Consider the following 56,384-nt stretch of genomic DNA (forward strand, 5'->3'; position numbering starts at 1 on the left):
TTCAACATTTATTTACATTGTCTATTGTGTTACACTGTAATTTTGGCTTTCAACAGTAAACTCAAACATTTAACTACATAATACTGTAAATGATGGTGCATTGTGGGAAAATGTATGTATTTTAATAGAATAATAGTCCATTTTACAGTATTGTACTGTCATTACACAGTACTTGCTTTGAGACTGTATGTATATTATAGTAGCAATACTGTAATATGAAATACAGAATTGTACTTGCCACTAAGCTGCCTTTCAAATTCATGGCAACCACTACAGTGTAGGCCTGCTATTATCCATTGTCTCAGTCCCTCACCAGGATTTGTTCAAACTGAGATTATATGAAATATATAATATCATAGGCCTACTTAAAACTACATTGAAGGCTAATACCATACCAGAGAGCCTTTACTGAGAAACAAAAGGCATAGATAGGCCTGTTTCTCCACTGTAGTGACTACAGTATGCCACTGCCAGCACTGCAAGTTGTTAAAGTGGGCGGAGTATTTCTCTGGTCTCGTGAGTGCTAGTGCGGTGCGCTGGAACTGCGTGGATCGAAGCAGCATGTTTTTCGCGAGGACCAGCTGTGTGTGTGGGAGATTGGCGCACGCTGCTGTGTGAAATCGCAGCATCAGTTTGAAAAGGGACAATGAGGAGAGAAGAGGGGACCATCCATCCCTATCCCGCCAGCGTCAAGAAAAATAACACTTCTCAACCTGGGGCAGTCCGTTTACAGGGTAGGCTAGATTCTGAGAAAGTCTGCTCTGTTTCCGAATAGCCTACATTGGCTCAAACGGTGCAGCTATATTGACAGGTAGCAAATTTACATTTTAGCATCTGGCTTTATTACCATAATTTTGCATACCGGTATGCCCCTGGCCGATAAGCAAGGAGGTGATCTGTGGAGGAGACACGGCAACTGCACTGCAACGAAGTGAAGTTCACCACCAGCGGCTCTGCAGGTACAGTAATGCTGGATACATTGTATCATTGTTTGAAACCTCCAAGAGCTCGCTAGCTACAGTAACTGTTTTTCACAGGAGATGATGATAGGTTATTGTGCGTTCTCGCGCGTTGCAGGTCGCGTGCATAACACCTTCTATCCAACAAAACAGCGAACTATGAGAAATGTGTTATGTTTTTGTGTATGAAGCAGAATGCCTTGTGATGCTCGTGGATTGCGCGTTGTGTACATGTGTAGCTACTAGTTTATACCTACTGCCTCTGTTTTGTACAGTATTGGGTACATTCCAATGATTGGTTTGTCATTGTTCAAGTGTAATAGGTAATAGAGAAAAGGAAGAGCGAAACCAGTGTTTCAGCTTGCCAACCACACAGTCGCCAGGCTACGTTATGCAGATAGGAAACGGAACGACCATGTGTTTTTATCTTTTTTATCAGCCATTATTTTACAGTAGCCTAGGCTATTGACTCATCAATAAAATAACGGAAATAATTATGTATGAATAAGAATATCCTCTAGTTGTGTTTGTCTTACAAAGACATCTTGGTCAAATATTATGCCATTTGCTTTTTCGAATAATTTATCATTCGATTATGTCATGATGTTGCCAATATGCATCTCACTAATGTGAGTCGCTCTCTCAGGAATGCAAGAGCCCTCAATCCCACATCAGCATCCACAGGACAGGGATGCCATGCTTCCTTTTCTCCTCCAATCTCCGAAAGCGAGAATAGAGAAATTAATTTACAAAATAAAATGGAGGTCAAATAACGTAGGCCTATTTCATAACCATTTTAGAATAGCCGGAAATGTAGTGGTCATTCTGCAAAGCATGCCCTATGAATGGACTTATTCTGTGCATGGAATTCTAACCTGCTAGAATTCAATGTGACCGACGACGGCAGAGAGAACATCCCGTACAGTCCGCGGGAATGTCAGCCGCACAATAAATTATATCGTTAACAATAAATATTAGCATACAGAATCACAATTGCTCGGCTCAGATTGCGGCTCGTTTGGGTTTAATATTATGTCACTGCGGATATACTGAAGCATGCAATGTCAGTAGTCAATATCTATCCACTGTGCCTGTCTGTCTGCACAGATCCGGACCCTATTCATCAAATTTTACTCTATTGGCCAAGTCAATTGTCAGAAAATGAAAATGGTAAGAATGAGATCGCCTATATTAGACTCCAGCCGCGTAGGTTTCTTGGAATGAACGATGGCGTAACGCTGCCGCACCGCAGTCAGTGGCACTGTTGTGGACGACACTGCTGCGTCCATCCATGCGCCCCGGTGACGCTTTCTCCATTCTCTAGCACGCACATAGCCTTCTGTTTGTTGCAAGCACCCCTTTCTTGGTGAAATACGGATACATATTGGCCCGCGATGTATCTGTTAATAGTGCATTATAAGAAGTATTACCCATGTGACAGTTGGAGTCCATCAACAGCTCAAGAGTGCTTCGATTTCCAATACCACGCGCCCCTATAGTATTAACTATCATCTTGCGTGTAATCAAGACGATGGACTGTCGTAAAGACAGAGGGCATTTCAGGCCAAACTGTTGAAATGTCGATTTTAGACACTTCAGAAATGCTTTTTGCTGCTTTGAATTTATAGAGAGAACAATACATATGTGTTCCATATCATAGTGTATTTTATTGATGCAGATATGATTTCCAAAATAATAGGCCTTGGACAATAAATGGTTCCCAAGGATTCAAACTCAACACCAAAACCTTGTTTTCTTCAAAGCTTTTCTTGTTTTGGCATTTTCGACATGTAGCAGCGTATTGAAGCTTTTTGAACAGTTTTTACTTGATCAGTTTTTATAGTTTTTTTAATCCTTTTATGTTGTGTAGTAAATGTTTTCATGCAAAGTACATTGTGTTTGTATTCCATGTCTAAAATGTGCTGTATAAATAAAGCTTGATTTGATTTAGTTGGTTTAGCTGTTGCTGGTATTTAACTGCTACAGTATTTAAAGTTGACGATTTAGGGCCAGGAATATGGTGCCCCCAAACTGATCAGTCCTGACATCCCATGGCACCTAATGCTGTGCAGGGTTATTGGGTGTCAGTTTGGCATGCAGAGGGAGGAGGGAGAGGGCCCACAGTCTCACTCCCTTGCTGTGGAAAGGTGGGATGTTTGGCATTCTTCTGACTGTGTGTGTGTGTGTGTGACTTCATAGAGGGAATTTCCCCTGTGGCTTCATGGAGAGCCCAGTGGCAACATTATGATTTATTTTCTCCAAGGCGTCCCTCCTCCTTACTCTTAGACATATAACAGCAGGAATAGGTGTGTGTGTGTGTGTGTGTGTGTGTGTGTGTGTGTGTGTGTGTGTGTGTGTGTGTGTGAGAGATCATGTGAGATTCTAATGGTAAGTGTTGATTGTATGCTGTTGCATAAACCTCCAATCCAACCCAGTTATTGGTGATGATGATGATGATGATCACAAGGCTACTACTGAGGGAGGATGTGACTGATTAATATTTTGTGACCTTGTATTCAACTAGCCTCTAACAACACTAGTAGACATTTGTCCCAGATTCTATTTGTGTGGTAGAATAGAAATGCCCCTCTCTCAGCTGTGTCGGTGACTGGGGAGAGGAGAGACCAAGGATATCAGGACAATCACACTAACGTAAACTCACCCCATTCCGTACAAATGTGCGCAACATACAAATGAGGCTACAAAGAAAACTAATGGGACTGTAATGACTGTGTTGACGTCAAAATCGGGGGTGTGAACTAGGTTTCTATTCAAGCGTTGATCGACATGGTAATGGCTGTATAGTATTGGAGAAAAGTTGAAAATAACTGACCCTCTGTTACATCTTGACGTGTCATGTTGTAACGTACAGCACACATAAAGCAACTATTTCTGACTTACAATCTCTCTCCACCAGGTGTAGCACTTCTATCATCCTTTTAAAAACAAGAAATGGACAGTGACAGGGGTAAGGGGGGATACCTAGTCATTTTTTGCGTCATCATTGTATGCGATCATCATTCTCAAAGCCGCTGTTTACTTCTAAGATCACTTTATCACCGCCCTAAAAAACAGATTCAAATCGACACAAACCTTCAAATAGGTATGTAATGACACATTATATAAACTCTTTATAGTGTTTAATTTACATTTTAGAGGTGATAAGTTGGACAGATTGAGTGAAAAAAAGCTATTTTCCCACAACAACACAACTCTCCTCACTATCACACATTAGTTTCGCTTCCCCACCCGCCATTTTTAAAAAGACCCGACGGAGCTCATTGCCTGCTTGAATTATGCCAAAACGGGTAGCGTTTAGGTCATGTAATTGATTATGTTGGAAAGGGGAGAAATTGTGCTTTACAATGGTATTGACATTACAGTTGATCTGGAAGTATTATTTTTGGGGGGGCGCTAAAATAAGGGCAATTATACGGACCAAGGCGATGTACGAGTTTACGTTAGATGCTATTGAGGAAAAACACTTGTACAGAATGACCTAAAAACCTAAGGGATCCATGCAGAATGCAAATTCCTTTTATATAAAAGTTGAATAACCAGTTTCACTTTCCACTTTCCACTATAATATTAAGCCAAAGCAAGAGCATAATGCTGTGACTGTGACACTGATTGGCCCAGAGCCCACATGGCACTTACCGTGTTTGCCATTAGGACCAAAATGGAATGCAGTTTGTTCTTGATACTGAACATGAGCACACTTTGAGAAGCAAAACAGTCTCACGAGTCATTCCAGCTTGAGCCAAAACACATACAGTGGTGGTATGGTAAACATTTAAGAAGGAACGGAGAGTCTCCACAGTGCGGTCCTGAAAGTGTGTGTGTGTATATGTGTGTATGTATGTATGTATGTATGTATGTGTGTGTGTGTGTGTTTTGCACGTGTGTGTGTGTGTCAAAGGTGTCTCTGTTCAGCCAAGATTAGTTCAGCCTGGTGAGGACAACATTGATATTCATCCTACACTTGCTTCTGGATGCCCTGTCAGTTTCCTCATCCCTCAGGTGTCCGTCACTAGTGTGTGGTGTCAGTCATAACGCTGACCTTGGGAGCAGGTGAATGAGAGGAAACAGTCTCTGGAAACTTCTAATCCTTGGTCCTAGACATAATAGTACATGAACAGACATCCTTCTAGAGAGCCCAGTGAACCAGATGACTGATTATAGCCATGCATATGGCGTAATGCTGATAATAATCTACAGGAAATAGCAGTCAGTTCAGTCCACCATTGATCTGTATGGTCCAGTAGGCTACATTGTGTCCTGCACGCATTACTCTACTAGCCATCTGATTAGAACAACTGTTTGTTTCCATTATACAGTATCTTGAAATTCCTGCCCACTGTCCTAACCAACTCACACACTCACATATTTCACTACTATTGAAAGCAAAATGAAGCAAAATGAGTAGTCACTAGTAGAGGTCGACCGATTAATCGGAATGGCCGATTAATTAGGGCTGATTTAAAGTTTTCATAACAATCGGTAATCGGCATTTTTGGACACCGATTATGGCCGATTACATTGCACTCCACGAGGAGACTGTGTGGCAGGCTGACTATCTGTTATGCGAGTGCAGCAAGGAGCCAAGGTTAGGTGCTAGCTAGCATTAAACTTTTCTCATAAACAAATATCAATTTTAACATAATTTCTTGTTAACTACACATGGTTGATGATATTACTAATTTATCTAGCTTGTCCTGCATTGCATATAATAGATGCGGTGCCTGTTAATTTATCATTGAATCATGGCCTACTTCGCCAAATGGGTGATTTAACAAGCGCATTCGCGAAAAAAGCATTGTCGTTGCACCAATGTGTACCTAACCATAAACATCAACGTCTTTCTTAAAATCAATACACAAGTATATATTTTTAAACCTGCATATTTAGTTAATATTGCCTGCTAACATGAATTTATTTTATCTAGGGAAATTGTGTCACTTCTCTTGCGTTCTGTGCAACAGAGTCAGGGTAACGCTATATGCAGCAGTTTGGGCCGCCTGGCTCATTGCAAACTGTGTGAAGACCATTTCTTCCTAACAAAGACAGCCAACTTCGCCAAACGGGGGATGATTTAACAAAAGCGCATTTGCGAAAAAATTACAATCAATTGCATGAATGTACCTAACCATAAACATCAATGCCTTTCTTAAATAAAATCAGTGCACAAAAGTATATTATTTTAAACCTGCATATTTAGTTAAAAGAAATTCATGTTAGCAGGCAATATTAACTAGGGAAATTGTGTCACTTCTCTTGCGTTCATTGCACGCAGAGTCAGGGTATATACAGTTTGGGCCGCCTGGCTCATTGCGAACTAATTTGCCAGAATTTTACATAATTATGACATAACATTGAAGGTTGAGCAATGTAACAGCAATATTTAGACTTATGGATGCCAACCGTTAGGTAAAATACGGAACGGTTCCGTTTTTCTCTGAAAGAATAAACGTTTTTTTTTCTTCTAAATTATAGTTTCCGGATTTGACCATATTAATGACCTAAGGCTTGTATTTCTGTGTGTTATTATATTATAATTAAGTCTATGATTTGATATTTGATAGAGCAGTCTGACTGAGCGGTGGTAGGCAGCAGCAGGCTCGTAAGCATTCATTCAAACAGCACGTTTGTGTGTTTGCCAACAGCTCTTCGCAATGCTTCAAGCATTGCGCTGTTTATGACTTCAAGCCTATCAACTCCCGAGATTAGGCTGGTAATACTAAAGTTCCTATTAGAACATCCAATAGTCAAAGGTAAATGAAATACAAATGGTATAGAGAGAAATAGTCCTATAATAACTACAACCTAAAACTTCTTACCTGGGAATATTGAAGACTCATGTTAAAAGAAACCACCAGCTTACATATGTTCTCATGTTCTGAGCAAGGAACTTAAACGTTAGCTTTTTTACATGGCACATATTGCACTTTTACTTTCTTCCCCAACACTTTGTTTTTGCATTATTTAAACTAAATTGAGCATGTTTCATTATCTATTTGAGACTAAATTGATTTTATTGATGTATTTGTTTTGGTCCTCCAATAATCGGTATCGGCATCGGCGTTGAAAAACCATCATCTGTCGACCTCTGTCACCAGTAAATCATGAGTTCGATAAATGTTTGTGTGTGCGAGAGAGAAAGACAGAGATCAAGAAAGAGTGTATTGTTACTGTATCAATGTCACTCTCTTAAACAAGTGTCAATTTATAGACACTCAGACATATCCAATAAGCCAGTTATTGAAGCAGACAGAAGCCACAGTTAGGTTGAGGACGACCTGATCTGAGAAGGGACTTGTCTTGGCCATTAATCAGGAGGGCTTCCCTGGGTCATCACGGCGACAGCAGAAATGTTGAAACAGCTCTAAGTGAACATACTTCCTCCCTGTTGGCACCGGCTTACAGGACGTCACGAGTGGAAATTACACCCCTCTCTCTTTCTTTCTCTATATCATCCTCATGAATGAAAGGGCACACAGTGTGTGTGTGTGTGTGCTCGCCCACGCATTTGTGTACATAAACATTTCTAGGCTAGTGTGTGTGTGTGTGTTCATGTGTTTACACTATGTTTGGGAATGAGCTCACATGTTGACTAGGTGCTGTGTTTGGCCTGGAGCCCGACCTGTACGTAGCCTGTAGCCCAGTCCTGTCAAGGGTTGGATAGTACTGTGTGACCCTGGTGGGGAGCGTATGGACCCAGCCTGCTTTCACAGTGAGGTGGAGGGGCACTTTCTCTGCCCAGCCTGCCTTCTCACCAAGGTGAAGGGCTTGGATGGTTCTGTTATCACACTGTGAGCTTGGTGGGGAGTGTATGGACCCAGTATGAACCCAGAATGGTTTCTCAGTTAGGTGGAGGGGTGGATGGAGATCTCTCTTTCTCGGTTCTCCCTTTCTCCTGTGGAGAGAAGTTTGGCGGAGGGATCCTCTCTCTCTCTCTCTCTCTGCCCAGCCTGCCTTCCCAGCTAGGTGGAGAGGTTGGCTGGTTCTGTGTGACCCTGGAGGGTATTTTTCTCTCTGCTTTCTCTCTCGTTCAGTGTCCAGCTTGCCTGCAGTGAGGTGCAGGACCAGGCTCTCTCTGCTCTCCCTTTGTCCTGTGGAGAGAGCAGCCGGTCAGGCCAGAAGGCCATCAGCTGTAGGGCTCATTCACAAGACACCAACAGCACACACACACACACACTCTACTGTTTTCATAGTTGATGAAGGTCATGTGTTCTCTGGGTTGGGATAGAGGACTATCTGCCAGTGTGTTAAAACAGGGCCTACAGTCAAGCTACCAATGCCAATAGCTATAGCAAACCTATTTATTTGTTTGTGTCCTCTTACAGTGGGGATTGGTTGCAGCTTTGTGGAGAATAGTTTTTTAAAATTGATTAATTGGTCTTATCAAGTCTTAAAATGTTAACGTGTCAAGCATAGCTGTGGCTGCCAATAAGGGCCACTTTTATCGATATCTGTGGCAGGCTTCCTTGATAGGCTTCCTTTCCTCAGTGCTTCCCTGTCTACGGTATCACTGCCCTACTCTATCTTACCCTCTATCTCTCCTCTTATCCACTTTTCTCTCTACCCCCTTCTCTCTCTCGTTCTCTCTCTCTCCTCTTACCCCTTCCCTTCTTTCTCTCTATCCTTTACCTCCTCTTACCCCCCCCCCCCCCCCCCCCTGTAATTGCTATAGATTCCTGGACAGGGGCTTGTTGGCAGAATGCCCCAGTGTGTTGGTTCTCTGTTGGTGAAATAAGAGAACATATGGCTAGTCCCTCTCCTTCTATCCCCACCCCCTTTCTCTCTGTCTCTATTTCTCTCTCATCCTCTCTCCTCTCTCTTTTCTTCTGCATTACATCATCTTGATATGGGAACTGATTGGTTTGGCATTACTGCTCTGTGAGAGCAAAGGGACCTGGAGAAAACACTGGATCTGAAAGTGTGTTATTGGAGCTCAGTTCAACCAAAATGCGCTCATGCAACAGAGGTGATTCGGTGAACCGCACACACTCTCGTGATGAGTAACCTTGCCAGATACCTGAAGACGTGTTTCTCATTGAACTAATGCCTACGCTTTAGTTCAGCGGGTTAAAAACAGAGTCTTGTGGCGCTTCCCGGAGAACCGGTTTCGAAACCCTGGTCGGTCGAACTCCTAACTCACGCCGAGTCAAAACGATGTGTGTCAAAGTGAACTTGATACAGAGAAAGAGAGGGAGCCAACTTGGTGAGTTAGTGTGTTGTGTGGCAGGCTTTGTCTTCCCAACAGTTTACTGCTGGACATCCTGCTGAACCCCTCAGCCAGCTAAATGCATCACATCTACTCACTCTACTGTGTTTGGATCGATCCCTCTGATGGTAGTTACATCATAGCTCTCACTGCTGCCCAGTGTGTTTTGTGTGAGTGTGTTTTAGTAATGTGGAGTTACATCATATAACGCTGCTTCACATTGACAAAATCCAGAGTAGACTGCCTGTTAAGCCTTTCTGCATGACGGTTGTTATCAACTCTGTGCAATCAGCTTCCTGGCTCTGTTCCTAGTGGTTGGTGTTTGTGTGCGTGTGCGTGTTATGTTCTGGATCACATGACCTCATCTTTGTCACTACTTCTTCTTTTCGTCAATGACAGTACTAACAGGTGCAAGTAGAGACAGACACAATAGAATGTTGACATCCTCATAACACCTTCTTCCTGGTGACTGTTGAGTGTGTATGAATAATGTCACAGTTTCCTTGACATTAGTTGGTGTTAACCCCCCCCCCCCCTCCTTCCCAGACTCACACCCACGCACTACAGTAAACCTAAAGTGAAGCATGTGGGTTCAAAGAAAGAACCAGTGCGGGCAGTGACACTTTCTAAATGTAGCAGTTCCTCTTTCTACAGTATTTTCTCTAACCACACAAAGCCTCCCGTTCATGTCCTCTTTGATTTCCTTCATGGTTCTTTTTTTGTCCAATTCTCAGTCTGTCTGACTGTATTTATAATACTATCCCATAACAGATTCTTTGTGTGTGTGTGTATTTTTATGATTCCACAAAAACCCTATGTGTTCTGTTTATTGTATATTTACTGTATTTGCGTAATGATTGCCCTGTGGTAAGACTCATACACTGAACAAAAATATAAACGCAACATGCAACAATTTTAAAGTTACATTTCATACAAGGAAATCAGTCAATTGAAATAAATTATTTTGGCCCTAATCTATGGAATTCACATGATTGGAAATACAGATATGCATCTGTTGGTCACAGATAGGTAGGGGTGGGGATCAGAAAACCAGTCAGTATCTGGTGTGACCACCATTTGCCTTATGCAGCGCGACACATCTCTTTTGCATAGAGTTAATCAGGCTGTTAATTGTGGCCTGTGGAATGTTGTTCCACTCCTCTTCAATGGCTGTGCGAAGTTGCTGGATTTTGGCAGGAATTGGTACACGCTGTCGTGTCAATCCAGAGCATCCCATGCTCAATGGGTGACATGTCTGGTGAGTATGCAGCCCATGGAAGAACTGGGACATTTTCAGCTTCCAGAAAGTGTGTACATACAGTGCCTTGCGAAAGTATTCGGCCCCCTTGAACTTTGCGACCTTTTGCCACATTTCAGGCTTCAAACATAAAGATATAAAACTGTATTTTTTTGTGAAGAATCAACAAGTGGGACACAATCATGAAGTGGAACGACATTTATTGGATATTTCAAACTTTTTTAACAAATCAAAAACTGAAAAATTGGGCGTGCAAAATTATTCAGCCCCTTTACTTTCAGTGCAGCAAACTCTCTCCAGAAGTTCAGTGAGGATCTCTGAATGATCCAATGTTGACCTAAATTACTAATGATGATAAATACAATCCACCTGTGTGTAATCAAGTCTCCGTATAAATGCACCTGCACTGTGATAGTCTCAGAGGTCCGTTAAAAGCGCAGAGAGCATCATGAAGAACAAGGAACACACCAGGCAGGTCCGAGATACTGTTGTGAAGAAGTTTAAAGCCGGATTTGGATACAAAAAGATTTCCCAAGCTTTAAACATCCCAAGGAGCACTGTGCAAGCGATAATATTGAAATGGAAGGAGTATGAAACCACTGCAAATCTACCAGGACCTGGCCGTCCCTCTAAACTTTCAGCTCATACAAGGAGAAGACTGATCAGAGATGCAGCCAAGAGGCCCATGATCACTCTGGATGAACTGCAGAGATCTACAGCTGAGGTGGGAGACTCTGTCCATAGGACAACAATCAGTCGTATATTGCACAAATCTGGCCTTTATGGAAGAGTGGCAAGAAGAAAGCCCTTTCTTAAAGATATCCATCAAAAGTGTTGTTTAAAGTTTGCCACAAGCCACCTGGGAGACACACCAAACATGTGGAAGAAGGTGCTCTGGTCAGATGAAACCAAAATTGAACTTTTTGGCAACAATGCAAAACGTTATGTTTGGCGTAAAAGCAACACAGCTCATCACCCTGAACACACCATCCACCCTGTCAAACATGGTGGTGGCAGCATCATGGTTTGGGCCTGCTTTTCTTCAGCAGGGACAGGGAAGATGGTTAAAATTGATGGGAAGATGGATGGAGCCAAATACAGGAAAATTCTGGAAGAAAACCTGATGGAGACTGGGACGGAGAATTGTCTTCCAACAAGACAATGATCCAAAACATAAAGCAAAATCTACAATGGAATGGTTAAAAAATAAGAATGGCCAAGTCAAAGTCCAGACCTGAATCCAATCGAGAATCTGTGGAAATAACTGAAAACTGCTGTTCACAAATGCTCTCCATCCAACCTCACTGAGCTCGAGCTGTTTTGCAAGGAGGAATGGGAAAAAATTTCAGTCTCTCGATGTGCAAAACTGATAGAGACATACCCCAAGCGACTTACAGCTGTAATCGCAGCAAAAGGTGGCGCTACAAAGTATTAACTTAAGGGGGCTGAATAATTTTGCACGCCCAATTTTTCAGTTTTTGATTTGTTAAAAAAGTTTGAAATATCCAATAAATGTGTCCCACTTGTTGTTGATTCTTCACAAAAAAATACAGTTTTATATCTTTATGTTTGAAGCCTGAAATGTGGCAAAAGGTCGCAAAGTTCAAGGGGGCCGAATACTTTCGCAAGGCACTGTATCCTTGTGACATGGGGCCATGCATTATCATGCTGAAACATGAGGTGATAGCGGTGGATGAATGGCACAACAATGGGCCTCAGGATCTCGTCACGGTATCTTTGTGCATTAAAATTTCCATCGATTAAAATGCAATTGTGTATGTTGTCTGTAGCTTATGCCTGCCTACTCATACCATAACCCCACCGCAACCATGGGGGACTCTGTTCACAACTTTGACATCAGCATACCTCTTGCCCACACAATGCCAGTCTGCCATCTGCCCGGTACAGTTGAAACCGTAATTCAGCCATGAAGAGCACACCTCTCCAGCGTGCCTGTGGCCATCAAAGGTGAGCATTTGCCTACTGAAGTCGGTTACAATGCCTAACTGCAGACAGGTCAAGATCCTGATGAGGACGACAAGCAGATGAGCTTCCCCAAGACGGTTTCTGACAGTTTGTGCAGAAATTATTTAGTTGTACAAACCCACAGTTTCATCATCTGTCCGGGTGGCTGGTTTCAGATGATCCCACAGGTGAAGAAGCCAGATGTGGAGGTCCTGGGCTGGCGTTACACGTGGTCTGCGTTTGTGAGGCCGGTTGGATGTACTGCCAAATTCTCTAAAACAACTCTGGAGGTGGCTTGAAATGAAATTAACATTTAATGAGCATTTAAATTAACATGTAATTATCTGGCAACAACTCTGGTGGACATTCCTGCCGTCGCATGCCAATTGCACGCTCCCTCAAAACATGGAAGATCTGTGGCATTGTGTTGTGTGACAAAACGGCACATTTTAGAGTGGTCGTTTGTTGTCCCCAGCACAAGGTGCACCTGTGTAATTTTCATGGTGTTACATCAGCTTCTTGATATGCCACACCTGTCCTGTGGATAGATTATCTTGGCAAAGGAGAAATGAACACTAACAGGGATGTAAACATATTTGTGCATAACATTTTTGATAAATGAGCCTTTTGTGTGTATGGAAAATCTTTTCATTTCAGCTTATGAATCATGGGACCAACACTTGTTCAGTTTATATTTTTGTTCCGTGTATATTTTGCCCAGAAACTGCTGGCCGAGATTGAACGTGATAAACTTTGATTGTTATTGTTAGACTTGTGGAACTTCGTCATAGTAGTTCTACTAAGTGGTTCATAATGGTGCATTATTTCATCATGTGAAAGGAACGTTCTAGATGACTAGAACCACATGGTGTGGTTCTGGGTCTGCACAAGGGTTCTGATTTCTTCTGTTCTGTAGTTTAGTGAGGTCATTCAAAAGTGAATTCACTGTAACATTGTACTGTTTCACTCTCAAAATGTAGAAGAAATAGCCGCAGAAGAGAGAGAGAGAGAGAGAGAGAGAGAACATCCAAATCAGAATCAATTAGACTAAATGAGGTGAGCAAAGTATACTCATCGGGTTTCTATTTCCAAATGAATCTCTGAAGTGTCCTTTGTACAGACTGAGTAAATACATGCACCACATACATGTAATTAACCTGTTATTGGAACAGTTAATAACAGGTTTCTACAGAAATGGGTCACCCACCACACATAGCCCTACAGTATTATACATGTCAACATGGTGGCGTGTCAGACTGGTTAGATCATAGGGGAACATACAAGATCCTGTCTGGTCAGGTACTATTCAGAACTTCATATGGGCCTTCCTCTGAACAGGGTCTTTAAGATGGGCGACCACATGACGGTCATGTCGCCATTTCATGTGGCTGTGAGGGAGGGTCTCTGTGTGTGTGTCTGGGTCTGTGTTTGTGTGTACCTGGGTCTCTGTGTGTGTGTTTGTGTGTGTCTGGGTCTGTGCTTGTGTGTGCTTGGGTTTGGGTGTGGGTGTCTGTACATGTCAGAATACATACCACCTGGCTAGCTGACATTAGACGGTCATACACTTGCTTCATGCCATGTCCATACCAACATACCACTTAATACACCCAGTACATTGATCCATTCTAAGTAGTGGGCTAGTGTGGATATTGGGGACAGATACAGTATAAGCCTTTGAGCTGCTACTTGGGGTGTGTTCTGCCAGGCAGAAGGTTATCTGTCTTTTATCCTGGTTGACTCCTGCTACGGCTGCTGCTGCCTATTGAGTGGATGACCATTAGGCCTATAGTTAATTGATTGATATGATGGACAATGGGAAGATGGAGAGCGGAAATTTGAGCATGGGTATAGACAGCAGCAACCGGGAGAGACAGGACATTAAGCCTTGTATTTTATGTACGAGCTTATATTAACACTGCTTTTATATAAGGATAGCTGAATATAAACTCAAACACTCTCAAAGTAAAAATAGCCACAACCAGTGGAGGCTGCTGAGAGGAGGATGGCTCATAATAATGGTTGCTATATGGAGTGGTATCAACCACATATTAACCACGTGTTTGATGTGTTTGATACCATTCCATTGACTCCATTCGATCCATTATTATGAGCTGTCCTAACAAGTTGGTGGGCAGATTGAGGCTGGCATTGCGTTGTGGCAAATAGCCGTCCCATTCAAGGCCCAGCTGCCTGTGGAGGGCGAGGGAACACAACACACGCACACTGGCAGCTTTGTCACTGGCGTTGTTGCTGTGATGCTGACAAGGACTCTCTCTGTACTGCCTGCTACTGCTGCAGAGGGATGAAGTCCTTGGTTAGGGCTGCCTCCTGTTTCTCTCTCCACTCTCCTACTGCCTCTGCCTTTCCTTTGAAAGCCAGCCAGCCAGTCTGTGTGTGTGTGTGTGTGTGTGTGTGTGTGTGTGTGTGTGTGTGTGTGTGTGTGTGTGTGTGTGTGTGTGTGTGTGTGTGTGTGTGTCTGTGTGTGTGTGTGTGTGTGTGTGTGTGTGTGAGTGGCCGTTCTTTAGCTACCCACTGCCTTGATGGCATTCCTTCAACACTCCACATGTCAGCAAGCTTTTAGCCTTTTGAAAAGTGGAAAAAAGGAAAAAGAACCTCCCTCTCTCCCTCCCTCCCGTGGTATAAAGAGAGGAGTAGTGATGTCAGAATCACTGAATTGCCTGGACTGTGTTCAGCAGGATCTGTCTGGAGTATGCAGAGGGGAATGGTGTGTGTGTGTGGACATTCTCCACAACCACTCTGAAAACCTAGGAACCCTGTGAGCCTGTTATTTACACCTGGGTCCCTGTGTTTTCAGCTTTTCCACTAAACCAATAGGTAACTGCTCCCCCGCCTATTGAAAGTGAGAACTGAATGGGGAAACTCTCTGTTCTCCTTCTCTGCCAGCTGGGCAGCCTGAGATCCCTGCCAAGATTAACATGGCCTGACGTCACCCTCCAAATAAGGAGATCCCACTTCACTTTTACAATGAGCGAGAGAGAGATAGAGAGAGAGTTGGGTCCGCTCACCAACCAAGAATTCACAAAATGCGACAAACACCAAATTGAGACTCTGCTAGCAGAATTCTGAAAAAATACACTCCGTGTACAACGTAACACCAAATAATGCAGAGCAGAATTAGGCTGATACCCACTAATTATCAAAAACCAGAAAAGAGACGTTAAATTCAACAACCACCTAAAAGGAAGTGATTCCCAAACCTTCCATAACAAAGGAATACAAAAAAATCACCTACAGAGAGATTAACCTGGAGAAAAGTCCCCTAAGCAACACCCCATAGAGCCCCAGGACAGCAACACAATTAGACCCAACCAAATCATGAGAAAACAAAAATATAATTACTTGACATATTGGAAAGAATTAACAAAAAAACAGAGCAAACTAGAATGCTATTTGAATACCTGACCACTGTGACTGACCCACAATTAAGGAAAGCTTTGACTATGTACATACTCAGTGAGCATAACCTTCCTATTGAGAAAGGCTGCCATAGGCAGACCTGGCTCTCAAGAGAAGACAGTCTATGTGCACACTGCCCACAAAATTAGGTGGAAATTGAGCTGCACTTCCAAATGTATAACCATATTTGCCAAATGTATGACCATATTAGAGACAGTCAAAAGTTTGGAAACACCTACTCATTCCAGGATTTTTCTTTATTTTTACTATTTTCTACATTGTAATAATTAGACATCATAACTATGAAATAACACATATGGAATCATGTAGTAACCAAAGAAGTGTTAAACAAATCAAAATATATTTTAGATTCTTCAAAGTAGCCACCCTTTGCCTGGTGGCAATCTTTCCTTTGATCTGATGAGTCCAAATTCTTGGTTCCAACTGCCGTGTCTTTGTGAGACACAGAGTAGGTGAACACATGATATCTGCATGTGTGGTTCCCACCGTGAAGCATGGAGGAGGATGTGTGATGGTGTGGGGGTGCTTTGCTGGAGACACTATCTATGATTTATTTAGAATTCAAGGCATACTTAACCAGCATGGCTACAACAGCATTCTGCAGGGATACGCCATCCCATCTGGTTTGCGCTTAGTGGGACTATCATTTGTTTTTAAACAGGACAATGACCCAACACACCTCCAGGCTGTGTAAGGGCTATTTGACCAAGACGGAGAGTGATGGAGTGCTGCATCAGATGACCTGGCCTCCAAAATCACCCGACCTCAACCCAATTGAGATGGTTTGGGATGAGTTGGACCCCAGAGTGAAGGAACAGCTGCCAACAAGTGCTCAGCATATGTGGGAACTTCTTCAAGACTGTTGGAGAAGCATTCCAGGTTAAGCTGGTTGAGAGAATGCCAAGAGTGTGCAAAGCTGTCATCAAGGCAGCTTAGCTACTTTGAACAATCTAAAATAGAAATATATTTTGATTTGTTTAACACTTTTTTTGGTTACATGATTCCATATGTGTTATTTCATAGTTTTGATGTCTTCACTATTATTCTACAATGTAGAACATAGTGTGTCCAAACGCTATACTGGCAAACTGTACTTACCTCAGATTACACAGACCCAACAAAGAATTAAAAAATAAATCAAATTTTGATCAACTGCCATATCTATTGGGTGAAATGCTACAGTGTGCAATTACTGCAGCAAGATTTGTGACTTGTTGCCTCAAGAAAAGGGCAACTAGTGAAGAACAAACACCATTGTAATTACAACCCATATTTATGTTTATTTATTTTCCCCTTTGTACTTGAATTATTTGCACATCGTTACAACACTGTATATAGCCATAATATGACATTAGAAATATCTATATTCCTTTGGAACTTTTGTGAGTGTAATGTTTACTGTTCATTTTTATTATTTATTTCATTTTCACTTGCTTTGCAATGTTAAACATATGTTTCCCATGCCAATCAAGACCCTTAAATTGGAGAGAGAGAGAGAGAGCCCTCCTGCCCATTCATACACAGACCGAAAGACAAGCGTAATAAACAAACTATTTGTCAGCTCAGTGCACAGAGTAGAGTGGTGTCTCAGTGCACAGAGTAGAGTGGTGTCTCTCAGTGCACAGAGTAGAGTGGTGTCTCTCAGTGCACAGAGTAGAGTGGTGTCTCAGTGCACGTAGAGTAGAGTGGTGTCTCTCAGTGCACGTGGAGTAGAGTGGAGTCTCGGTGCACGTAGAGTAGAGTGGTGTCTCAGTGCACGTACAGTAGAGTGGTGTCTCTCAGTACACGTAGAGTAGAGTGGTGTCTCAGTGAACGAACAGTAGAGTGGTGTCTCTCAGTGCACAGAGTAGAGTGGTGTCTCAGTGAACATACAGTGGAGTGGTGTCTCTCAGTGCACAGAGTAGAGTGGTGTCTCAGTGCACGTAGAGTGGTGTCTCTCAGTGCACAGAGTAGAGTGGTGTCTCAGTGCACGTAGAGTGGTGTCTCTCAGTGCACAGAGTAGAGTGGTGTCTCTCAGTGCACAGAGTAGAGTGGTGTCTCTCAGTGCACGTACAGTAGAGTGGTGTCTCTCAGTGCACAGAGTAGAGTGGTGTCTCAGTGCACGTAGAGTGGTGTCTCTCAGTGCACGTACAGTAGAGTGATGTCTCTCAGTGCACGTGGAGTAGAGTGGTGTCTCTCAGTGCACGTAGAGTAGAGTGGTGTCTCTCAGTGCATGTGGAGTAGAGTGGTGTCTCAGTGCACGTAGAGTAGAGTGGTGTCTCTCAGTGCACAGAGTAGAGTGGTGTCTCAGTGCACGTAGAGTAGAGTGGTGTCTCGGTGCACGTAGAGTAGAGTGGTGTCTCTCAGTGCACGTACAGTAGAGTGATGTCTCTCAGTGCACGTGGAGTAGAGTGGTGTCTCTCAGTGCACGTAGAGTGGTGTCTCTCAGTGCATGTGGAGTAGAGTGGTGTCTCAGTGCACGTAGAGTAGAGTGGTGTCTCTCAGTGCACAGAGTAGAGTGGTGTCTCAGTGCACGTAGAGTAGAGTGGTGTCTCGGTGCACGTAGAGTAGAGTGGTGTCTCTCAGTGCACGTGGAGTAGAGTGGTGTCTCTCAGTGCACATAGAGTAGAGTGGTGTCTCTCAGTGCATGTGGAGTAGAGTGGTGTCTCAGTGCACGTAGAGTAGAGTGGTGTCTCTCAGTGCACAGAGTAGAATGGTGTCTCAGTGCACGTAGAGTGGTGTCTCGGTGCACGTAGAGTAGAGTGGTGTCTCAGTGCACGTACAGTAGAGTGGTGTCTCTCAGTACACGTAGAGTAGAGTGGTGTCTCAGTTCACAGAGTAGAGTGGTGTCTCAGTGCATAGAGTAGAGTGGTGTCTCAGTGCACGTACTGTAGAGTGGTGTCTCTCTGCACGTAGAGTGGTGTCTCTCAGTGCACGTAGAGTAGAGTGGTGTCTCTCAGTGCACGTAGCGTAGAGTGGTGTCTCAGTGCACGTAGAATAGAGTGGTGTCTCTCAGTGCACGTAGAGTAGAGTGGTGTTTCAATTACCCTTCTCATTCATTCCTACTCTTTTGCTCTGTTCCTCTGTCTCCCTCTCTCACTCACTCTCTCTCTCACACGCTTGCTCTCTCTCTCTCGCCGCATCTCTTACTTACCCTCTTTCTGTCAGATGTGGAGGGAAAACCACCTGCCTCCAGGTAATGGACATTGATATTCTCTAACCTTTTACTGTTGATAACTGTGTTTTATTCCACATTGTTAATTTACTAGATTATTGCCTGGTTATTGGTGTGTGTGTGGTGATTCTGTGAATGGTTTCCATGTGTGTTGTTTGTCCGTCCATACTCCAGCACTCTGTCAGAGACCCCTGGGCCTCAAACACACACCAGTGTGCGCCCACACACACACACACACACACACACACACACACACACTCACAGCCCTAGGAATGTCAGCATTGCATGTGTGTGTGTGATGGCCCCAGGGCTCTACTTCTGTCTTTCTGACAGACTGCTGATGAAGCTGTGGCCAGTTTCTGACTCAATGTCCTGCTAATACTGTTCCTGAGATAATGTAAGAGGGAGAGAGAAAGAGAGAGGGAGAACAAGAAAGAAAGAGGGGGAGAGAGCGAGAAAGAGAAAAAAAGAGAGAACTGGCAGATTAAAAAAAGAGACATTTCATCTTGAAATAATACATTGTCTGTGAGAGTAGGGCCGGGCGATGTGGTCAAAACATCATATCACAGTATTTTTCTAATTTTTGACGGTATGAAATTATTTGACGGTATTTTATGTTTTTGCATAATAAAAGTTTTACATTTGCTTTATGAGTGATGCGTGACCCTATTTCAATGGGTCTTTCTCCATTCTGATTGTTTTATACTGTTCAATTCAACTTCAACTTAAAATAATTTCCTGCACTCATTTGAGATAATGTCGACACTGCCACGTAGGGCTGTATGTTATGGGCAGCAAAACAAGGCATTATTTTTAACCAAATGTTGCAATTGTGCTTTGACTTGTGACTTAGATTAAAACACTTGGGTGAACTGTTGGAATCATAGAAATCGAATGTCATGGAGGAGTTATTTTTAGTAAATACTTTCTTAACACCTAACTTTCTTAACTGCATTGTTGGTTAAGGGTTGGGAGCATTTCACTGTTGTATTCTGCGTAGGTGACTAAGAACATTTAATTTGATTTTTGCAGGGTAGGAACCAAGTGATGGTCAGTGTTTCCTAGGGGACCCTATAATCCTTGGCTCCATTAAATGTTTCTTTCTGTAGCCAACATATTCATGCTTCGCCTATTCCTATTTGATTTAGAAGATACCGTTGCACAAACAACATGCTGATTTAGGCCTACACCAGCACTGACATCAGGCTGTATTAGCTAGCTACGTTTGCTCTGACTCGGCATATTTATTAGCTAGCTAGCCAGCTAACTAACGATTAGCATTAGTGGCTAACACGATTTAGCTAAAACTTTAGCAATATTTATATTAAGAAGCAAGTAGAAACAACATCATTGTCATCAACATTGTTTCATGTGCTGCATTGACCATGCAGATTGAACACAAGTGTCTTCTGGTCACACCACAACAAACCGAATCCTTGAGTGACAGGGCGGGGCTAGGTCTGTGTGGAAAGCGGAATGGAGAGAGAGCAGAGAGGAATGACTCAAGTAGCATAAAAAGAGATGGTACACACAGCATATCACATTTAACAAACCAAACATTCAAATACCATTATAAAAGGTCAAGTAAAACCCCAAACCGGTCCGTGCATCAATACCGGTATATAGTAAAATACTGTAACGACCCTGGGTTTATCTGCCGCTCGAGCATGCTTTTGCAGAACAGTCGATAGCGCTCCGGACCTCGGGCTAGAAGGTGGAGGGTTTGAGACCTGCTCCCTGCTATTTCATTACAATACGGTATACCGCCCAGCCCTATGTGAGAGTGATGGAGGGAGAGAGAAAGAGAGACAAAGAGATGTTTTATGTTGTTATTGGAAAAAAAGTATTGTTACATAAGCCCTTACAAAGAGTTTGGTGACACAATTAACAACATGTTTTTTTTTGGCAAGGTCGTTTCGCAGAGTATCTGTGCACAGTGTTGTTAATGCTGTTGAATTATGTTGTAAATGTAAATGTATTTTCAAATTTAGATATTACATTTTGTATTTACTATGGTTTCTTAATTCTTCGTTGTCATCTCAAGAACTGGATCATATTCTCAGTTTCTCTTCTGGTGGGATACATGTCTGTAGAGCAGCAATTTAAAGCCAGGTATTGATTTTTGGATTTGTACATTTATTTGTCCAAAAATATACGCTTTGTGGGAGGGAAGCATCTCAATTGGATTTCTCTCTCTCCCTCTTTCTCTTTCCAGCTCCCTCTCTCGCCCTCTCTCTGTCTATCTCTCCATCCCTTTCCCTCTCTCTCTTTCCCTTTCCATCTGTCTTTCTCTCTCTTTCCATCTCTCTCTCCCTTTCTCAACGACGATGCTGGGAGATATATTTAGCTCTCCTTCCCTCCATCTGGTGTCGCTCTGCGTGGTTTAGGGGCGTCACCATAGCAACCACCACTGGGTGCATATATGTACGAGAGGAGGGACATTTACTGTGTTTTTAAAAAAGTGTTTTAAACTAAAACAAATTCAGTTTGGTAATTTTTCGGGGGGTTGAAATATGATTTGAATATGTAGGAGACTAGGTAGTGGTACTAACCAAGTTTACTCTCATTGAGAATGAGATGCCATTTCTAGTGTTTTTGAATGAGATATCAGAAAATCTGGTTCCCTCTTGTGCAGATATGGCTGTGTGTTATGGAGTTTAAGGATTGTGTGAGATATTATACTGAACAAAAATATAAACTTAACATGCAACAATTTCAAAGACTTTACTGAGTTACAGTTCATATAAGGAAATAGATCAATTAATTTGGCCCTAATCAATGGATTTCACATGACTGGGAATACAGATATGCATCTGTTAAGATTCCTTTAAAAAAGGGTAGGGGCGTTGATCAGAAACCCAGCCAGTATCTGGTGTGACCACCATTTGCCTCATGCTGCGCGACACATCTCCTTCGCATAGTTGATCAGGCTACTGATTGTGGCCTGTGACATGTTGTCTCTATTGGCGGGAGCTGAAACACATTGTCGAACACTTCGATCCAGAGCATCCCAAACATGCTCAATAAGTGACATGTCTGGTGAGTATGCAGGCCATGGAAGAACTGTAACATTTTCAGCTTCCAGCAATTGTGTACAGATCTTTGGGCATGGGGCAGTGCATTATCATGCTGAAACATGAGGTGATGGCTGTGGATGAATGGCACGACAATGGGCCTCAGGATCTGGTCACGGTATCTCTGTGCATTCAAATTGCCATCAATAAAATGCAATTGTGTTTGTTGTCCGTTGCTTATGCCTACTCATACCATAACCCCACCGCCACCGCGGGGCACTCTGTTCACAACGTTGACATCAGCACACCGCTCGCCCACACAACGCCATACACATTGTTTGCGGTTGTGAGGCCGGTTGGACGTACTGACAAATTTTGAAAAAATATGTTGGAGGCGGCTTATGGTAGAGAAATTAACATTATATTCTCTGGCAACAGCTCTGGTGGACATTCCTGCAGTCAGCATGCCAATTGCATGCTCCCTCAAAACTGAGACATCTGTGGCATTGTGTTGTGTGACAGAACTACACATTTTAGAGTGGCCATTTATTGTCCCCAGCACAAGGTGCACCTGTGTCATGAGAATGCTGTCTTGATATGCCACACCTGTCAGGTGGATGGATTATCTTGGCAAAGGTGAAAAGCACGCTAACAGAGATGTAAACAAATGTATGCACAGCATTTGAGAGAAATAAGATTTTGTCCGTATAGAACCTTTCTGGGATGTTTTATTTCAGGTCATGAAACATGGGAAGAACACTTTACATGTTGTGTTTATAGTTTTGTTCAGTGTAGATTGAATATCAGGTAGATCAGGATGTTTGCTGCTGCCTACCACAAGCATCGTATGGACAATGACCTGCTTCTCTGAGCCCAGGCAATAACTGTGAGATGCCAACACCTGACGAGAACACAGTTTTACGGCACGCAAAATGTATACACACAATGAACACACTCCACTTGTTTGACAATTTGCACTGTTAACACTTGTTTCACATTTAACAGAAGAATGTCACCTCTGTCTCAAAGTGTAAATGAATATCTTACTGTAGAAAGCTCTACTCTTCTACAGTAAATATACAGTGTTGGCTTCTATAATGGTTATGTCTCCTCATGTGACTGTTTTGTAGTCTCTTAGTCCACCTGCAGTACAGTATCTGTCTGACCTACATTCCATCATCCACTCTTGAAATGCACTGTAGAGGTTGGACACTGATTTGCATGTTAGAGGAACACCTAACACACTGAATGTCCCTACAGATGTACTGTCCTCTCTTAAGGGCATTTGGAAACAGAAGTAAAACGACTGACCAAAAAACGGTGTAGTTATTTACTCAGTTTATCACTGTGCTAAACATGTTATCAGTTGTTTTACATTGACCAGCAGCTAGCTCCTCCTGTGGTTTTGCCCTCTTCCAGAGGAACTTTGGTGCAAGCTGCAACCAACTGGTCAGTGGCTCTGTTCAAATACCATCCTAGCATACTTCCTAGTATGAAGCAATGTATTGGGCATGCATTCTAGGTGGTACGGTTGTGTGGATATTAGAACACACCTAGTGTATGGGATGACTGGGTTGTTGCTACAGTGCAGTATGTTGGGGCAGAGAAAGTAGTCAGTTTATTTCCTCCCATATTGGATTCTGCACAGTGTCACCTTGTATATTATCCTCATGAGAAACAGAGAAGCTAAGATGGCAAAGATTGTTTGTATTTGGCTGCCTGGGTTTAGACAGTTATAGTGTTGGAGCCATTTAATGTATAAAAATAAAAATGTTTTAAAGAACATTATTTGGTTGAAATGTAATTACTTAATGGGCTTTCAGTGAATTGCTGTCAACAAGTCTGCTTGTTTGACAGTGCAAAGGCGGAATAAGGAGAAACAAGAACCCAAATGTGTTGTTGTAGATGGTTATTTGACTAGATGCTGGAGTATGTTTTCTTCCCAGCTGAATGACGTAATCCACTCCCCAATGGGAGAGGTGTTGGTGTTATCTTATGGCGGTGTCTCGCTGCAGACTACAACATTTGCATTTGGCCTAATTCTTTTTAGCTAGCGTAAGCAGCAGGGATTTGGGAGAATTTTGGGGAGTCTGGATGAATGAAACTATTGGCTCTTCTGGGTTCATGAGTTGGGCAATCAAGAGGAAAAATCAGTCTCCCTTGTCTCAGGAGTGTGATCCCTGAGAAACACATAGTAGCTTATGATTGAGCAACGTGCAATGCACACGGCTGATTGGGAACTATTCAAGGGGTTATTAGTTGCAGAATCTGAAAATGGATGCTTTGACTTGGAGTGTTTTTCTTCATAATAGTCAGGTAAATGAGATGTTAGTTGATGTAACCAGATTCCAAATCACTGTTGGTAACTAACACCTACATTTTAGGTGTATGTTTTTGAATTTTTATATCATGCCAATGTTTTTTGTTGTTAACAATGTGCAACTGAAACTGGTCGCTATGAGAAATGTGCCCCTTTAATATGACCAAACTCCCAAGTTTTGTTTCCAACTTGTTCATCCATCTTGAAGAAATAACAGTGATGACAACCTTGCTTTTTAGCTGTTTGGTTCCCTCCCTTCAACAGTAATGTTTTTAGATCATAGTGGGCAGAGAGAGACTGCCATCTGTCTCCATGGTGTAATTTCATTTTGTGTGTGTGTGTGTGTGTGTGTGTGTGTGCATCCATGTGTTCGCACTATGTGTGTGTGAAAGACAGAAGGAAGGAAAGATAGAGACTACCCCTCAGGTGGGTCTGTCAGTAATCTGATCTTTTCTTTTTCTTCTTTTAGATCTTCTGGAGTGAACCAGAGGACACAGACATCCAACCAAAAGTCCTGAAAACTGTATCTGAAAACCTGAAGGCCTGACACAAGAACGGGTTAAACCCAGTATCTGAATAGCTGAAAACAGGACTATCTGACAGGACTGCCCCGGAAGCTCAGAGGACAGAGTTGTTTACCCTGGGAGCCAACAGAGCTCCAGGATGGGTGGCTTCGTTAGCTCAGGATGGAAAAGTTCCCTATCACCGCATGACAAATCACAGTTGTGTCCCAGCATCCGTTAAATGAATGGCTTGACCTGAGAAAGTACTAAGTATGAGTATAGACAGCCTGAAAGCCAGTATAAGACAGATATAACTAAGGAACAAAATACTCATCATACATCAATCCCAGAGTCTGTTAAATGAATAGGCTTGACCTGTGTGGCCTGTCTCAGGCTCAGGTGGAGGGGTCCCAGGTGTCTACCTGAGGTTGTTGTTCCGTTTTATGGAGGCGTTGCACAGCCATAGCTGCTTGCCGACTGGGGAGCAGTCCGGAGTTCACGACCAGCCTCAGCCAGGAGAGTCTGCTCTGCCTCTCCCAGACCCTCAGCCTCCCAAATCTCCCTCCTCCCAAAACCATGAACCGCAGACACAACAGACTCGCTCTAAACAAGGAGGACCTCAACAACAACAACAACAACAGCAACACCATGGACAACACCACAAACTGCCTAATAAGCGGGAGCGCAAGCGTCTCAGACATCAGAGGCAAAGCGTTGATTCCGACACCCCTCCGGCAGAGGATGGTAAGCATGCAAAGGCAGAGGCAACACCAACCAGAGTGGCTCGGACCTCGTCTGGCGGGACCAGGGCGACTCCCTCCTCATCATCCACCTCCACCCAGTCTACAGAGGCTCCCGACACAGAGGAGAACCAGGAGGGCACCCTAAAGCAGAAACGGGAGCGTAAGCCTGGAAAACCTGGGAAATATGTGTGCTCTTACTGTGGCCGTGCCTGTGCCAAGCCCAGCGTCCTGCAGAAACACATCCGCTCCCACACCGGAGAGAGGCCCTACCCTTGTGCTCCCTGCGGATTTTCTTTCAAGACCAAGAGCAACCTCTACAAGCACCGGAAGTCCCATACCCACAGGGTGAAGGCCGGCCTCGCCTCTGGAGAGCCCAGTGCTTTAGAAGAACCGGTTCCAGAGTCAGAAGACGAAACTAGACAGCCGTTGTCTGCTGCTTCTTCCAACATGGAGAGACAAGGCAGTGTGGCCAATGAGAAGACCCATGAAGACACTGAGAGGTCTACAGAGCAGTCCAGCGGGATGGACAACTCCTACGCCGTCAAGAAGAGGCTGGCCATGCGTTTGAGCCGAGGGAAACGTGGCCCTCTAGGCTCGTCTGACTCGATCAGTTCCTCGATGGGTATGGGGAGTAGAGGCAGCACAGAGTCTGGCTATTTCTCTCGTTCTGAGAGCACTGAGCAGTCACAGGACAGCCCACCCAACGTAACCAAAAGTGCCAAAAGCTATGCAGAGATCATCCTGGGGAAATATGGCCGTCTGGGCCACCTCCAGAGGATGTCCCGGCATCAGGACCAGCAGCCTTCTGGAAGCCAGGGACAGCAGGAGAAGAGCATCCCATTCACAGTGCCCAAGAAGCAGGTCATTGACCACATCACCAACCTCATCACCATCAATGAGGCTGTTGTGGACACAAGTAAGATCGATAGCGTCAAGCCCAGGAGGTTCTCTCTGTCTAGGAGAAGTAGCACAGAGTCTAAGGTTTCTTTATCTCTGAAAGAGTCGCCTGTAGTCCACCACAGCACCAACAACCCTGGAGACCCAGGCTTTAAGAGCAGTGGTTCCATCACTATGGGTGTTCCGTGTGAGAAGTTTCATCATCACCAGTCACTACACGTGGATTCAACGGCAGGCCAGACATCCACTTCCATGGCTCCTCTTCTGAGAAGCCTCTCTATGCCCTCTGCTGCTAGTTCTACTGATGCCTCCTCTGGCGCCTGTCCACAAAATTTCCGCCTTAGCCAATCTTTTGATGAACGGTCTGGAACACAGTCTCGCCACATTGGGATGCTACGACGCCAGCATGCTATCGAACTAGGTGCTGAATTCAATAAAGAGGAACATAGTTTACACAGTAGCCCCAACACGCTCTACAATCACAATATGTCCATCGTGCCTCCTGACCATAAGCAATGTCAACCAGAGCCGTACGAGTGTGAGACATGTGGCGTTGGATGTAAGAACTGGGAAGGTTATAAGGCACACAAGAGAAGTCTTTGTATAGCACGACTTCCCCAAGAGAGTCTTGGTACAACAATATGCCAGCTGGACCGTTCACAGTTGATACACTATCCAATCAACAGACCAGGGATTTTGGCAATGCGCAAGAGAAGGAAAGAGGAGAGTTTTGAATCTGATGATCCATCCTCTCCTGTCTCCATACCCACCTTGTCCACGTTGGTGCAAGGCAGAGACGAAACAAGTGTAGCATGCAATAGAAACTCATGGTCACGATTAGAGCAGGATTGGGGAGGGACATCGAAAGGTTTCTCAGTGATTCAACATACTAGTTCATTTGAGAAACAGGACACTTTGTTTACAGAGAGTCAAGGTAAAGAGGAGGCACATATTCAATTCCCATCTCATGAGGATGCGTCTCAAAAACAGCTGCAGGAACACTCGTCCAAACCAACACCTCGCAAACTGGTGCGCCAACGCAATGTTCAGGTCCCTGAGATATTCATCACTGAGGATTCCAACACCAATGTTATTGAGTCTATTCAGACACAATCAGAAATGGCCTCCCTAATGCCTAAACAGACCAAGAGGACAGAGGAGTTCCAGTGGCCACAGAGGAGCCTCACCCTGTCTGGGGTCCCCATCGAGAAGCTGCCCCCGAAGAAGAAACGAATTCGCCTTGCCGAGGCCGCCCAGTCTTCAGGAGAGTCCATGTCGAGCTTTGACTCCATCTCCCTGCCTCGCAGCCCCAGCCAGGACAGTTGCGCATCCCACGCATCTAGCCGCTCTGCATCCTTGGAGGAGTCCACCAGACCCGGAGACATGGAGACCCTGGCTGGGATACCATTGAGGAGGTCCAGGGCCCCTAACATGTTGACCGTCCCAGGGCTGCATCATCACAAAAGGGAGATGCGGCGGTCGGCCTCAGAGCAAGCACCTTACGACCCACAACAGCAATCTGTTTTGATGGCGATGTCGGAGATGCGGAGCAAGTCCTTTGACTACAGCAGTTTGTCCCCTGAGCGCTCTGCGGCCGGCTGGAGAGACAGACGCAAATGTCTCCTCATGAGACACACTCCGGTCAGGGACCCAGAGGAGGAGGAGCAGCCTGCCAAACCTGCAGAACTGAAGCAGAACCCCAGTTCCTGCATTATTGCCAAACACACAGCACTAAAGGTGAACAACCCTTCTCACTGCAGCCCCAGTCCTGACCCTGTCAGTCCCAGCACCTTATCTAGACAAAGCCCAGGTCCTCAACACCTTAGTTCGGCTGCTGGTTCCCCTCTGTCAGGCGTTACATCCTGTAACCCTGTGCAAACTCTTTGCGGAGAGCCTCCCTCACAATGGAAACTGGATCAAAGTAGTCAGTTAACTGGACATTGCTTTGAAGTTCTACCCTCTCATAAGTCTGTAGAATCTCCTGATCCCCTCCAGAGGGTAGCCCCATCACCTCTCTGTTCAGGGAAGCCTGTAATTATCTCCCTCCGTCCTGTCCACACCTACATCCACCCTGCCCAACCCCGCCCTGTCTACCCTCCCCACCCCCTCCCCACCCAGTGCCCATTAGGGATTGCTAGGGCCCACTACCTTCCAATATCCACAGGCCTGAAGCTGGAGATTCCAGTCCCAACTCACAGTCATGATGGACTTTCAGAGTTTGTAACACATCCTCCGCAGATCCTCCACCCTCACCCTAACATCACACTCAGCCCAGAGTTACTCCGGCCCTCCATATCACCAGCAGTAGCAGTAGTCCGGCTACAGGCAGACACCAACACCCTAGCCAGTGCCATATACACCACTCTGTCCCAAACCACAACATCTAGGTCCCAGGAACCTGTTTGTTCTGCATTAAACAGTGGCAATAGAAATACCCCAAAGTCTGAACATAACAGCCACCTGGTCAAGACTCTGCCTGTAAGCATTAAGAGGTTGTCTGAGACTCTGCTACCAGTCAGCCAGTTGACTCTGCCTCCAGGCAACCACTTGGCTTTGCCTCTGCCCCATGACAGCCAATTGTGGTCTGAGGAGGGCTGTAGATCTTCAGGCTCAGGAAGCTACAAGCGCATGTTATCCCCTTCAAACAGTGTCGATTTCAGCCCTGAGTCCAAACAGCAGCAGAAACGAGTGAAGGAGGAGGAAGAAGAGGCGAGTTGTGTAGGAAACGTAATCGCAGAAACATCAACAAAAGAAGAAAAGGTTGAGATTCCAACATGTTTACCGAGGGTGTGTACTCCCATAAGTCCAGAAGGACCTTCATATCCGACCCTCCAGTCCACCACCTCTCACAGCTGGTGTTATCTGAACTACGTCAAGCCAAACCCCTCCACCTCGACTGACCAGCCCTCAGTGTACTCCTCCTGGTCTACCAGCGAGTATGACTCCAACCCTCCAGGCCTCTCCACCAAGACAGCCCTGTCCCTGTTGGACTGCAAGCAGAGGGTCAGCTACACCATCTATACCATGTCTCCCATGTCATCCACCCCTGCAGAGACCCCACCAGAGCCCGCCGACATGAAGACGCCATGCCCTTCTGAGGTAAGTAGACTTTACTGGAGGCCTCCTCATAGAATGGCCAATGTGAAATAGGAAGTACTGTATGTAGTTATTTTACCTTGTCCCATACTGTACTATGTGTTGTAGTCTTTCATGCTATATTTTGTTTTTGACCCAATACAGTCTTACATTTTGGCCCTACTTCTCATTTGAAGCGTGTAGGTCAATATTGTAAATTGTAATGCTACAGTATAATTTAGATAAGTACTGAAACATATAAGTTATGATGAATTCTTCCCATCCCTGTCTCCTTGGCCTGATGTTGCTGGAGCAGGGTTGGTGAATTTGCCCTACATGTCTCTCTCGAGTATAGGTACATGCCACTCTGCCCGGCGACAGCCACCATGTTGAGACAACAGAGCAAGAGCAGTCCGCAGAGGACAAGGAGCCAAAGAAAGAACGAGAGGAGGAAGAAGAGAAGGAAGAGAAGGAAAAAGAAGAGGAGGCCCAGTCAACCAGCAAATGTAGAGAACCTCCACCTCGAATCTGGATCTGTGAGGGAGGGTGAGTAGTCTATGACTGATTACATTTTAGAGTTGAAATAGCACTCCACAATATTACATAATTTAAAGATGCAAAGCTTCATTGGCTTTATATTCATAAAGACATTATAAACTATACTCAGCCTTACAAGTGTGTCTCTGTACAGTGCAAACCATGGTACATGAGTACTGTAAGCTACTAGTCACAGACAGTGAGGGTATTTGGTCTCGGTGTCGATTGTGTCGTGCTGGGAAGTGTTGTCGTTCCCCTCTGCAGGACATGAGGGGCTAAGGGTTGGCTGTCTGACTACACCAACAGAGCCCGTCTGTTGAGTGGCCCTAGCCAGGAAATGACCAACAACTACCCAGCTTCCTCTACTGTACCCTGTAGAGGCTCAGTTACACCCAACACAGTCAATGGTTCTGGCCATTCAGCTGTAGAGGGGAGGAGTGGCTGATTTAATTCCCATTTTAGATGGGGATTGATTGAATGAAAAAAAAATCATGTATCTACAGTTGAAGTCAGAAATGTACATACACTTAGGTTGGAGTCATTAAAACTTGTTTTTCAACCACTCCACAAATTTCTTGTCAACAAAATATAGTTTTTACTTGTCGGTTAGGACATCTACTTTGTGCATGACACAATTACATTTTACAACAATTGTTTACAGGCAGATTATTTCACTTATAATTCACTGTATCACAATTTCAGTGGGTCAGAAGTTTATATACACTAAGTTGACTGTGCCTTTAAACAGCTTGGAAAATTCCAGAAAATTATGTCATGGCTTTAGAAGCTTCTGATAGGCTAATTTACATAATTTGAGTCAATTGTGGATGTTTTTCAAGGCCTACCTTCAAATTCAGTGTCTCTTTGCCTGACATCATGGGACAATCAAAGAAATCAGCCAAAACCTCAGAAAAAAAATGGTCTGGTTCATCCTTGGGAGCAATTTCCAAACGCCTGAAGGTACCACATTCATCTGTACAAACAATAGTACGCAAGTATAAACACCATGGGACCATGCAGCCGTCATACCACTCAAGAAGGAGATGTGTTCTGTCTCCTATAAATGAACGTACTTTGGTGCGAAAAGTGCAAATCAATCCCAGGAACAACAGCAAAGGACCTTGTAAAGATGCTGGAGGAAACAGTTACAAAGTATCTATATCCACAGTAAAATGTGTCTTATATCAACATAACCTGAAAGGCCACTCAGCAAGGAAGAAGCCACTGCTCCAAAACCGCCATAAAAAAGCCAGACTATGGTTTGCAACTGCACATGGGGACAAAGATCGTACTTTTTGGAGAAACGTCCTCTGGTCTGATGAAACAAAAATCACGAGGGAGGAAAATGATTATGTGTACATACTGAAGCAACATCTCAAGACATCAGTCAGGAAGTTAAAGCTTGGTCGCAAATGGGTCTTCCAAATGGACAGTGAAACCAAGCATACTTCCAAAGTTGTGTCAAAATTGCTTAAGGACAAAAAGTCAAAGTATTGTAGTGGCCATCACAAAGCCCTGACCTCAATCCTATAGAAAATTTGAGGGCAGAACTGAAAAAGTGTGTGCGAGCAAGGAGGCTTACAAACCTGACTCAGTTACACCAGCTCTGTCAGGAGGAATGGGCCAATATTCATCCAAATTATTGTGGAAGCTTGTGGAAGGCTACCCGAAATGTTTGACCCAAGACAATTTAAAGGCAACGCTACCAAATACTAATTGAGTGTATGTACACTTCTGACCCACTGGGAATGTGATGAAATAATTAAAAGCTGAAATAAATCATTGTCTCTATTATTATTCTGACATTTCACATTCTTAAAATGAAGTGGTGATCCTAACTGACCTAAGACAGGGAATTTTTACTAGGATTAAATGTCAGGAATTGTGAAAAACTGAGTTTAAATGTATTTGGCCAAGGTGTATGTACACTTCCAAATTCAACTGTATTTGTAGAGAATAGTAGAGATACTATTTTCAGAGGAGAGAGAGGAAGGTATATACCTAGATGAAGAAAGTGTTGTTTGATACTAATAATGGGACTTATGTAGGATGTGTCAGACAAGAGAAAGAGCTGCAAGAGATTGAGAGCACCGTGAATAGTCTATGTTCATTTACGTTGAATCACACTGGGGTTATAAATCAGACATAACTGAAACTTCTGAGAACACTTGGTCTCCTCTATCTTATCTGTGATTGTGCCACTGAGGTGCCATCTGTGCGTTCCTCTGCATCTTTCCGAGGACCCTTGGGAACCTGTTGTTTTTTTCATGACTCCTTCTTCTCACCAGTCACAACCCATCTAGCACATAGCATTCCAAGAGCCATGTGTTTCTTAGAGCTTGGTCAGAGCGTGGTTGTCCTATGGCCGTGATTATCCCACAACTTTCTGGGAATGGAGCAGGACAGTTGCTTGGCTTTGGAACATTCTCAGCACATTTAAGGAATTTGTGCCCCCAAAAATCTATATTTTCTTGTCTATTTCGTTCATTTAACAGAACATTTCCAAAAAGTTCAAACATGGTTACACTTCATTTCAATTTTGGAAATGTTCTAGGAACATTCTCCTACTGGTTTGACATTCGGGAATGTTCTCAAATCAACTCAAATCAAAAAAGAAACGTCATCTCACTGTCAACTGCGTTTATTTTCAGCAAACTTAACATGTGTAAATATTTGTATGAAGATAACAAGATTCAACAACTGAGACATAAACTGAATAAGTTCCACAGACATGTGACTAACAGAAATGGAATAATGTGTCCCTGAACAAGGGGGGGGGGGGGGGGCTGCATTAAGTACTGCAGTGCATCTCCTCCTCATGGACTGCACCAGATTTGCCAGTTCTTGTTGTGAGATGTTACCCCACTCTTCCACCAAGGCACCTGCAAGTTCCCGGACATTTCTGGGGGGAATGGCCCTAGCCCTCACTCCGATCCAACAGGTCCCAGACGTGCTCAATGGGATTGAGATCTAGGCTCTTCGCTGGCCATGGCAGAACACTGACATTCCTGTCTTGTAGGAAATCACGCACAGAACGAGCAGTATGGCTGGTGGCATTGTAATGCTGGAGGGTCATGTCAGGATGAGCCTGCAGGAAGGGTACCACATAAGAGAGGAGGATGTCTTCCCTGTAATGCACAGCGTTGCGATTGCCTGCAATGACAACAAGCTCAGTCCTATGATGCTGTGACACACGTGCCAGACCATGACGGACCCTCCACCTCTAAATCGATCCCGCTCCAGAGTACAGGCCTCGGTTTAATGCTCATTCCTTCGACGATAAACGCGAATCCGACCATCACCCCTGGTGAGACAAAACCGCGTTTCGTCAGTGAAGAGCACTTGTTACCAGTCCGGTATGATCCAGCAACGGTGGATTTGTAGGCGACGTTGTTGCCGGTGATGTCTGGTGAGGTCCTGCCTTACAACAGGCCTACAAGCCCTCAAGCCAGCCTCAATCAGCCTATTGCGAACAGTCTGAGCACTGATGGAGGGATTGTGCGTTCCTGGTGTAACTCGGGCAGTTGTTGTTGCATCCTGTACCTGTCCCGCAGGAGTAATGTTCGGATGTACCAATCCTGTGCAGGTGTTGTTACACGTGGTCTGCCACTGCGAGGACGATCAGCTGTCCATCTTGTCTCCCTGTAGCGTTGTCTTAGGCATCTCACTGTACGGACATTGCAATTTATTGCCCCGGCCACATCTGCAGTTCTCATGCCTCCTTGCAGCATGCCTAAGGTATGTTCACGCAGATGAGCAGGGACCCTGGTCATCTTTCTTTTGGTGTTTTTCAGAGTCAGTAGAAAGGCCTTTTTAGTGTCCTAAGTTTTCATAACTTTGACCTTAATTGCCTTCCGTCTAAGCTGTTAGTGTCTTAACGACCGTTCCACAGGTGCAAGTTCATTAATTGTTTATGGTTAATTGAACAAGCAGTGTTTAAACCCTTAACAATGAAGATCTGCAAAGTTATTTGGATTTTTACTAATTCTCTTTGAAAGACAGGGTCCTGAAAAAGGGATGTTTCTTTTTTTGCTGAGTTTAGTTCAGTGAATGTTAACTAACAGCATTCTTCTGTGGGAATTTCAGTACTTCAGCGTAACGTCTCTTACAGGTTTCCTCATGGTTATATTTAAAGTTATGTTCTCAAATTGTTCCGAGAACGTTAAGGCTTTAGTAACGTTCATAGAACGTTCTAAGAATGTTATTAAAAAACATACATTCCGTCTCAGAACCAGATTCTCATAGGCAGCACAAGGGCACGTGACCCGCCAGCACTGTCCTTTTTAGTTTTTGTTTCAGATGAATTAAAACCCCCTAGAGTCTATTGATGCACCTGTGCCTCACACAGTGATGTCATTTTGATTATAAACTGTATTGCAGAGGCTACAGCTTTATCCCCTCTTTCCGTCGATATAAAGTTTGTGCCTATTCCATAATAGGGGGCTTGTAAAAGCTGTGTTTTTCTACACTTGAGAGGATCCGGAATAGAAAATTGTCACAATCGCCTGTAGAACCTCAAATCGTTTGAGCTACAAACGAATACGATGAAAGATGAGATGATGACACGGTCATTTGTTTTGCTCTACGGCATCCACAAGCTTTACTGCAGTCGTCTGAAATCTTTAACGTTGACATCCTAATTTCTAAGAGGTTTAACCACAAAACTGATTGTCCAGATCAAACCATTTGAGCTAACTAATATACCTACAGCGGTTCTAAAATTCCAAATCAAATAGCTAAATGATAAATTTTATGACCATCCTAAAACAATTCCATATGTTAGCTATTGTGATCTAAGTGCTTAGACCTACAGGGGATTTGAATGACTAAACTTCATTTTAAGCCCATGTTTTATCAAATAATTATATCAGTGGTATTTTTTCTCCGTAATAAAGCCACCTAGCAATTTTATGAAGTTGGCTTTAGCTAGCTAGCTAGACAGGTTTCCAATCTCCCAACCTCATAAATAGCTACCAAGCCATTACAGGCAATCAATCAAGTTAGAGTAGCTTGTCTAGCTATTTTACAGCTCAGCTCCACTATAAGCGTTGCTTTGCCATCGGCGTCATGTTAATTTTGACGTTCTACCTCCTACACAGAGTGAGTTGTCTCGAGAGCTGAGAGGAACAGAGGGGAAGAGTGTCTTTATTCTATTTACACCTACTGTCCCATATTCATTGATTATGCATAAAAACAGTGCTTTCAGAACTTTTTCCCACATTTTGTTTGTTGTGTTAAATTGATCCGAAACCCCATAATGTCAAAATTGAATTGTTTTTCAAAATGTTTACAAATGAACTGAAAATGAAAACCTGAAATGTCTTGAGTCAATAAGTATTCAACCCTTTTGTTATGGCAAGCCTAAATAAGTTCAGGAGTAAAAATGTGCTCACATAATAAGTTACATGGGCTCTGTATGCAATAATAATGTTTAACATGATTTTTTAATGACTACCTCATCTCTGTACCCCACACACACAATTATCTGTAAGGTCCCTCTGTCGAACATTGCATTTCAAACACAGATTCAACCACAAAGAGCAGGGAGATTTTCCAATGCATCGCAAAGAAGGGCACCTATTGGTAGATGTGTTAAAAAAACAATCATTAAATATCCCTCTGAGCATGGTGGAGTTATTAATTACACTTTGGATGGTGTAATAATACACCCAGTCACATCAAAGATACAGGCGTCCTTCCTAACTCAGTTGCCGGAGAGGAAGGAAACCAATGGTTTCTTTAAGGATGCCAATGGTGACTTTAAAAAAGTTAGTTTAATGTCTGTGATAGAAGAAAACTGAGGATGGATCAACACCATTGTAGTTACCCCACAATTTCATACAATTGATATGATACTATATATCAGTGTGGCAGTTGTACTAAACTCATTAGGCATAAAAGTTCTTAAATTAATAAATGTGCTTCATTTATTAAAATGACAATTGAAAAGTTCAAGAGGTATGCTTAGATAACCTATGCAGAAAAATAGACATTTGCGACATATAATTAGGCATAATGATTAGTAGGCATAATGAACACCTCCCCCATTTCATCCTAATGTACTTCGTGCCCCCTTTGAAATAATGGGTGCTTGACGTCCCTGCTCAGAATGTTAAGAAACATTTCCTTAAAAATCACTAGAAAACTGAAGTAACGTTCAGAGAATGTTCTTAACATGTTATTTAGAAATTCATACATTCCATTCTCAGCATCAGCATCATCAAAACTATCTCTATCCTCTATCTTGTTAAGTGTGTTCAGGCGTGTTGGCCACGCCCACTAATTTGCGAAACCTGATCTTAATGAGTGCTTGTTTCCTTTGTAATGGGGTCCGTTTTGAATAGACTAAAATGAACAGATAAGTTTCCGTAAAAAAACATGGCATGCTAGCTCCATCCTGGTGGCGCAGTACACTCTTTCCATGGTTGGAAAAAATATGATTATGGGTTCCAATCTCACTGATGCTGTGTCACAATAAAAAATGTATGTGTTTGCATGATTAATGCCTAAAGAAATTAATTTCCGTGTGTCCTATCTGTGCTTGGAGTTTAATAAAGTTTACTAGCAGTGTGTGTTATTGAATCTTATTGTAACATTCAGTGAAAGGATGTTATTCAAAAACCTCCAAATAATCTATAGTTTCCGTTATCAGAGTGTTAATGAAAAACTTAAAGGAACCAGAGTAAAATGTTCTTAGAAGAGGTGAAATTTCCACTTCTGTTCTCAGAACGTTTTAAAATCGTTCAGTTTTACCGGTCAGGAGACGTATGGCTTCGTTCCCACAACCAATGTGAAACCAAAAACATACGTTCCCTCAACTTCCAAGAAACCCAATGTGCTAGCTGGGAATGACTCATCTCTCTTCCCGGCTGCGCTGTGTGGAGCTCTGAGCCCACCAACTCCATCTGTTGGGGCCGGTGTGTGTGTGAGGGATGATAAAACAAAGCAGTGAAAGACAGAGGAAGTCAAACAATGAACTTTCCGTACGGCTACATTACGGGGGAGTGAGGGCTGAGTGAGGGAGGATTTAGTGTAGGCTGTCTCGCTGAAGATAAAGCTAGGGGCAGGATCTATGAATGGGTGTCAGAGTATACTATGAATTGCGAGTGGGTTGGTGGCCCTCAATGTGCTTACATGCTGTATATCAGTTCGACGTGGGATTTTTTGTCTGTGGGCACGTACACACTCATGCATCAACACACAAACACACACTCACACACATTTGAAATACTTTATTTGAATCCACAAATCACATTGCATCATAAAGGATTCAAACATTTCAAAGGTTGTTGATACAAGGACACTTAATAAGGAAACAAAAAGCTCATTCACCACCACACAGCTACGCTGCCCATAACATCTGAAACAGAGCAGTACCTAGACAGTGGTTTTGCTCTACTCTTAGGCAGGCCTGCAATCTGAAGGCCACAAACCGTAAGCCTATGTAGACTGCCCATGCTGCCAAATATCAATGCCACCCAGGCTGTCCAAGCCTAAGGAGCTTTTCAGAAAAGGCATGCTCCATGTAACTATCAACACACACACACACACACACACACACACACACACACACACACACACACACACACACACACACACACACACACACACACACACACACACACACACACACACACACACACCGTTAAGCATGTTAGCTATCATTGTAATTACCATTCCTATTAATAGAAAGGTGTTTTATTTTCTGTTTATTTGGAGCAGCTGGTCTGAGCCCAGGGTTTCCCTCCCTCTCTGGTCTGTTTTTATTGGCTGGCTGTTCCAAACCATGTGTTTTTATTGGCTGGCTATTCCAAACCCCGGCTGATGTCGCAGGCTCTCTGTGTTTGGACTGGGGTTGGGTGATGGTGGTGTGAGAGGGTGGTGATGGGTGTTAGAGTGCCACTGCAGTGCCCCCACTTCAGCTTCACACAGAGGGGCTTTTATAACCCCAAACCAGAACACATTCCAGGCCAGAAGCGCACACACACACACACACACACACACACACACACACACACACACACACACACACACACACACACACACACACACACACACACACACACACACACACACACACACAGACGGGTGGACCCCCTATCCAGCCAAAATGATACAGTGATAAATAGAAACATTATAGCAGTGTGCAGGTGCTATATACAGTATAAAGAACCAATGCTTATTACAGACATATGGCCCGTGGTTTCATCAGGGGTGGAAATTAACTCACCACTAAAAATTGGACCCGGGATTCAGATCAAAAGATCACAACTTTTGGAACTCTGTTCACTCAGGTTCCTCTCCATTCCTAGATGTTATTGAAAGAGCACTAGCATCAAGTCACAAGGTTTATGGTGGTAGCATTACCTATACATAATAAAATGACACTACACTGCATATATTCAAAGTATCTCTCTCTCTCTCTTGTCCCTTTAGCTACAGGTCTAGTGAGGAGTACGTGTACGTGCGGGGTCGAGGCAGGGGCAGATATGTGTGTGAGGAGTGTGGCATCCGCTGTAAGAAGCCTAGTATGCTGCGTAAACACATCCGCCTGCACACTGACTCACGACCCTACGTCTGCAAGCATTGCAACTTTGCCTTCAAAACCAAAGGTGAGCTATGGATAGACAGGACTGCTGCCTTGGGGTTACAGATAATTACAGGACTGCTGCCTTGTTGTGGTTACAGATAGACACAGGACTGCTGCCTTGTTGTGGTTACAGATAGACACAGGACTGCTGCCTTGTTGTGGTTACAGATAGTCACAGGACTGCTGCCTTGTGGTTACTGATAGTCACAGTATTGCTGTCTTGTGGTTACAGATAGTCACAGGACTGCTGCCTTGTTGTGGTTACTGATAGTCACAGGACTGCAACTTTCTAGTGGATATAGATAGGTGGATAGGTACTGGAATTGCTGCCTTATTGGAATCAGGTCTCACTTATAAAATATATTTTTAAGGAAAGGGTACTGCTGACCTGCTTGGAGTTGACATCTCTGTTCATCCAGTGTGTTGTTAGTGATGTCTCAGGATGGTAATGTGATGGTTCTCTGTTGTTCCAGGGAACCTGACTAAACACATGAAGTCCAAGGCCCATGGGAAGAAATGCCATGACGGGCCAATGACTGGCTCTTCCCTGGAAGAGGCCGAGGAAGGTAGGATGATGTTATGTTGCTGTGTCTACCTCTTACTGTATTCAATAATACTTTGCTGTGTTGTGTTGCCTCATACTCCCCCCCTTCCTCTCAGGAGGCAGTGAAGACTGCTTAGTCTGGCCAGAAACAGGACAGGACGAGCACCAACACTCTGACGTCAGCGAAACTGAAGAAGACGACGATGACAACGAGTATGATGATGAAGATGATGATGGTGAAGAGGAGTCCTGGTCCCATGAAGACCCTTCCTCCACAAGCCACCTGAAGCCACCCAAACCCCCAAACCAGAACAGAACCACACCAGACCGGGACAGGACCAGACCATCTGGGTCAAGCCAGCCCAGCCAGCCTCAGAGGCTGAATCCCCAGGAGCCAAGCCTCTGTTACCTTGCTGGTTCCCCCAGCAAGAAGAGAGCTCTGTTCTCCCGGAGGAGGCACCTGGACAGCGCTGGTCACCGCTCCCCACGCCACTGTCCATCACCAACCCTATCTCCATCTCCATCTCATCGCCTGTCCTCATCTCCAGCCCCAGCCCTATCTCCATCTCATCGCCTTTCCTCATCTCCAGCCCCAGCCCTATCTCCATCTCCATCTCATCGCCTGTCCTCATCTCCAGCCCCAGCCCTATCTCCATCTCCATCTCATCGCCTGTCCTCATCTCCAGCCCCAGCCCTATCTCCATCTCCATCTCATCGCCTGTCCTCATCTCCAGCCCCAGCCCTATCTCCATCTCATCGCCTGTCCTCATCTCCAGCCCCAGCCCTATCTCCATCTCCATCTCATCGCCTGTCCTCATCTCCATCTCATCGCCTGTCCTCATCTCCATCTCATTGCTTGCCCTCATCTCCAGCCCCAGCCCAATCTCCATCTCCATCTCATCGCCTGTCCTCATCTCCATCTCATCAGCTGTCCTCATCTCCATCTCAACACCTGTCCTCATCTCCATCTCATCACCTGTCCTCATCTCCATCTCACTGCCTGTCCTCATCTCCAGCCCCAGCCCTATCTCCATCTCATCACCTGTCTCCTGCTCACTCCCTATCCCCTAGAGTGGACCTGTCTCCTCTTCGCTGCCCTTCCCCTAGGCATAACCTTTCTGCTGTCTCCTGCCACCCCTCTCATCCACCACTCTCATCTCTGCCCCCTAGTCATAAACTGTCCCCTGCCCCCTGTCACCCCTCCCCACCCTCCTCTCTGTCTCTGCTAGGTTGTCATGTCTCCCCCTCCCTAGAGAGACATCCATCCTCCCTAAGAGGCCTCTCACCTATCAGGCCCAAGTCCCCCAGTGGTGGCTCCCCTGCCCCTCAGGTAACCATCCCTGCTCAACACAGAACCCGTCTGCCCAGAGACCCATCTTCAAATCCCCACAGGGACAGACCTGCTACAGCTACAAGCTCCAAGGCACGGCTGGTGAGTATTTCACAGTCTCTCTCTGTCAACCCTAGAACACAACACAGACACACTTTGTCTCCAACCTTGTTGATATTTGATCAAGGTAGAGACTGTTTGGCTCGCTTGAATTTTTGTTGTATAATTGAATTTAATGGCTATAACGTGGGGACGGACTGGTTTGATAACCACAGTGCTGCTCACTCACCTGCAATGTGATCTGTCTCTGTTTGTTTAGTCGGTTCGGTTCAGAGATGAAAATAAACCCTTTTCTGTACACAAAGCAGTTCCTGTGAGGGCTAAACAGCCACATTCAAGTAAAATAAACATCCAAAACAAATACAGATATGCAAGCGGGTACACTCAGGGTTATTTTAAAGTCACACCTTTCTAGGAAAAGGAAAAAGGGTTGTTTTATTTGATTCAAACCAAACCAACAACACAAAACCAAAAAATAATGCGAGAGATCCCAAATAGACACAAACAATTTGTTCTGGGCAGTCGGTGATAAAACGAGACACACACCTATCATTAGATGTCTTAGACTGTAACCACAGGGACTGTGTCATCAGCCTCTAAATTTGTGTCAATTTCTCAGTCAGCTCACCATACATAACCATGGTATGTTTCTTCACAAGTCGTGTTGCCGTTGTGGTTTGGTTGTGTTGTGGTTCAAACCTTTACACCCTTCTCCTTCCCCTCATCCACACCCAGATGAAGAGCTACTCTGTTCAGGAGGATGACGAGCTGCGTCCCCCTCTCCTGTCCCCCAGGACTAGACCATTCCGAGGGGGCCAAGGGGGTGTCCTCAGCCACCTGCCTCTCCACTCCCAGCAGCTAGCCAGGACCGCCAACCTGCTGATCCCCATTGGGGGGATCCACATGGTACAGCCCAGGACCAGTCCACTCTACAGCTTGGTGACTAGCCCTGTGGCAGCAAAGGACACTCCTACTCCGGCAAGGATGGACCAGTCCATGACAGCCCAGAACACCCCTACCCCTTCAGAGATGGACCGGTCCAGGATCAGGAGAGCTGGACTGGACGAAGTGCCACTTAGTTGGCCTTCATCATTGAAGGACCATCAGAACAGTCTGAAAGAGGCTGCTAGGCCTAGCACTAGCATGCACACCAGTTACCAGGACAACAGGGTAGGAGAGGGAGAGGCCGGGGCCAAGTGCAGACAGTCAACACCTCTCCCAGACAAGGCAGGTATGGCCCATGTACACGTGTGCACCATGAGACCAGAGAATCATGGGAGTTTGAGTCGAAGGGAAGAGACTAAACTACTGTTCACTGGGACAGAGGTAGCAGGCAGCTCACTCACTACAGGCACCCGGACGAGCACTTTGTCCAAGGGAACCACACCCACAGAAAGAGATACAGATACACACTTTAGAGAAGGAAGTGTTTTTCCAGTGACTACCCAAGGCCAAAAGGCACCGCCTTCTTTCCAGACTAAACTCTGATAGGAAGGAGCACCTTTAGGGAACAGTGTAACAGACTTGTCTTGGGTACATCTGATATGGCAACGTATTTCCTACATAGGGGATACGGTGCCATTTCAGAGACAGCCATGATCGCAGAGCTAGAAACAATTCTGGTTTTGAGACTGAAGAAGACAAAAGGAATCCAAGAAGAGCACTCGGGAGCGTACGGCTTCTGACTATAATGTGATTATGTAATTATATGAATAATATATAGATATGTTGAATATGCAGTATATGTTTTGTAATCTTTTTTTACTCTCTTCTTTTGGTTAATGGCATTGCTGTTAATGTATTATTGATGTGCTCTTATGCAATTCGGTACTATCCTCTGTGAGATCTGGAATGAAATGTAGATAAAGATTTGATTTAGTCTACTATTCCCCCGTCGACCCCTTTGATAACTCTATAATACATGATACTGCTCTTGCTGTTTTTATACTGTACGATGTACAGGTGTACGGTCTTCATTTGACACATATTGTCACAGCAAAATGATCCTGCAGCAAAATGATCCTGCTTGATCGGTGGGTGGGCTGGTCAGAAGGAGGCTACATGAAAAGTGCAATACTGTTAATATGACCGTGTGTTAGTGTGGGGTTACAGTGAATTTATGTCAATCAAAAAGCTAATCTGCATTTCCTGCGGTGCAGGGAAAGTCTCGGCAACAAAAGTGTGGTCAAATGAAGATCCTACTCCTGTACAACCAAATATAGAAAGGTACTAGACATCTCACCTTGACCAGTATTTTGAAGTGCAATTTCTGTCAAGATTGTGGCTTGGAATGTTATTCTTAATGGCTGTGATTCTTTGTTTATTTTCAAGCTGGAATCCTTGATGGTGAAAACCGCCACGTCCGTGTGCAATATTACAACAACAAAGAAGTCATTTCAAACAACGAACACTGTTGTTTTTCACTCAATGCACGTGCGATAGAACAGCAGAATTTACAACGGTGGGCCGACGCTCCTCACCTCCGCTTCGTCAACAAAACTAAAACAACGGCCAAGGGGCAGACAGTGGCACCGTTTTCCATACTGTGGATTCCATATTTAAAGATGGTTCATTTTTGATATGCTGCCTGGCTGTTTTGAAGAATCAGGGTTAGAATAATATCTTATTTTCTACTATCTCGTTGAGAGTAAATCTTGGAATAGGAGCACGCATTCGGGGTAGAAAAGCTAACTCCACTCATTGAATATTCATACAAATATATCTTGTTTTGATCATCTGCTGTACATGATGCAGTCCCTATTTATTTCCATAAACACAGTAATAACAGGTCGTTTTTATAAAGGAAGCCGTTTCCATATTTGTCGTTTTCATGTGTCTTTTACCATTAAAATGAGTTTTTACAGATTTATAATGAAATGGTGTCCCTGTGTATGTTTTCTTTCGACCTACACATTTGGTTCTGTTTAATTCAATGCAGCATCATTCAACAGTGCTACAGTATATCTTGTATTTTATGTTGCCCTCTTGTGGCTGCTAGTGTTGGTTCCTCACTAGTCTCGTACATTTTTACTTTTGAGCTTTTCAGCAGATGCTCTTATCCAGAACGACTTACCAGTTAGTGCATTCATCTTAACATAGCTAGGTGAGACGCACACATATCTCAGTCAGAGTGTATGGAGCAATTCAAACCCTTTAGAATTGTAATTCATATCTGCCACCCTCCAAATGTTGTCACCCACTGAGTATTCTATCACTCTATCCCAAACAGACCCCTGTAGCCTTTACCTCTTCGTTAGCTATAGGACGTGAGACGTAACCAATATGGTAATAGTGCCACCTTATATGACAGGCAAAGTGGAACATTCGCCATATTGCTTGGCCCTATCCATTTCTCTCAGGGGCTATGGTGTGGACTTGGGATAGTGGCTCAACTACAATTATCCCCTACCCCCTTGTGGAGATCTGAGAGGATTATATAGATATAACATAGTAATAGCACCACCGGCCAGGTGGAATTGTTGCCATATTGCTGACACCAATCTACTTCTCTCAGATCTACAGTATTGTATAGGGTGCATAGGGGTTATTTACATGGGTTGATTTGGTATGGTGCATCTACAGTATGCTCTGGAGTAGCTGCAGCGGTTCAGGCTGTTTCTTTGTCTCACTATGAGGACAATGTCTTTGTCAGCCACTAGATGTCCCTAGCATCAAGCCACAGGAGACCGATGCTCAGGACTGCGGTTTGCTGAAAACAATGACATCATCTATTTAAGAAATTGGCCATCCGTCCCTACTGTATTTTCACCCAGAAATTGACATAAAGCATAATTATACATTTCCAATTATTTCAGCCATGGTTGCATTTCAATGTATATTTTCCCAACGTAATGTATTATTGGTAATTGCGGTAGTGTAACATTCTGATGAGAACATGTTGAAATGAAATAATGGAATATCTCGGCTACCAGATATAACATGGAAGATTCAAGTGTTCGTTCTTGGCCATGACATCCGTTACGTCAATGAGCATGTTGAGTGAGACATTGGCCCTGCTCCAACATCCATACTAGCATTCCACCTGTAAAGTAATATATTGGGCACACATTTAAGTTTGCTTCTGGACATTGGAATATAATCTTTTGATGAAGTTTCGTGAATAGCAGTGAACCTGGTTGTACCAATACAGTCATCTGGCTGGCTAGAGATAGAAGTTAGTTACACATTCCCATATAATGTAAATGTAAAGTGTTGGTCCCAAGTTTTATGAGCTGAAATAAAAGGTTCAAGAAAATGTCCATATGCACAAAAAGCTTATTTCTCTCAGATTTCTTGCCCAAATTTGATTACATCCCTGTTAGTGAGCATATCTCCTTTATCAAGATAATCCATCCACCTGACAGGTGTGGCATATCAAGACAGCATGATCATGACACAGGTGCACCTTGTGCTGGTGTAACAGTATAGCTTCTGTCCCTCTCCTCGCCCCGAACCAGGGACCCTCTGCACACATCAACAACTGCCTCCCACGAAGCATTGTTACCCATCGCTCCACAAAAGCCATCCAAGGGAAACAACTACTTCAAGGTCTCAGAGCGAGTGATGTCACCGATTGAAACACTATTAGCTTGCACACCGCTAACTAGCTAGCCATTTCACACCGGTGTCGTAACCGACGTCAGTGGGCAAATGTTAACCTTCGATAGACACAGGCATGCTAGAGAAGTGTGCTATTCACGGATTAATCCCGGTTTCAACTGTACAGGGCAAATGGCAGACGCGTGCATGGTGTCGTGTGGGTGAGCGTTGTGAACAGAGTGTCCCATGGTGGCGGTGGGGTTATGGTATTGGCAGGCATTAGCTACAGACAACAAACACAATTGAATTTTATCGATTGCAATTTGAATGCACAGAGATACCGTTATGAGATTCTGAGGCCCATTGTCGTCCATTCGTCTGCCGCCATCACCTCCTATTTCAGCATTATAATGTACGGCCCCCATGTCGCAAGGATGTGTACACAAGTCCTGGAAGCTGAAAATGTCCCAGTTCTTCAGTGGACTGCATACTCACCTGACATGTTACCCGTTGAGCATGTTTGGGATGCTCTGGATCAACTTGTATGACAGCGTGTTCCAGTTCCCGCGAATATCCCGGAACTTCACACCTCCATTTAAGAGGGGTGGGACAACATTCCACAGGCCACAATCAACAGCCTGATCAACACTATGCGAAGGAGATGTGTCACGCTGCGTGAGGCAAATGGTGGTCACACCAAATATGGACTGTTTTTCTGATCCATGCCCCTACCTTTTTTTTAAGGTATCTGTGACCAACAGATGCATGTCTGTATTCCCAGTCATGTGAATATAGATCAGGGCCTAATCAATTTCTTTCAATTGACTGATTTACTTATTTGAACTGTAACTCAGTAAAATCTTTGAAATTGTCGCATGTTTCATTTATAATTTTGTTCAGTGTATTTACAGTGCCTTTGGAGTGATAAGGACACCATCACTGGATTGCTCCTAGGCAGACATGATTCCTAGCAGGTGCCCTTGAATCACACATCACCATAGAAACACCATCAATTATTTTTGGAGGTGGGTGTTGATCCGAAACTTTGAGTCAGAAGCTGTTATTGTTTTATTTCTTTGAAGTGTAGTAATTCACAGAGAGGTATGTGATGTGATGTTCCAGCGGACGTGTTGGTTGTTATGGTCAGAGTTGGTTTATAATGTTGATACAGGCTTGATACAGGCGTTGCTATGGTTTCAAGATTCAGCCCTCATGGTTACACTCCCAACCCCCACTCATAAAGTGGTGTTGGGCCCACATTAAAAGGCATGTTTGCATTCTTTACCCTGTGTCATCTCTACACACTCATACCAATGGAATTGACAGGAAAAGGCAGGTGTGTGTTTTAATTGTTCCCCCTTCCCCCCCCCCCAAACCCCTCTGACCCTTAGAATATAGAAACTGATGTTGTCTTTTGTTCTTGTTTTATAGCAATCATTATCTCTCTCAGAAAAGTACGACACAATGCTAATATCTGGCCTGGTGATATCATCAAGTAAGCCACAGACCTCCCACAATCTAACATTCCAAACTGACCATGACATTGCTCAGTTAATATTGCAATGGAATATTTCCTATCTTTCATTTGAGACATTATTTAACTCGAGTCTACGTGCTGTTATCTTTCAGTATGCTTGTCTATGCTACCCTGTCTGTGGTTTCATTCATGCAAATAATATCAAGGGGTTTTTATTGGGTGCAGACAGATTAGTAATTGTGCAGATACTCAGATACTGTATGGTATTGACTGATTTGTTGCACTCAAATGCAGACGTCTCGTTTTATGAGTAAAATAAGTGTCAAAGATAGTGACTGCCCACCGATGTCTACCCATGTCTGGTGGATTATTCCTCTTTGTTTAGTCACTTAGTTTTGTCACCGACTCGCTCTTTCTCTTTGTCTGTCTCTATGTCTGTGACCTGTTTTAATGAAGGGAGGTGATGATGATTGTGCCATCATCAGGATTTCAAAGGTCAGCTGATTAACACATTCTTTCTGCTTTAAGGTATTCCAAGGAATCCGCTCTCTGTTTGTCATCTCACCGCCCTGCATTCCTCTCTCTCTCTCTCTCTCTCTCTCTCTCTCTCTCTCTCTCTGTCTCACAGGCGGAAGTGGAAATGGATAAGGCCACATTTTTACACTGTGACTGCGTCCCCCCCTCGTGTTGTCTAGAAAGAACAAGGGAGAGCGGGGTTTGTGGAGATGGAAGGGTGGGGGGTCTTTCTCCAGACCGGTTCCACCTCGCCATTCCATGCAATGTTGGACAAATATTTGCTTTGGACAACATTTTTTTCCTAATGGAACAAATTGTTTCTGAAATGCCATTGTTTTGTCGATTGTGACATCACTTTTGCCTTTCCTCCATGGTCCCCCTCCCCCTTACAAAGACTGCATGTTCCTACAAAGTGTTTTTCCCTTGTTGAAGAATGTTGTTTTCTGAGTTGAGGTTGAGGAGTGCACATTTAGATTGCCTTTGATGGTATAGCTATATCATGTCTGGCGGAACAGCAGCCTACTGCATTGCAGGCTTTTCCACATTGAACAAATGGGGAATTTACAGTAAAAAACACTAGCATATAAAACACTGTGATTACTGTGCCCGAACTGCTGTTGACATTCTGCAGGGAATAGTTTCAACATTTGGCTACTTATGGGAAATAGAGGAGGTGTCAGTATCCAAATGTCACTGACCACAGGTGAACTTGTTGCAGCTGATGCTATTTGCTGTACTCAACAACACTTTGTAAAATCTTTATATTTTAGATGCTTTGCTTAAGACTATAGTATTGGGGTATGGCATCACATAGCCTACCCCTCTGAACCTCACAACATAATGTTTTACTTTGTGGATGAATGAACATACCTATATTCCACTCTAATCAACAGTATTCATAGCAGTAATCCTTTAAACTATGGATTTACATGCATTATCTGTTGGTACTCCTTTATCTGATACACGTAGTGCTTTCACGTCCACTGCCTGATCATGTGTTGCTGGAATTTACCACGGAATCACATAGTCTTCCTTCACGATTGATCGGAACAGGAATACCCAGGACGATTTGCATGACTTTACTAGTATTTTGTCTATCTAGATTGATACTCCACTCTACAGCTCTCTTGTGAGAGTGGAAGGACTGCGTGATTGACCATGCAAATGGGCGGAAGGGTGTGTGTGTGTGTGTGTGTGTGTGTGTGTGTGTGTGTGTGTGTGTGTGTGTGTGTGTGTGTCTGTGTGTGTGTGTGTGTGTGTGTGTGTGTGTGTGTGTGTGTGTGTGCTTGTGTGGGCCCCCTGGGGGTCATGTGGCGTGTTCTACATTATCTCTGTATCAGGGGTCATGTCACACGTGTGTCAAATTGACGACACAGATAGCGTGTGTGACAGTGGGGTCATCCGGATGCGTCTGGCTATGACCTCTCTGTTCCATGGGGGCTGCTCCCTCTGCTGTGAACATCACTAGCCCTGAGGATCTGTAGTGGCAGCATGCAAAACAACAGTCCCCATCATCAGACACTATCTTTACAGCCTTTCCTTTTACTGATGACACCAGGTCTTCACTCCGCCTACAGGTTTCCCTCTCCTGCCTGCCTTGTGTTTTGGAAAAATCCAAAGCATTCCCAGATTCCAAGCCTTTTCTGGTGATTTCCTGTCTCTGTCTCTGTCAATGACAATGACCTCCATACTCCATAAAGGTTAAAACAACTACCCAATAGCAGTTCATTCCTTTTCCGTCTCTCTTCCTGTTGCCTGGAATGTGTCAAGAGTGAGAGGCAGGCAGGCAGTTGCTGAACGGTGATCATTGTGTAACAACATGGGCAGTAGGCGTGGTTAGGTAGGCGTGGTTAGGTAGGTGACATCACAAAGTGATGGGTATAAGTAGCGGGGCCAGGGGACACTGCAGCACAAAGCACCTGTTGCCTCTCTCTCGCTCTTTACTGGCATCACTCAGGACTGTAAAAGCTGTAGCTACTATTACTGTTAACTCTACAAGTGTGTGTACTCTACTGTTTTGTGGAATCTTGGATATTATTGCATCCTGCGTCTTCAGAGATACTCTGCCAGAGAATAACTATGGCTCTATCACTGAACTCCATCCTGGCTCTCACCATCATCACACTCTGTGTGCTCCTGCAGGAGGGTAAGCTGTCTTATCTAAAACGTTCTATTCAACATTTATATCACTTTGTTGAAAACCTATTAGAAGGACTACGGGTGTTACATTACAATGCGGATTTGTATTCTTTGGTCATAAAAATGACTGACAGTGTGTATACGTTTTCTTATGCAAGCGCTACATTATTTTCATGAGGCTATTAAGTGGAGCGTGAGGGGTCAGAGTTCAGTTGAGATGTCAGGGTTGGGTGAGGTGGTGAGGCTGGGAGATCCAGAATAACATGATACCACCCAGAATGACAAAATATGTTTTATTGTCACACCGGATAGGTGCAGTGAAATGTGTAGTTTTACAGGGTCAGCCATAGTAGTACGGCACCACTGGAGCAAATGAGGGTTAAGTGCCTTGCTCAAGGGCACATCGACAGATATTTCACCTTGTCGGTTCAAGTATTCGAACCTGCAACCTTTCAGTTACTGGCTCAATGCACTAACCTCTAGGCCACCTCCCACCCTGCTGCTAAAACTCCTGCTGCACCACGTATTCGTAGTGTTGTTGTTACTTAGTTTGCCTCTCAGAATGACAGCTCAGTTAATCCCTGCTCTGGCAGGTGTACTGAGAGGTGGGTGGCTAATGGCAATGCTGTAAAGCTTCTGCATGGCACATGCAGCCTGATGCCAGACTCTTTGACCTGCTTACACAGTTCCCCTTACAGAGATGTAATACAAAGACAGACCCTGCTAGGCTGTAATCACACTCTCAATGATAAGATACAGATTGTGTTGGCACGGTTCAACTCCTATCACTTCATTTGACTGTAAACAACTCAGTCTTTGTTTGGCTTGGATAACATTTCATAACATATTAGTTATTAAGTCAAAGTCCAAATGTGTTTGACAAGACCTGACGCATAGGATAACGGGATGGCAGTTAGCCTACATGTACTTTTCTCTATCAGTGAAAAGGGATTTTGATTAGGATGTGGTTACTGTGTATTTGCTCGTTGCTGATTGCCAAATTGCACAGCCATCTGGTGATTCTGCTGAGTTATAACCAGGCACTTAACCAATGATAATTTCTGTTTCTATAGGTTTTGGGCTCCCTGTATCCAGCCAGCCTGAGCTCCCTGCCCAATCCCCGTCCCAGAAGATCCCACACCACACCAGGGTTAAACGATGCTCCTGCAATAACTGGCTGGACAATGAATGCATCTACTTCTGTCACCTGGACATCATTTGGGTCAACACTCCCAATAAGGTTATCCCCTATGGTATTGGCAGCCCCCTGTCCCGACGTCGCCGCTCTACCGGGCGATGTGAATGTGCCCACCCAGCCGACAGGACCTGCTCCGGATTTTGCCACAACAGGTGAGCTCACCTTCAGAGACAAGGAACTTCTACCCTCGTTCCCGCCCTCATCCTCCCCTAATCCTTCCCCTCCCTACCTCCCTGCTAGATACCAGATTGTATCAAGCCAGTGACTATCTGTGTCGGTCAGTCGTTTCTGACCAGCCTGTATCAGGATGTATCAGGGCTGCTTATGGATGAGATGCAGGGAGGAGGCGTATTGTCTTTAGTTGTGTAACTAGTGATGGGGGAGAAGGGAGGATGGGGGAAGAGTCTGCATGTTCTGGAGGCTTAGAACCCCTTTACAGACAAGTCCATTAGTCTTGACACTACTTTTGGAATGTTTTACCGGCGGGTATGTCTGTTGTATTGCCACAGTTATTGCTGTTATGACATACCAAGGTTGAGGATTAGCCTGTGTATCTCGGCAAGGCTTTATCCTGCTCTGTGAAAAGTAATCTAGAACAGGCAGTAGGGCATGCAGTACTGACATTACTGGGTTGAAATCCATAGTCAACCGTCTGTCACCGCTAGCATTGTAGAATTCCGTAGTACAGAATCCAGTCTCATGGCCCTTAAGGAGTAGTCTAAATAATGTTATCTTGGTTTGCTTTCATTTTGACATGGTTATTCTTTCTGTCTGCAGCTCAGAGAACCCCAGATTCGTAGTGGTAGGCCACTCAGACCAGACCCTGGACCAGACTGTTAGCAGTCCAGACACAACCAGCAACGACCTACTGACCTCTCTCAGGTAAGAGAAAAACAAGATACAATAACAACCTCTTAGGATCAGTTTCTCAGACCTAGGTTCATCTTATTGCTGGACTAAAAAGCATGTCCAATGGAGATTCTCCATTGAGGATGTCTTTCAGGCCAGGAGTATTGGCCCATAGAGCGATCCCACGAACATTCAGCAAGTGTTTTTGTGTTATTGAAAAGACAACATGGAATCTTTATCTTAGCCTGATGTTTCTCTCTTTGTTCTTTACAGAAACATGTTTCGATCCAACATGGCTGCCATAGAGAAAGGTTCTCCCTCCAGGAAGAAGAATGCCTCCAGAGTCAACAGACTGAACATCGGGTAGGGGACGAAGAGGGACGAAGAGGAGCTTGAATAGCTCCAGAGCATTCGAACAAAGACCTCCTGGAGGAGTCTAGGGAGTCCTCCCCCGGGAAGACAGAGAGGTCCTGAGAGGAGAGGCCCTGAGAAGAGGGCAAAGATGGAACACTTCCCAATGGCTGCCTGCTGATTGTTGAATATCACACAGTGGACTGGATATGGACATTATCTGGATATGAGTCTTGGACTAATCTAGCTAAGAGTCTGGGTTAGAAGACTAGGGAGGTTTAAGTGTGTCCTCTGTGAACTGTGACAGTCTGCACTAGAATGGTTACTGACTGTTTGCTGGGCATGGGTTGTCATCATGTTCTAAACATAAATACACTTTCTGTGTCTGAGCACATGAAATGGGTGGATGCAAGCCAAGGCATTCTGGAGTGATGTTTGCCTATGTTTACTTTACAGGCTTACTTCATTAGTGCCTTGAAAATATTGACCACTATTGTCATTTGGATTTTGATCCTTACTTTACCTGTCGCACGACATCTACTATATCATAGAATAAAAATCAAAAAAGAATCCTCTGTATCAGAGATTGATTGCCAGTTTATAGTGATTGCCGTGCACGCGTTAAAATTACTTGAAATACATTTGACACATGAAGGACATGCCTTTAAGGAACAGGGAATTACTATACACACAGCCTTCCTGTAGCAGCAGATAAAAGCAGGTCTATTGTGATGGCGGAAATATTTATTGCACACTGTAGCCACTGTTGATTGTTTTGATTGTAGACAGAGTGAAGGCAGCAGGTTTCAATAGGTCTGCTCCTTGCCAAATATGCAGTGATTGTTTTTCTGCTTCCATAACAAATGTCCATTAAATGTCAATGTCATTACCCATTAGGAAATTATGACACTGCACTTTTGTTCTAATGCCTTCAAAGGAATGTGTTTTTATGTCCAGTAGGCTTTAGATGGGTTGGGCTGATAGCTGAACTCCAGCCACTGTCTGACCACGAGGCATTTACTGTAAACACTACATCAAAAAACAAGTCTTCCACTGATGTTGAAGTCCAATACCACAATGCCGTATATTTATGATATTATTATTTATTTATTTGTTTGTGTGTTGTTGAGTAATTTGTGTATCAAAATGCTGGACTGTGCTTTTGTTGTATGAACTGTTGTTATCACTAAGAAGGAGAATTCACCCTCAATAGTCTATTTAGCAGTCAAGGACACCATAGGACATGTTTACCCATGAATTGTTCTATTCCAAGCTATTCATATTATCTACTGTACACGTACAAATCTCTGAAATGATTTATTTAACTTATTTGCGGGGTATATTTATATATTTGTGTTGTGTGAGTCTAATATGTGAGGAAATAAATACTAAAAGGAATGCTGTTGCTTTGTTTGATTATTTCAAAATGACAATTGATCCTTGTTTCAAGTTGCATTGTCAAGTGCTCAAGTACAGTGAAAGGCCTTTCTTGCAAGCTCGTTCCCAGAAATGCAGTAGTCAATATCAGTAGTACTATTAAAAAAAGTAAGGAAGAACAAAAACACTCGAGAAATAGAAATAATGCGAGAAAGTAAAGAAGTTATGTACATGGTCAGTTCCAGGGTCAGTGCCAATACCACATTTACAATGTTCAGAGATACTGGAGTGGTAGGGGTAGATATGTATTGGGGGAAGTTGACTAGGCATCCGGATATACAGTGTGATAAACAGAGCAGCAGCGGTGTATATGATGATTGTATGGGAGTGTGTGTGGTGTGTATGTGTGCGTGTACTTGTTTTCCTACATTATCAGGACCCCAAAGTCCTAACATTTAACCAAAATGTCCTGAAAAGGTAGGAAAACAAGAACTTTGGTTAAGGGTTAGGGTTTTTTAGGGGTTAGGGTTAGGGGTAGGGGTTAGGGTTTTTTAGGGGTTAGGGTTAGGGGTAGAGGTAGGTTTGGGGAAAATAGGATTTTTAGTGGTCAACATTGTTACCCTCCTAAAAGTCCTGAAATGTCACGAAAACAAAGCTGAGTGAGTGAGTGTATAGAGTGTGCATAGAATAGGTGCAATAAAATTAAATAAATAGAAGCGTCAATGCAGATACTCAATGTAGACATTTAGCAGTCTTATGGCTTGGGGATGGAAGTTGTTCAGGAGCCTGTTGATGTCAGACGTGTTGCTCCTTACTGCTTGCAGTCCTGAAGCAGAAAGAACAGTCTATGTCTCGGGTTGCAGGGAGCTCGGCCCCAGTGATTTAAATAGATTTATTTAACCTTTATTTAACAAAACAAGTCAGTTAAGAACAAATTCTTATTTGCAATGATGGGCTACCCTGATCAAACCCTAACCCAGACGACGCTGGGCCAATTGTGTGCCGCCCTATGGGACTCCCAATCACGGCCGGTTGTGATACAGCCCAGGATCGAACCAGGGTCTGTAGTGATGATTCTAGCACAGATGCAGTGCCTTAGACTGCTGCACCACTCTGGATCCAAAATGTATTGTGGTATTAATATTTCCCCCCAAATCTACCAGATTTCAATACCAGGAATAATTCATATTTATGCCAAGTGTCCCTGGAAATAGTGCAAACATCGGAAGTGCCCATTACAATCGTCTTAAACCGAGATGTGGTCACTCAGGGTTTTCCCAAAATAAGATTGATAATTTTTGATCGCCAATGACATTATTTTCAATTGCCAAACAGGTAGTTCATCAATTCTGTGTTAACACGTTCCTCAATTAATTCAGCGCATTTCAGCAGCGCATTTCATACCCCAACTAGGCTATAGCATTGTAGAATCATACAAACGTTTTAACGCCAGTCAAACAAACTTCCAATGAGTTGCTAAGCTGGCTAGATAACCTCCAACGAATGACAGAATATCTCCTATTTGGCAAAATCGAGTTGACTACGCAGATAGCGGATCAGTTCATGGCCATCGGGGATATGAAGAGCAGAAATTACTTAAATATCAAGGTACAGTATCTTAATGGGGAGAAACTCTGTTTAGAAAAATATCCATAGGTTTATCTACTCTCATACCGTTTGTTGATCACACATTCTCTACGGAAGCTCTCATAGGGGCAGCAATACGAGGCAGCACAGAGAAGCGGGTGAAATATTATAGCGGTATTTTGACATGCATAGGCGAGACGTGCTTTGATAATGCAACCTATGGATTACAGAATTAAGTTATACATTTTCATGCGAGACAGGAGTCAGGAATTTGGGTTTCAGTGGAATTGGGATGATAGGAAAATAGCATAGGCACTATATAAGGCTACTACTACTTGAGTCAATAGATAGATAATACACTTGATTTAGGCTACATTATTGCATGCTAAAGGTTTCTGATTAGTGATAGATGAGCAAACGATTAAATGATCTACCATTTCTCCAGCCAGAGATCAATTAACCAAATATACAGACAGTGAAACAAAACAAAATCACTTTGATTGATTATCAGACATGTCACAGGCTTTTGGTTGGGAGTAGGACAGGCTACTAAGCGAGTGAAGAGCGAAGTCCACTCGTATAACATGCAAGGAAAATGTTCTGATCAGCTTATATATGAGTAAACTAGAATACAGACGATCATTAGCACTCGCCTCAATTTAGCAAAAAATTCCACAGCCTAATTGTTACCAAATATCCAAAGGAGATTCAGTGAAAACAAAGATCTGACATTGATTGATTTATCTACAGGAGACCCCGGCGCTTATCTCAAAGCTCAAAGCGCTGTCCCAATCAAAACAGTGCTGAAATGATCATCTAGGTGACCACACACGACTATTGCTTGAAATTAGTATAATGGTTGTATATGAGTTTCAGTATAAGCAAGAATTTGATACATGTCTTCAATTGCATTAGCCTTCTTTATTCCAATATTTTCATCATTCGGGTGATCATAACTAAGGTGAGTTTTTCTCTCTCTGCGCTTTTTCTAGGTCCAAAGGCTGTTTCCTCATCTCCTCACTCCACTGCCGCTTCTCAACACTATATTAAATCAATATAGCCTTCTGTTTTTATTGCAAATTCATGACGACTTTGTGTGAAGTAAATAAGCTGGGCTCAACGATTCCATGCCACAACCTGAATGGATAATGTGCTATTTTAATTTTGGTCAATCTGCTGCTACAGATGTTGTGTATTTTGTGGAATTGCATTAGTGCTACATTGGGGGAAAATGCTGTAACTTCCCGGGAAATGGGAAGAATGGTCACGGGACAGTCCCGGGATCCCGGTTGTCCAAACCACTCTCTGTAGCGTAATGCGATCGAGGGCAGTGCAGTTTCCATACCAAGCAGTGATGCAGCCAGTCAAGATGCTCTCAATGGTGCAACTGTAGAACATTTTGAGGATTTGAGGGCCCGTGTCAGATGTTTTCAACCTCCTGAGGGGGAGGAGGCCCTGTTGCCTTCTGTGCGACTTTGTGTATGTGTGGACCATTTTAAGTTTGGACCCCAAAGAACTTGAAGCTTGAATCCCTCGACCCACTCCACAGCAGCTCCATCGAGGTGGAGGGAGAGCAGCCCCCCCACATTGCCTGTAGTCCACGATCAGCTCCTTGGTCTTACTGACGTTGAGGGAGAGGTTGTTGTCCTGGCACCACCCTGCCATGTCACTGACCTCCTCACCTGTAGGCTGTCTCATTATGGCCGGTGATCAGGCCAACCGTCATTGTGTCGTCAGCAA

At 43.9% G+C, this 56,384-nt stretch overlaps 2 protein-coding genes across 2 annotated transcripts; both read left to right on the forward strand.

The window, feature by feature from the left end:
- The first annotated feature begins 492 nt into the window (after positions 1-492).
- Positions 493-43,488, forward strand: LOC110488179 (transcription factor HIVEP3). Its single transcript, XM_036971172.2, has 7 exons — positions 493-959; positions 24,802-29,574; positions 29,906-30,096; positions 38,524-38,699; positions 39,151-39,243; positions 39,338-40,653; positions 41,347-43,488. Exons 2-7 carry the CDS (start codon positions 25,279-25,281, stop codon positions 42,097-42,099), a joined length of 6,825 nt encoding a protein of 2,274 aa, XP_036827067.2. The 5' UTR covers positions 493-959; positions 24,802-25,278; the 3' UTR covers positions 42,100-43,488.
- A 5,547-nt stretch (positions 43,489-49,035) lies between these two features.
- On the forward strand, positions 49,036-53,078 carry LOC110488180 (endothelin-1). The gene is made up of 4 exons (XM_021560273.3): positions 49,036-49,289; positions 50,356-50,632; positions 51,258-51,362; positions 51,603-53,078. The coding sequence occupies exons 1-4, from the start codon at positions 49,223-49,225 to the stop codon at positions 51,694-51,696; spliced, it is 543 nt and encodes a 180-aa protein (XP_021415948.1). The 5' UTR covers positions 49,036-49,222; the 3' UTR covers positions 51,697-53,078.
- The last annotated feature ends 3,306 nt before the right edge of the window (positions 53,079-56,384 follow it).

This window comes from Oncorhynchus mykiss, chromosome 30 (assembly GCF_057628025.1).
Source record: "Oncorhynchus mykiss isolate SJ-2025 chromosome 30, ASM5762802v1, whole genome shotgun sequence".
Classification (NCBI taxonomy): Eukaryota; Metazoa; Chordata; class Actinopteri; order Salmoniformes; family Salmonidae; genus Oncorhynchus; species Oncorhynchus mykiss.

What these genes read in the sequence shown, in the direction of transcription:
- LOC110488179 (XM_036971172.2), top strand. Translation starts at nt 25,279, where the DNA reads ATGGAGGCGTTGCACAGCCATAGCTGCTTGCCGACTGGGGAGCAGTCC. An exon ending in AGACGCCATGCCCTTCTGAG is followed by an intron (nt 29,575 to 29,905) that starts GTAAGTAGACTT and finishes TCTCGAGTATAG; the next exon opens with GTACATGCCACTCTGCCCGG. An exon ending in CTTTGCCTTCAAAACCAAAG is followed by an intron (nt 38,700 to 39,150) that starts GTGAGCTATGGA and finishes CTGTTGTTCCAG; the next exon opens with GGAACCTGACTAAACACATG.
- LOC110488180 (XM_021560273.3), top strand. Translation starts at nt 49,223, where the DNA reads ATGGCTCTATCACTGAACTCCATCCTGGCTCTCACCATCATCACACTC. An exon ending in CTGTGTGCTCCTGCAGGAGG is followed by an intron (nt 49,290 to 50,355) that starts GTAAGCTGTCTT and finishes CTGTTTCTATAG; the next exon opens with GTTTTGGGCTCCCTGTATCC. An exon ending in TCCGGATTTTGCCACAACAG is followed by an intron (nt 50,633 to 51,257) that starts GTGAGCTCACCT and finishes TTCTGTCTGCAG; the next exon opens with CTCAGAGAACCCCAGATTCG.